Source organism: Vicia villosa, linkage group LG7, assembly GCF_029867415.1.
Source record: "Vicia villosa cultivar HV-30 ecotype Madison, WI linkage group LG7, Vvil1.0, whole genome shotgun sequence".
Classification (NCBI taxonomy): domain Eukaryota; kingdom Viridiplantae; phylum Streptophyta; class Magnoliopsida; order Fabales; family Fabaceae; genus Vicia; species Vicia villosa.
The window spans coordinates 21,911,754-21,983,842 of NC_081186.1; the positions used below are offsets into that span (position 1 = coordinate 21,911,754).

At 37.1% G+C, this 72,089-nt stretch overlaps 3 protein-coding genes across 5 annotated transcripts; all 3 read right to left on the reverse strand.

The window, feature by feature from the left end:
• Positions 1-6,540: 6,540 nt before the first annotated feature.
• Positions 6,541-8,538, reverse strand: LOC131618759 (uncharacterized). The gene has a single exon (XM_058889922.1). The coding sequence runs from the start codon at positions 8,536-8,538 to the stop codon at positions 6,541-6,543; it is 1,998 nt and encodes a 665-aa protein (XP_058745905.1).
• Positions 8,539-11,033: 2,495 nt separating this feature from the next.
• LOC131618760 (uncharacterized) lies at positions 11,034-12,044 on the reverse strand. Its single transcript, XM_058889923.1, has one exon. It carries the CDS (start codon positions 12,042-12,044, stop codon positions 11,034-11,036), a length of 1,011 nt encoding a protein of 336 aa, XP_058745906.1.
• A 24,866-nt stretch (positions 12,045-36,910) lies between these two features.
• Positions 36,911-52,511, reverse strand: LOC131620378 (protein SEEDLING PLASTID DEVELOPMENT 1). Of its 3 annotated transcripts, XM_058891433.1 has the most exons (9): positions 51,868-52,510; positions 51,515-51,729; positions 49,715-49,865; positions 48,990-49,181; positions 40,532-40,694; positions 40,223-40,458; positions 38,391-38,570; positions 38,190-38,312; positions 36,911-37,342 (listed from the first exon to the last, which is right to left on the reverse strand). In XM_058891433.1, exons 1-9 carry the CDS (start codon positions 52,267-52,269, stop codon positions 37,022-37,024), a joined length of 1,983 nt encoding a protein of 660 aa, XP_058747416.1. In that variant the 5' UTR covers positions 52,270-52,510; the 3' UTR covers positions 36,911-37,021. The 3 variants fall into 3 exon arrangements, with proteins under 3 accessions (XP_058747416.1, XP_058747418.1, XP_058747417.1); XM_058891435.1 differs by lacking the exons at positions 36,911-37,342; positions 38,190-38,312 and having other exon boundaries at positions 38,447-38,579; positions 51,868-52,511; XM_058891434.1 differs by lacking the exons at positions 36,911-37,342; positions 38,190-38,312 and having other exon boundaries at positions 38,451-38,588; positions 51,868-52,511.
• Between the last annotated feature and the right edge of the window lie 19,578 nt (positions 52,512-72,089).

Consider the following 72,089-nt stretch of genomic DNA (forward strand, 5'->3'; position numbering starts at 1 on the left):
AGAAATTGACAACTTCCTGAAGTACTCTTTCTTTCGATTCTGTCTCCAGCATAGTCAGCATCGCAGAATCCTACTAAGTTGTATTCTTTAGATTTTCTGAAAACTAAGCCAACATTAGTAGTACCTTTCAGATACCTTAGAATTCTCTTAACAGCAGTTAAATGAGATTCTCTAGGATCTGATTGGAATCTAGCACACAAACAAACACTGAACAGAATGTCAGGTCTAGAAGCAGTCAGATATAGAAGAGATCCAATCATACCTCTGTATAACTTCTGATCTACCTTCTTACTTACCTCATCCTTACCTAGGATGCATGTTGGATGCATAGGAGTTTTGGCTTCTTTGCAGTCTAGAAGATTAAACTTCTTCAGAAGTTCCTTCACATACTTGGTTTGGTGAACATACGTTCCTTCTGATGTTTGATTTATTTGTATTCCAAGGAAATACTTGAGTTCTCCCATCATGCTCATTTCAAACTCAGCCTGCATAGACTCAGCAAACTCCTTTCCAAGTGTAGCATTAGATGTTCCAAAAATAATATCATCTACATATATTTGACAAATTAAAATATCCCTTTTAAAGGTTTTACAAAAGAGAGTAGTGTCCACTTTTCCTCTAGTGAAACCATTATCCAGAAGGAAAGAACTTAAGCGTTCATACCAAGCTCTGGGAGCCTGTTTCAATCCATATAACGATTTCTTTAATTTAAAAACATGATTAGGAGACATAGAGTCTTCAAAACCAGGAGGTTGATGGACATAAACTTCTTCATCTATATAACCATTTAAGAAGGCACTCTTAACATCCATCTGATAGAGAGTGATGTTATGTTGAGTGGCAAATGAAATTAATAGACGAATAGATTCTAACCTGGCCACTGGTGCAAAGGTTTCTGTATAGTCAATCCCTTCTTGCTGACTGTAACCCTGAGCCACCAGTCTGGCTTTGTTTCTTACCACTTCACCTTTCTCACTGAGCTTGTTTCTGAAGACCCATTTTGTACCGATTATATTGAATCCATCTGGTCTAGGAACAAGATCCCAAACATCATTCCTTGTAAACTGATTCAGTTCTTCTTGCATAGCAATTATCCAGTCTGGATCTTCTAGAGCATGATCAACAGAAGTTGGCTCGATCAAAGATACAAGACCTAATTGACAATCTGCATTGTTCTTAAGGAATGCTCTTGTTCTGATTGGATCATCCTTCTTTCCAAGAATGACATCTTCTGAATGACCAGAGATGAGTCTGGATGATCTTCTGACAGATGGTTCTTCAGACATGCTTAGATTCTCCAGAGAAGCTGATACTTGATCTTCAGATTCTTTGCTTCTGAGAAGCTCTGCTTCTGATGCGTTGCTTCTTGGCTCAACAACTTCTGATATATCAATATCCCAATCTGCAAAATTATCAAACTGCTTTGGTTTTTCAGAACCAAGCTTATCATCAAACCTGATATTGATTGATTCTTCTACAATCAATGTTTCAGTATTGTATACTCTGTAGCCTTTTGAGCGTTCAGAATATCCAAGAAGGAAACATTTTTGAGCTTTGGAATCAAATTTACCAAGATGATCTTTAGTGTTCAGAATAAAGCATACACATCCAAAAGGATGGAAATATGAAATGTTGGGCTTTCTATTCTTCCACAATTCATAAGGAGTCTTATTTAGAATAGGTCTGATAGAGATTCTATTCTGAATATAGCATGCAGTGTTTATTGCTTCTGCCCAGAAATGCTTAGCCATATTGGTTTCATTGATCATGGTTCTGGCCATTTCTTGCAGAGTCCTATTCTTTCGTTCTACAACTCCATTTTGCTGTGGAGTTCTAGGACAAGAGAAATCATGGGAAATACCATTTTCTTTGAAGAATTCTTCAAAGGATCTGTTCTCAAATTCACCACCATGATCACTTCTGACCTTTATGATTTTACACTCTTTTTCAGATTGAATCTGAATGCAGAAATCAAAGAACACTGAATGAGTCTCATCCTTGTGTTTCAAGAATTTTACCCATGTCCAGCGGCTATAATCATCTATGATGACTAATCCATATTTCTTCCCTCTGACAGATGCTGTTTTGACTGGGCCAAACAGATCAATGTGCAAGAGTTCCAATGGCCTTGAGGTAGAAACAACATTCTTAGACTTGAATGCAGGTTTGGAGAACTTGCCCTTCTGACATGCTTCACAAAGAGCATCTGATTTGAATTTCAGATTAGGGAGTCCTCTGACAAGATTCAGTTTGTTAATCTGAGAAATCTTTCTCAAACTAGCATGACCTAATCTTCTGTGCCAGACCCACTGCTCTTCAGAAACAGACATAAGACAAGTCACCTTCTGACTCATAAGATCTTGCAGATCTGTCTTATAAATGTTGTTCTTCCTCTTGCCTGTAAATAGGATTGAGCCATCCTTCTGATTTACAGCCTTGCAAGACTCTTGATTAAAGATTATATCATAACCATTGTCACTCAATTGACTGATAGATAAGAGGTTATGTGTTAATCCTTCTACAAGAAGTACATTAGAAATGGAAGGAGAGTTACCAGACTTTATAGTTCCAGAGCCAATTATCTTGCCCTTCTGATCTCCTCCAAACTTGACTTCTCCTCCAGACTTAAGCACCAGGTCTTGGAACATAGACCTTCTTCCTGTCATGTGTCGTGAGCATCCAGAGTCCAGGTACCATGACATGTTGTGCTTTGTCCTTTTTGCAGTCAAGGATATCTGCAATAGGAATAATCTTATCCTTAGGTACCCACATCTTTTTGGGTCCTTTCTTGTTAGATTTTCTCAAGTTCTGATTGAACTTGGGTTTAACATTGTAAGCAATAGGAGGAACAGCATTATAATTTTTAATGTGAGTTTCATGATATTTCCTAGGTTGTGTCACATGCTTTTTGGTGTGTGTTATGTGAAAACTTTGAGCATGTGAAGTGTGCCTAATATCATGGGAGTGGCCATACTTGAACTGATCATACAATGGCTTGTATGTGAATTTCATTTCATCAACAGGTTCAAGTTTGTATGGGGTTTCACCCTCAAAACCATTGCCAACTCTTTTGTTTCCAGACACAGCATATATCATAGAAGCTAGCTGACTTCTGCCAATACTTCTAGATAAGAACTTTCTGAAACTTAAATCATATTCTTTCAGAATATGGTTTAGACTAGGAGTGGATTTTTCTGAATCAGAAGGAGATCCAACATCATTGGATAATTTTAAAAGTTTTTCTTTTAATTCAGAATTCTCCAACTCAAGCTTCTTGGTTTCAAATTCAAATAGCTTTTTCAGCTTTTTGTATTTGAGACTAATCTGAGACTTGAGTTCCAGAAGTTCAGTTAGACCGGAAACTAACTCATCTCTAGTAAGTTCAGAAAATACCTCTTCAGAATCTGATTCTGATGTCGATTCTGATCCATCATCTTCTGTCGCCATCAGCGCACAGTTAGCCTGCTCATCTTCAGAGTCTGAATCATCTTCTGACTCATCCCAGGTTGCCATAAGACCTTTCTTCTTATGAAACTTCTTCTTGGGATTTTCCTTCTGAAGATTTGGACATTCATTCCTGAAGTGTCCAGGCTCATTGCATTCATAGCACATGACCTTCTTCTTGTCAAATCTTCTGTCATCAGAAGATTCTCCATGTTCAAATTTCTTCGAACTTCTGAAGCCTCTGAACTTCCTTTGCTTGGTCTTCCAGAGTTGATTTAGCCTTCTGGAGATCAAAGACAGTTCATCTTCTTCTTCAGATTCTGATTCTTCAGGATCTTCTTCTCTAGCCTGAAAAGCGTTAGTGCATTTCTTGATATTGGATTTTAATGCAATAGACTTACCTTTCTTTTGAGGCTCATTTGCGTTCAGCTCTATTTCATGACTTCTCAAGGCACTGATAAGCTCTTCCAGAGAAACTTCATTCAGATTCTTTGCAATCTTGAATGCAGTTACCATAGGACCCCATCTTCTGGGTAAGCTTCTGATGATCTTCTTTACGTGATCAGCCTTGGTGTATCCCTTGTCAAGAACTCTCAATCCAGCAGTAAGAGTTTGAAATCTTGAAAACATCTTTTCAATGTCTTCATCATCCTCCATCTTGAAGGCTTCATACTTCTGGATTAAAGCTAGAGCTTTAGTCTCCTTGACTTGAGCATTTCCTTCATGAGTCATTTTCAAGGACTCATATATGTCATAGGCCGTTTCCCTGTTAGATATCTTCTCATACTCAGCATGAGAGATAGCATTCAGCAAAACAGTTCTGCATTTATGATGATTCCTGAAGAGCTTCTTCTGATCATCATTCATTTCTTGCCTTGTCAGCTTTACGCCACTGGCATTTACTGGATGTTTGTAACCATCCATCAGAAGATCCCATAGATCACCATCTAGACCAAGGAAGTAACTTTCCAGTTTATCTTTCCAGTATTCAAAGTTTTCACCATCAAATACCGGCGGTCTAGTATAACCATTGTTACCGTTGTATTGCTCAGCAGAGCCAGATGTAGACTTTTCACTTTCATCAACCATCTTTTACTGAAGCGTTTTTCTCTTCCTGAATCTTTTCTAAACACGGTTAAGTGCTTGCACCTTAGAACCGGCGCTCTGATGCCAATTGAAGGATAGAAAAACACTTAGAAAGGGGGGGTTTGAATAAGTGTAGCTTTAAAAACTTGACAGATAAAAATAAATTGCACAGTTATTTTTATCCTGGTTCGTTGTTAACTAAACTACTCCAGTCCACCCCCGCAGAGATGATTTACCTTAACTGAGGATTTAATCCACTAATCGCACGGATTACAATGGTTCTCCACTTAGTCAGCAACTAAGTCTTCCAGAGTCTTCTGATCACACACTGATCACTCCAGGAACAACTGCTTAGATACCCTCTAAGACTTTTCTAGAGTATACTGATCCACACGATCACTCTAGTTACAACCTGCTTAGATAACCTCTAAGACTTCCTAGAGTATTCTGATCCACACGATCACTCTAGTTCCTTACAACTTAATGTAATCAATTCTAAGAGTATTACAAATGCTTCTTAAAAGCGATAATCACAAACTGTGATATTTCTCTTAACGTTTAAGCTTAATCTCACTAATATATTACAACAGCAATGTAGTGAGCTTTGATGAAGATGAAGATTCTGAGCTTTGAATTTGAACAGCGTTTCAGCAAGTTAATTTGAGTTGATTTGATACAGAATCGTTAGAATTGTTAACCTTGCTTCTCATCAGAACTTCATATTTATAGGCGTTGGAGAAGATGACCGTTGAGTGCATTTAATGCTTTGCGTGTTCCGTACAGCATCGCATTTAATGTTATACGCTTTTGTCAACTACCTCGAGCCTTGTTCACGCTGTGTCTACTGACGTAGCCTTTAGTAGCTTTTAACGTTCCTTTTGTCAGTCAGCGTAGCTTGCCACTTGTACTTCCTTCTGATCTGATGTTTGTGAATACAACGTTTGAATATCATCAGAGTCAAACAGCTTGGTGCATAGCATCTTCTGATCTTCTGACCTTGAAGTGCTTCTGAGCGTGATACCATCAGAACTTCAGTGCTTCTGTTCTCTTGTTCTTCTGATGCTTCCATAGACCCATGTTCTGATTCTGCTTCGACCATCTTCTGATGTCTTGCCAGACCATGTTCTGATGTTGCATGCTGAACCCTTTGAGACAAAGCTTCTGAGCGCTGAATTATGCGTACTCTTTATATATTTCCTGAAAAGGAAATTGCATTGGATTAGAGTACCATATAATCTTAAGCAAAATTCATATTATTGTTATCATCAAAACTAAGATAATTGATCAGAACAAATCTTGTTCTAACACAAACTGCTTCTGAACCTCTTCCTGGATTTTCTTGGACATGTCAGGACGTGTTCTTCTGAGTTTTTGTTTGACAGGCGAAGAATCTTCTTTAAGAGGTAACCTGTGCACAACAATATCAGTATCTAATCCAGGCATATCTTCGTAAGACCAAGCAAAGATATCAGAATACTTCTTCAATATTCCAATCAACTTTTCTTTTACATCCTCTTTCAAAGAAGCCCCTATTTTAACCTCCCTTCTCATCTCTTCGGTGCCAAGATTCACCGTCTCAATAGGCTCTTGATGTGGCTCGATCACTTTCTCTTCTTGTTTCAACAATCTGGCCAACTCATCAGGGAGTTCACAATCTTCTTCATCCCCTTCTTCGGCGGTGTAGATAGGATTGTCGAAGTCATAACGAGGCATAGCAAGATCGTTATCAACAGAATCTGGAGGAGGAGTGGATCTGCACGAATTATGATTTATGCTTTATTTTAGAATGGAGGGATGATGATGAATAAGAAACGTTGCCATTTTTTATTTATTTATAACAAATGTAAAATTTAAAAAAAGAAAGACAGGGAACAAAAAATGTTTGAATGCAAAAGCGTCCTTTTATTAATGATTTTAACATTGAAAAACAACAAATGATGCCCTACATGTGTTCACTGTGTCTTGGGCAGAACACAGGAATTATTGCATGATAAACAAAAACAAACAGTATTACTTTTGATCAAAAGCAATTGAGATGATGTCCTCGGGCGACCAGTTGAGAAACTTCTGTCTTGGGACGCACGGCTTGATCCATTCTTCAATGTCATAATCTCTATCCATATCATCATCAGCAGCACAGATATGATCTTTGACGATGCCAGCACTAGAGAACTTGATCGGAACGAAGGTTCCAGACTTCTTGGGGGCCTCATTAGATGAACTCTGACCCAACTGATATCCAATCCCACATTTATCCTGCTTGATTGGTAAATCCAAGACTCGGCCCCATCCTTCAGGATGACCAGATTCAACCACAGCTTTAGCTTCCTTTAGTGAAGACATGGGAGCCTCCAACTTCTTATTTTTAACATAAGGGATCTTGATAGTCTGGACAACCTCAAAGGCCTGGCAAGGCGTCTCGTGGACCTCTCCTTCCACATCAATATACCTGAAGGACGCAAGATGGCTTACCACGTGTTCTTCCTCCCCACATATTGTGACTATCTTTCCTTGAGTCGCGAATTTGAGTTTCTGATGCAATGTGGAAGTCACGGCCCCAGCAGCATGGATCCATGGGCGTCCTAGGAGACAACTATAGGACGGATGGATATCCATCACGAAAAAAGTAATAGTGAAGAGTTGAGGGCCTATCATTATCGTCAAGTCAACCTCCCCAAACACTGATCTTTTTGAGCCATCAAAGGCTCTCACCGTCAATTCACTCGGACTTATCTCAACGCCAGAATAATTTAGCCTCATCAGAGACGATTTCGGTAATACATTCAAAGAAGATCCAGTATCCATGAGAACACGTGATAACATAGTCCCTTTACACTCCACTGATATATGCAAAGCTCTATTGTGATTTCTACCTTCAGAAGGCAAGTCTGCATCGGTGAATCCCAATCCATTACCAGCATTGATGTTTGACACCACTCCTTCATGTTGATTCACTGAGATTTCCGGAGGGACGAAGGCAGCACTTAGAAGTCTCAACAAAGCATTTCGATGTGTCTCCGAACACAAGAGCAACTGCAAAATCGAAATCTTTGATTGAGTTTGACTCAGTTGGTCAACCACTTTATACTCACTTTTCTTGATGATCTTTAGGAACTCTTCCATCTCTTTGGCCACAGTGTCTTCAGAGTTAGAGCTTTGCCCCTGATCCATTGTATCTTCTACCACTCTTTTCCCTTTTGCTTGAGCTAGAGCTTCTGTATTATCATCGCGAGTATTCTGGGGAGGATTGAAAATACGACCACTCCTTGTCATCCGCCCAATGCCAACAACATTGTCCACATCTTTTTTCTCAACTGGAATTTCGATCTCATGTTTGGTCCCTTGGTAGAAAACTTCTGCCCCATAATTCCATGGGATTGCTCTTTCACTAGTATACGGGACGGGACCAGGCAATGTAATGACCAAAGGCGGTGCTCTGGCAGGAACTGGAATCTTAGCAGGAGTATACGGGATAGATACCACATTGACTTCATTCTTGACTAATTCAGGATGTCGCACATGCTCAAACTGTAGATACCCATTATCTATCAACTGTTGAATCCCACTTTTCACCTTGTCACAAACTAAGGAAATGGCCATGCAATCAGTACATAATTCTCCACAACCAGAGTATAGACCCATCCTCAATAATTCTATCTTTAATAATGGCAACAGAGAGCCCAATTCGTTCACATCCTTGACCAAGCGAGCGTCTTCAACGACCTCGATGGCATTTACAGCATGAGTTCCATGGGGAGGCATAGGGTTCTGAACAACGTTAGGCCCTTGAGTAGGGGTGAACTCAATAGCCTTTGAATCAATCAGATCTTGTACTTTATGCATGAGTCCTATGCAATGTTCAATATCATGACCAGCAGCCCCAGAATCAAAATCACAGTGAGCATTGGCATCATAGTTAGGAGGGAGCTTAGCAGGTGGAGGGCCCATGGTACGAAGTTGCACCAACTCACGATGTAAAAGATGAGCAAGTAGTTGTGCATATGTCATAGGTATGGGATCAAAATTTCTTGGTGCTCTCGGCTTTTGCTGATACTGACGCGGAGGATACCTCTGTTGTTGTTGTTATTGTTGTTGAAGAGGAGCATTTGGTATGGTCACAGCGGCTACTTGTTGATAAGCATGGCCTTTGCCTTTACCATAGTAAGCAGCACTTGTTTCACCCTCTCTTTTCTTAGCAAATCCGTTATATGGTTTCTTCCCCCCTGCCCTAGAGGAGGAACTAGCAACACTTGGATTCTGTATTCTACCAGCCTTAATCCCACTTTCAATACGTTCACCGATCATGACCAACTCGGCGAAGCTCGAGGATGCAGAGCAGGCGGAGTAATATTGGCCCTCCAAAGTATTGGTGAACATATCCATCATCTCTCTTTCCAGCATAGGTGGTTGGACTCTAGCCGCCAACTCGCGCCATTTCTGCGCATACTCTTTGAAAGACTCATTAGTTTTCTGGGCTAGATTTTGTAACTGAGTGCGATTTGGTGTCATGTCAACATTATACTGATACTGCTTTATGAAGGCATCAACTAGGTCCCTCCAACTTCGGATATTAGCTCTCTCCAATCTCATGTACCATTCCAAGGATGCCCCAGTCAGGCTATCTTGGAAGAAGTGCATCAATAATCCTTCGTCCTCAGAGTACACATGCATTTTGCGATAGTAAGCTTGGACATGTATCTTAGGACAAGTATTCCCCTTGTATTTCTCAAAGTCGGGTACCTTGAATTTCGGTGGCACACGGACGCCAGGAACTAAACCCAAGTCATTGATATCCATACCCAGTCCTTGGCCTTCCATTGCCCTCATCCTTTCCTCCAGACCTCTAAACATCCTTCCAGCATCATGTGGAAATCCCTATTCACTTTCAGGAAACAAATCCTCGTGTCGGTCCTCTTCCAACACGGGGATAGCAGCAGCCCTTCTGATTTGTTGTGTAGTTTGTCCTTCAGGAGTAGGCTGGGGAGGCCCACGAGGATTACCTTGATTGGCAGCAAGAGGAATTACACCAGATCCTCCGTTCACAGGTTCACCATTGACATGGATATCAGCAGAATTTCTTTGCGGGGGGTCCGCAACAACCAGAGCAACTGTGTCCATCCGGATTCTGAGCTCTTCTTGGCGATCAGCCATGCCTTGCATGACTTCCATGAATTGAGCCATCTGAGCAGTAACCTGAGTTCTCATCTGGATAAGATCATTCCTTAACTGATCCATTTGCAGTGAATGATTAGCCCTCGTATAGTAGCGATGTGTAGGTGGGGGTGCAATTGCTGAAAGAGAAAACCTGATCAGTCAAATAAGAACACCATCTGATGTACCTGTTTGTGCATGATGTGCATGAGGTTCATGTGTGCATATGATGTGAGGTGCCATTTTCAGAGTATCCAAAATATTTAATATTAATCAAGAATGTTTAACAATGTGACAAAAGATAAGCATCAAGGGGAAACAAAAGACTCAGATTTCATTAATAACACTCTTTTGAGTTCGGGCATACCCATATTCATTAACAAGATAGTTCAAATAACGAAAAATAGAAGGACCCCATCCAACAAGCCTGGTGGTGGTCATGACATACAAGCTTAATCATTAATCCATCTTGGTGTAAAACAAAGGTCCTCCTTGTCTGAAGTGCCCGTCGCTCCACTTCTTAGTTTCATCAAACATTTTCTTGGTCACTTCTCGATCTCTTCCTTTGACAAAAATCTGAATCACCACATCTTTGCGAAACAACTGCCCATCTAACATCTCACAGTGGGCCACCAAGCTCTCACATCCTTTGCAATCAGGGAGGGTATCCTTCTCAGATGTACTTCCTATTTCTGTTATCTGGTTTCTGAGCTTTGCATTCTCTTCTGTTAGTCGAGCGGAGCGGAGATGACTACCTTTAAGTTACGTCTCAACCGCTATCCTTTGGGTAATTTCCTCTTCAAGCTTCTTCTCGACTACAATCCTCTGGGTGGTTTCCTCTTCAAGCTTCTTTTTCAAACTCTTCACTTCGGCCCTAGCTTCTTTCTCTATTCTGAGCTTGTGAGCCCTTAAGTCTTCTCTGTATTCTCGCTTGAGCTTTTCTTCTGCTTCTTTTACAGCTTCTTCTATAACCCTTTGATGGTCCTCAACACGAACAGTGGTAGCTCTTTCACCCTTTTTAGCTCTAGCCCTTTTTTGAACTCTAGAAGATCCTCCTTTCAGCATTTTAACCTCTTGTGCTAATTCAGCCCTCTTCTGGTCCATAAGATAATGTTTTAGTTGCGCATCTGACCTCTTTTCCTGTAATTGGGTGCTTTCCATATCCACTTGATGCAATTCTCAATAGGCATAGTGGCAGTTAGAACCTCAGGTGGTTGCTCGTACAATGGGTTAACCTTCGGGAAAGGCAAAAGGCGATCTTTAACTCTATCTTCGACCCAATCTGTATAAGCTTGTTTGGCAACGGCATTCTTCTCTCCTAGGGAAGTCTGATCATCTGTATGGATGCTATTCTAGGCACTTCTTACTTTTTCCAAACCCTCTAGATCAGTTCCCTTCTCAAAGCAAACGGATTCGAATATCTCTTTGTCCAAAGGCTTGTCTTTAAGCACAAATCCCAACTGGCGTAATGCGAGCCTCGGGTTATAATTGATAACACCTTTCGTTCCTATGAGGGGAACGTTGTCAAAACTGCCACAACTAGTTATAACTTCCTCTATACTCATTCTGATGCAACACCAGACGATGTCATTTGCAGTTAGCCCCATGATCCTTTGAGGCCATTTCTGTGAGTCTCTTGTGGTGACAAACGCTCCACTTTTAGGCAAGTGTGAAGAAAACCATTCGTATAGTATCCGTAAACAACCCCCAACTAATCCTTTTTTCCCATACCTAGAATGGATGGCATAATAAGTGTCGGCCAACAGAGTGGGTACAGGATTTTGATCCATAAAGAGACAAATGGCAGTAAGATCGATAAAATTTGGAATATTCGGAAACATCACTAATCCATATATCATGACGGCCAGGAGGGCATTGAATTCTTTCCATTTTTTCTCAATAGCAAGGGCTTCAGCCTTCTTCATCAGAAATCTTACATAGAATCCATGGGTTCCACCATTAGGCTTCCAGTTATCCGTAACATCCTTCATGCTCAAATAAAGAGCACTAGCGATTCGATCCATTTTTGGCTTCTCAGGTACACATACAAAAGGGATTTTACGTTGAACCTTAATCTTGAGAATGTCAGCATACTCTTCAAAGGTGGGAGCCAGTTGGTAGTCTTGAAAGGTGAAGCAGCTCAACTCAGAATCATAGAACTGAAGAAGAGTATAGAGACCCCACTCATCAATACGAGTAGTCAACATAAGCAGAATGTGGCCATAAGTCTCTCTGAACTCATCCCGATTAGACCCAGTAACCAGGGTGCTCAATTGAACCAAAGGTGTTGCATCCTCACGAAAGAAACTGCAAGTGAAGGTACGTCTCGTAGCCTTTTTGTTGACGGTCACACTGTTAGCCATTCTTGATGAGAAGTGTTGACTTTGGATACCCTGAAAAATGGCATGCATATGAAGATTAATCTCTTTTTTCTTCTTCTTTTTTTTTCTTTTTTCTTTTTTTCTCTTTTTTTTTTTGAAATTAAACATGCTATGATGAGTATGATTCAATGAAGGCCCCTCCCCATATAGGAGAAGTGTATGTTGCTTTTGGACAAGATCGGACGTCGCAGGATCAAAAGTCTGGCATAGGTACCGCAGAACCATAAGAACAGTAGTCACCATCAGAACAAAATAGTCACCAACGGTACCTGTCATGTATGTCCCTCCCCACTCACAGGTGAATCTAGGCAAGGGTAGGTCAAAAAAGCCAACAGAGGATTGAAAGTAGGCGCAATCATACGATATTGCCTCGTTCAACCAAGCTTTGCCCGTGGATACATGATCGGAGCAATCAGACATACGTCTTCTGTCCGTCATGGCCACTCTATTCCTAGTTCCTAAGGTATCACTCATGGCCTGGGTATTGGGCCTTTTACCTCAAAGAACATCCCACCCAACCTGCAAATAGAGAAAATATGTGGCCCCCACGGGGACCCATAATATAGTCCAGATGCATGCAGAAAGTAAACATGATATGCAAGCAGAAAGTAAACATGATATGCAAGCATATATACAGGATGTACACATATAAACAAACAAACACCCAATAAACAAAACAAACAAAGGCTAGGATCGACTAGCTAAGAATGGACCAGCACAGGTCTATCAACATCCCCAGCAGAGTCGCCAGTTGTCGCTACCCGCGAAAAATGGAATCAGAGTCGCCACTAATATATTTATCCCATAAGGGAAAGGAATACCAGAAAACCTAACTCGAACAAGAACAAGGTCTTTCGACCAGAGAATAGGGCATGGGAGTCGGTTACGCAAGGGGAAGGTGCTAGCACCCCTCACGCCCATCGTACTCGATGGTATCCACCTATGTCTGTTTCTATCTAAAGGGTGTATCTATGTCTAAAACCTAAATGTGATCGAATGCAAAATAAACACGGGGAAAAGAAGGAATTATTTACAAGTGTGCTCGCTTAGGCCCCACGACCCAATGCCTACGTATCCTTTTCAGGAATCAGAGCGACCGTAGTTCGGCTCCATAATTTCCATTTTTTGTGTTTTTTAGTTGAACAGAGGTTAAGGTCACAATCCACGATGCTCGACCTTTGGAGACTTATACGCCTACTTTTGGAAAGGACTTAACTTGTTCTTAGGTGCCTAACAAGGCAAAAGAAAAGAATCTTGGGTTTGTGTTTTTTATGTAACTACATGATGAACAAAACCCAATACAAGGTTTCGTACCACTTCATTACTTTGTTTTAATTCGAGCCTTTATTAAGTGTTTTAAGTGTTTTTGGTTAGGTATTTTTTAAAGGGATTTTATTTGCGATTTGAATCATATAAGAATGTATAACGGTAGAGAAACAGATTAGGGAATGAATCCCACTCATTTCTCTCCCCATTATATAGTGGTAGAGAAACAGATTAGGGAATAAATCCCACTCATTTCTCTTCCACTAAGTGAGTGAGAAACAGATTAGGGAATAAATCCCACTCATTTCTCTCTCACTTTTAGTAAGGTGTGATTCACATCTTTATTTATTAGTGTCTTAATGTTGAAAAGAAAAAAGAATGAATAAAGGGGAACTAACCTATTCTCTAATCTAAGTTATTCTAATTCCTATTTAAGATCTAAACTAAAATCTAAGGGGAATTAACTAAGAAGAAAGTTGTTTAAGTTGACTAAAGTCAACTTTAACAACTAGGGGTATTTTAGACATTTCTCAAAATATAAAAATATTCACACAAAACCAAAAAAAAAAGAATTAAAATCTAAACTAACCATGAAAATATTCACAAGCAATTTTTTTGTATTTTTATTAAACCTAAAACTAATTTTAAGAATTAAACTAAAAACTCAATTTTATTCATGATTAACCAATCAAAAATTCAAAGAAACCAACAATTAAAATTCTAATAAAACAACTATGGAATCTAAAAAATCTAATTGGTTAAGAAAATATTTTTGTCACATTTGTATTATTCAAAAAGAAAAATGAATTACAAGTCATAAATGGGAAAGAAAACATTTTTACAAAAGGGAGTTAAAACCAACAGGGGTGTATTAGCAATGTTAGCATGAACTAAAAACTAGTTATAAGCAGAAGCTGGGCCTGTTCAGGGGGTGGGGAAAGCAAAGACGCCAGGCCCAGATTCACTGCATGATGGTGCGTTAGCAACAAGGGAGTGTGATTATGAAAACAACCCAGGCCCGAGTGATCCATGGCCCAACTATATTGCCTTATTCCAATTTTATTTCGTTTATCACTCAGCATGTGTATATTTGTTTTCTATTCTTTTTTTGGAACGTGACATTACACAGTTACACACCTCATGTCAATTGGTCACCCTTAATTTTAAGTCACAAGAAGACAAAAAAATATGCCCTCGGCCAATCAGAATATACCAACGCATCATTCAATCATATGAATAAGACAAGAAGCCAACAAAATTGGATAATAGAACCAATACACGCGTGACACGTCAGCAAACGGAGAGAGGAAGCATAAACAAACAGAGACGCCGGAGCTAGGGCTCCGGTCGTCTTCCCCGACTAGTTTCACGGTGGCGTTCGTCACTTTTTTCCAGAAATAAAAAAGGATGTTACCGGTCCACTCGTTTTTTCGCACTGAGTTCAAATTTATGCTCCAATCCATCTATTTCTTCCTCTAAACATTAAACCGAAACCATTTGTAACACCAAAGTATAACTAATATCTACCAAAAACAAGATCTAACCACAGTATGATGATTATTCATCTTCCACACTCGAATGTTTAACTTGCATACACGCAAATAAGCAACAGATTCAAGCAAATTGCAAACAAAAATCAAAGTTCCATAGGAAAGAATCAACTAATGAACATACAGGTATGCAAGATTCATATAAATCATGATGCTAAGTATTGGATCCTACCTGGAGAGATTCTTGAGCAGATATCTTCGGAAAACTTCAATCCTCTGCAACTCAACTTTGATTCTTTGAAGATGATGATGAAATTCGAGGATGTACAAAAATCCGCACGCTCTGAGAAATAAACTCGGATAATCCTCTTCTTCTTGCTGCTTGTGAATGAACAGATTAGCACTTTCAAAATGATGATGATGATGATGATGATGAACATACGCTAGCATAGAAAGATTCAGTAGCATCCATAGTGGTAACAAAATGACGTAGATGATGGAGGAGGGAAGAATATGAAGCTTGATGAAATGAGAGAAAGTGATGAGAGGTATTTGGATCGGAGAAGTTTGTTAGGGCAGTTACGGTGGCCGGAGGTAGTTAGAGGAGATGGTTATGGTGGAGAGAGAAAGGAGAGAGTGAAGATGAGAATCTGAAAAAAATGAAGTCTCTCCCTTGGATTTGTGAAGGGCGTGGAGTTATATAGTGTGAGGTTGTGTGGCTCAAGGAGTGTATTATGTTATGGTATGACTCATGTGTAGTGGATATTTTTCTTACCCTTAGCAAGCAAGTTTACTCATTTATGGTAAGCATCTGGTAGCTTTCGTACATACAATGATGTGCCTAACAACTTCTCTTGCGCATGCCCTGGTCCACGCTTATCAGCCTTATGCTAAGCCAACACACTGACTTCGTGTATCTCTATCTCCCTCTCTAAGACATCTTTTAGCTCACTCTTGGACCCAATGAGGAGAATACATGGAATAGAGGAAATTTGATGTTGGAAGGTTGGCAAAACGAAGCTTGGAAGTGGGAGAAAAGTGACTTGAAACATGGTGGGCTGTGGCTGCATGGGCTTGCGCGAGCGTGACTTAGCTTGGCTTAACATTCATGGCAAAGACGTGGCTTAGCCAGGGCACACATTTGGATGACTCTACCTCAATCCACAAGCATCCAATTTATACAACCTATGGCTCGTTGAGAAGAAGAAATGGCAGGGAATAACTTTACACCATGCTTGATCAAAATGGAGATTCGTGGAGCTTAAAAAACGACCTCAAATTTGGCGCACCACCTGTTTGCGAAAATGACTGCGTGTGACTCAGAGTTCAGCCTGGCCGGATGCCTGACTTGAGATTTGCGAGGCAGTGAATTTGAAGCTTCATATATGATTCAATATTTGTCCAATTGACTTGATTCTTGGCTTAATTAATAGAGAACGCGGAGGGGAATGTAATAACACCAAGACTCCATTCATAGCACACTTGTATATCTCTAAAATCAGCTTGAAATTTGGCATTCCACATGTTTGATACAATGCCTGGTCATGACCTGGAAATCTGCCATGCAACCTTGGTTCCAACAACTATGAACACCCAACTTCTCTCATCCATATCTCTTTATCTAGCATTCAAATGAGAAAACCTTCAACTACAAAGTTATAGATTCATATGAAATAAACCACTTTATTGTTGACCTTGTTTTAAATTGAATCCTGAATCTAGGTGAGAAGTGTGCTTGAAGTTGACTGATCATCATGCTTTAAAATGTCAAAATATTTTCTAAGTGTGAGAACTTTCCTTTTTTAGCATAGCTTCAAAAAAAGGCAACTTTGACAATTTCTTGATTTTATTTTATTTTGTTGACTTTCTTTGACCGACTTTCCACCAAAAGTCAATATTTGACGGTTGACCTTGATTTTGACAAAAAAAGTCAACTTTTCCTGATTTTTTCAAATTGCGGATGAATTTTCCCGATTAATCCATTTCCGATATAATTCTCAATCAGTTTTCAACCAAAGAAGCCCTAATGAATATTTCTTCAAGACAACCACATTTCACACTCAAAACCATCTCCTGATTAAATTTTGACCAAAAAGTCAACAGGGTTGACTTTGGCCAAAACCCTGATGAACCTGAGATTTGTATCTTTTAACCAGAGCTTTGACTCGGAGAGAATGAAACCCTGATTTTAGGAGTATGCCAATGGAAATGATCCTCTTCAATAAGACATCAGATCTGATTCTTCTCAACCAAGAATTTCCTCAACCTCAGCCCCTCTTTGTCAATCTTCTTGAACAGTAACAATGATATGCATGAAAGTGCCAAATGAATGACCTACATGAGGTATGCACATGGATGTGAGGTGAGGGCCAATTGGGGAATAAATAATTGTGAAAATTTTGGGGTGCAACACACTCCAAAGTTGATTCTTGATATTCTGACCAGAAGAACTCTAGTTGCTGACTTCCCTCTGATGTTCAAGGAAGAATTATCAGAATCTGTTCAACTCTATCCGGAATCATGTGTAAGAGACTAGTCAGAAGTTGGCCCTGTTTGGATTCGTGGAAGAACTCTTCCATCTTTGGATGAGTTAAACAAAAAGGATAAGAATAAGAAATAGAAGAACCTGAAGAAAAAGGTTACTGATGAAGGTCCTGCTGCAAAGAAAGACAAGAAGCAGAAGAAACCTTCAGGTATTGTTATCTCTGACTCTGTACCTGTTAACAGTTTTGAACAAATATCAACAGAATCTCTTAAAGTTGCCCGAACTTCTGAACAGTTTCAGAAGCTCATAGAAGAGATAGATAATGTAGACACTTCTAGTTTACACTCTTCTTCCGACCTTCCCCCTCAGATAATTCAACTATCCTCAGAAATTCCACCCTCTTCCACCTCCACAAAAAGAAAACGTTCTCTTCATTATGAACAAACTCTGAACCCCCAACCTCTAACTATTATCTTCCCACAAATTCCATCTGAAAATATCTTTTCCACTAATCAACCTCATACAACCTTCTCCATTCCTAAACCAATCTCACCAATCAATAACCCTTCATCACCATCCACTTTTTCTGACCCTCTTGTTGCTATCATTGACTCTGAAAATGAAGCAGAATCTTCACCCCCTCCATCCTCTTCAAACATCTCCTTGTTTAATAGAATCCCTGAACCTTATTTCATTCTCAACCAAGTTGATCCAATAACCGTCCTCAACCCTCCAAAACCCTCTGTTGATATTCGTTTTGAATTGTTGAAGTATAAGGTACGGACAGGGTTAGATGCTCTGAAGGTTGCTCATGATTCTAAGCTGGATCATGTAGCTGCTGGGAAGCTTTGGAAAGCTTTTACTAAGGAAGTTCAAGAGGAGTTTCTGGACCTCCAGAAGGACTGTCTTGCCGATGCTCCTGGTCCTGCTGGACTATTGCTGGATTTCGGCAGTGGAAGGTATTATCATCCTATCACTGACTGGAGGCCTCTAGAAGAGAAGCCTTTCGTTGATGAGATGGAAGCAGATAATTCTTTGGCTCTGGTTGTTTGGAAGCCATATCCATACAAAGTTCTGACTGGAGATTTTCAGCTTCTGTTCAACTGGTTTAGAGAGAATCCTCTGGAAGAGAATCCTGACATGGTGTATCTAGAGGTTGAGTATCCTCTAGAAGTTGAGATTCCTGTTTTTCAAGAGCATCCTGCTGAAGAAATTTATGTTGAGGAAAATCAATAAGATGCTCAAATGGTTGAGGCTGATGCTGCTCATCCTTTCCTAAAAGATAACCTTGTTGCTTCTTCTGCTGATCCTTCATCTTCTATTTTGATGAACACTCAGAAAGAACTCCAACAGAATCAGGCTACCTTGGCTAGTCGTCTGGACAAGCAAGATGACACCAATGCTGAAATCAAAACTTGGATGCAGAGACAAGAAGAAACCTCCAAGAAGCAAGCTGAAGACACCTCTGAGATTAAGAACCTTTTGGTCGCCTTAGCCTCTTAGTTTAGCCAGTCGTAGTCTGTGTCTTTTGTCTTAGTTGGTTTTCTTTATTTTTGCATTTGTTTTGTTTGCATCTTCCTTGTACTCCCTTCTAATTAATCAATGAATATTATCTTTTCTCTCTTCACTCTGTGTGTCTTTCATCTGAATCTTTTATACTTTTTGATGTTATGACAAAAAGGGGGAGAAGCGTGCTAATTGAATTGATTTATAATATCAGTTGTTGGGCTTAAGTCTCAACATTCATAGCATATATTGCAAGTTTTCTGTCTTTGATAGTTTTGCAGGAATGTGATACTCTGGACAAGCTCAATAAGGGAGAAGCGAATATGGGGAGAAGCAAATATTAAGGAGAAGCAAAACTGAAGAGAAGCATCTCTCAAAGAGTTGAAGCAATCAAGCGCTTAATGTTCTGATACATTTCAAGTTTTGATACAAGCCTTTTCTAAAGTGCTCTGATACAAACCTTGCTCTGATTGCTCCCATACAAGAAGTTGCAAGATCATAAAGAAGCTAGGCTCTAATGCAAGAAGCCATAAAGCTCTAAAACAAGCAAGCTTTCTTGATGCTCTAATAGAAGACTGAAGATAGAGCTCTGATACAAGTGATCTCAAAGAGAAATTTAAAGCTTTAAAGCTGTCCAATGGAAGCTCTGAAGTGAAGCTCTGAATTATCTGAAAGTTCAAAGTTCAACGTGAAAGTCTCATCTGAAATGGAAAAATACTCAGGGAAGTCTTTTATTTATAAAATCTTCTAGTATTTATTTCAGGGGGAGATTATTAATCTCAGGGGGAGACATATTCACACACTCTGAACTATATGCTTTATGCTATATCTGTGTATTGTCTTTGTTCATCTGATATTCTGGATAAAAATTCATATCAATTCTGTATATTTTTTTCATCATCAAAAAGGGGGAGATTGTTAGAACAAGAAATGTTCTGATCAATATTCTTAGTTTTGATGATAACATTATGTATGAATTTTGTATAAGACAATGTGGTACTCTAATCCTTTACGTTTACCATTTCAGGAAAAGTATAAAAGAGTATGCACAAATCAGCATTCAGAAGCACTGACCCAGAAGTTCTAGATGGCTTCATCAGAACATGGTATGGCAAGACATCAGAAGATGGTCTTGCAAATCAGAACATGATCTGGAAAGCATCAGAAGATGGCAGTCAGAAGTAAAAGCTCTGAAGCTCAGATGGTATCACACTCAAAGCACTTCAAAGTCTGAAGACAGAAGTTGCATCTGCACTAAAGCTGAAGACTCTGATATTCAAACGTTGTTATCTACAAATCTGAGTCCAGAAGAAAGTACAAGATGAAAAGGCTATAACGTCAAATCTCTGACTGACAAAAGGAACGTTAGAAGCTACAAAAGGAACGTTAGAAGCTACAAAAGGCAAAGTCAGTAAAAGCAGCAAAAGCATGGCTCGAGGTAGTTGACAAAAGTGTGAAACATTAAATGCAGCGTTGTACTATTCACACAAAGCATTAAATGCTCCCAACGGTCATTTCCTCTCAACGCCTATATATAGAAGTTCTGATTCAGAAGCAGCAACCAACTCTCTTGCATTATACAAAAACGTTGTCAAACTGAAATCGTGAAAAGCAAAGAAGAACTTCATTTTCAACCTCGCAACTTTGTAAGATCTCAGTGAGTGTTAAGAACTAGAACTTAAGAGAAATATCACTTTGTGATTACAGCTTTATTAGAAGCAAGCTATACTCTTGTAAACTTTTATTTTACATTGATTGTAAAAGGATTTCCTAGAGTGATCAAGTTGTGATCTATAGACTCTAGAAGACTTAGAGGGTATCTAAGTGGAGAACCATTGTAATCAGTTTGATTAGTGGATTAAATCCTCAGTTGAGGTAAATCACCTTGTCAGGGATGGACTGAAGTAGTTTAGTTAACAACGAACCAGGATAAAAATAATTGTGTTCTTTATTTTTATCTATCATTTTTTAGAAGTTACACTTATTCAACCCCCCCCCCCCCCCTTTCTAAGTCTTTTTCACTCCTTCACTATATAGTAGTCTTAGAGGTAGAAACATAATTTTTTGATCTCGGGTATGTTAACCTCGGGGTTTATTTTAGTCCCTTAACTTTAAAAAATGTCAATATTGGTCCCTTAATTCTTCAAAAGGTGACATGTTAGTCCTTTTCGTCTAATTCGTGACAAAAAAGTTGTGAAATCGGTCGCTAAATTTGTCGCTAATTAGATGAAAAAGATTAACATGGTACATTTTGATGATTTGAGGGACCAATATGGATCTTTTTTAAGTTAAGGATGATCAGTGCATTTTTATTCACTTTCCTCTATGCTTTTACTTATACATTTTCATGGTTTGCTTTGCTTATTTTTATATTTTAGGTTTTAATGCACTTTTGCTCCCTGTAAGTTAGCGAGTTTTTTATTTTCGTCCTTGTAAGTTATTTTTTTTATTTGAGTCCCTGTATCTTACTTTTTGCTTGAGGTTTAGTACCTAAAGCCAAAATCCGTAGGAAAATCTGCAGGTTACCTGCAGATTTTCCTACGAAATTTCATGCGAATTTTGATTTTAGGGACTAAACGAACGCGAAAGTGAAATATAGGGACTCAAACCAAAAAAAATAACTTACAGGGACGAAAATAAAAAATTCGCTAACTTACAAGGATGAAAAGTGCATTTAAGCCTATATTTTATAATCTTTTTCTAATTTAGTTTATTTTTTGTTTAATTTCATTTTCGCACTTTATTTTCAACATTAGTAGTCTGCACTAAAACGATCATAACTGGATCTCCGGGAATCAGATCGATGCATTCTAATAATCACTGGAAAGCTAAAAAAAGAGCTAAAACTTTCATGGTGGAGTCAAAGTCAGATTCGGAACGCATATTTTACAAAATTTCGTTTGAAGCTACAGCATTAGTTTTATTTAGTTTTGGGTCGTTAGTTTTGGGCCTGGGTTATGTCTGTTTGACCCAGTTAGGTTATGACCCGAATTCTTGTTTCTCCCATTTACCTAGGGTTAGCGGTACTGTTCAGTTTCTCACGTTTTACTATTCACGAAAAAAATACTTTTTGCTCTGTACGCTTGAATGGATAACTAATCCTAAGGGGCAATCTGGCGAATTTGAATTCAACAAGACTTTGAGGTTTTTATCAATTTCAATTTAATTCACTTCCTTTCTAATTTGTTCTATAATTTTCGTTTGCTTAATTCGTTCCTTATAGAATAGATTGGATTTAATTCGATTGATATATGTTCCTTACTTTAATCGCGTTTAACTTAGCTTTTTCGTTAATTCGCGCTACCCTTAATCGTTTGCTTAATTCGGTGAACCGTTTGCTTAATTCGGTGATTAGTAACATAATTTGTGTAGTATTGTCGATGCTTGTTTCTTCAATAGTGTAATCGAATAGGAATTGGAACCGCTTAGGGAATTGTAATTGTAATGACCAATGATAAGTTGGAAGTCGAACCGGTAGATTAACCTGTTTTAGTCACTTATTTGCTATTTTCTTCATAAATCATTCTTGAACCATAAACCAAACCCCCCCAAATCGATTTTGATTGGTTGATTATTACAATAATCCTTGTGATATGACTCGATCCATTGTCTCTATATTATATTTTCAAAATACTCGTTTTTTATCCGCGCGCGACAGCGGATCAAGGGACCAATATAAATCATGAGATTAATATACGGGACTAAAAAGGATATTAGACATTTTTCTAATTTACTTGACCTCATATCTAACTTTTTTAAGATGAGAAATAATTCATTAAATAAATTCAGAAGTTAGATTAATTACATTATTTTATTTGTAGTTTGTCATGGGAGATAGGTGGATTTCTTTCTCCTTTTCAGATTCATCGAATTAGTCCATGTTATTGTCATCGCATACAATGTAAGCTCTCTCTGAATATTTTCGTGGTCTTTTTTATCTTCTAGATTTTCATTAATTATGCGGACATTTTGGCTTTATGTTCCTATTCTTTCCACACTTGAAGCAAGTTGGAATGACGGTCGATCTTTCTTTATTTTTCTTCTGGAATTTTGATAGGCTTTTTTATGCTTTAGGAATTATTTGAATTTGAGAAATATGAGATACATATATTCATCACTTTCACTTTGACAAGCTTCATCTTCTGATTTTATGCTTTTGACATTTGTAGCTTTTAGTGCAAGATTTTTCTTCTTTTTGTGCTTTCTTCATTTTAAAATATCCTTTGTAGTTTCATTTCATGTTCCTGCAATTTTCCAAACAAGGTGGCCAAATCCATAGAAGATAAATCTTTAGAATCATAAATCATAGTAACTTTAGGTTGTTAGTTGCAGTTTAGGCATCTAAGGAGTTTATTAATTAAATCATTGTTTAGAAAAAATTCCCCAAGTTCTCAAGTGATTCACAATATGAATAAAATATTTTTCCATTTCCTGAATATTTTCCTCAAGTTTCATTCTAAAAATCTCGTTGTAACGCCCGGATTTTGGTCCAAGACATTACTAAAAAATTATATTTATTTTAAAAAAACTTGCTACAATTTTTTGTAATTTAAAATTATAATTACAAGTTTGGAAATATATGTGACTTAAAGTAAAGCAAATGAATTCGATAAAAACCCAATTTGATCCCCATGATCTTGTGTAACCTCGTGCTATTTTCACTTAACATCTTCAAATTGATTGGTACATAAAATGTTGGCTGTAAGGGGTCAACTTCCTTAATCCATAACCATACATAGCAAAACTAATCAAGGAATTTAAAATCAAAAAAAATATGAGTATATTATTCTTTGCCAAAAAATATATAAATTAACCATTACCAAATTTTCTCTAAATTAGAGGATAAAACATTAAAACCAAATAAAAACATATATACAGACCCAACTTAAAATAAAGAGTTATTACTCATTAAAAAAAGAAATTGTATCTCATATGTATAAATATATTCATAACACGTATCACAGAACTTATATCAAAGCATCAAGAACAAAAGGTGAATATGCATGCTCTTAACATTATATAATTCAGATATAATCAGCTCGCCACTAAGGCATCACACAGAATTCATCCCATATCAATGGAGAAAATAAATCGTCACTAAGGCACCACACAACAATGCATATGTCATGTCATGATGAAAATGCAAGCACGCCACTTAGACAAATCCTACCACTTGGGAAATCATACTGTTCAAATAATAACACATCATCATGCACGTGACTAAAATTATGACATTTTAATAATCAATCTACCACTTAGGTAGACACAACTCAAGCAACAGAAAAACACATATACACACATTTATAATATACAATCACACCACTTAGACAAACATACCAAAGAAATATAATAACACATAATATCCATTATTTCACAATCAAACATATCTACTAACAACTCCAAAACTAAATAAATAATTAAAATATATTAATATTCACATTTCTTGCATATTTCTTTCACCATAGAATATATATATATATATATATATATATATATATATATATATATATATATATATATATATATATATATATATATGGGTACTTTTCCATACAATTTAAAATTAGACATGAAATTGAGAGTCGATTGAATATTGTATGCTGTTTGGATGTGTTAAGGAAAAAAGTATTATTTTTATAATAATAAAATATAATAAGATTAAGGTGTTTGGGTTTGGGTTATGTGATATATATGTTCACCCGATCGTTTTGGTGTGGGTTTTGCGTAAATTGGAAATATGGTGAGGATGATACGAACAAAACAATAATGTTAATAAAATCGAGAAGATGGTTTTATTGGAGAGTCCGGGGAAGTCGGTAGAACAAATGAGATCAATGCTCCAGGACCACAAAAAAGGGAGACGCTGCATCTTCATCTAAAACCTTAAGGTGATAGATAAATGGATCATCTCTCTTATAAATCCAACATTCCACTCATTCATAGGAAATGTGGGACTTTAATCACTAACACATGCATCCAACATTCTCCCACAAGTGTGAGTCACCCACATCTTATAACAGGATCCAACACTGGATCCAGCTCCCACTCCCCCACAAAGTCAAACCACAACTCTGATATCACTGGTAGGGAGTTTGGGGAAGTCCGGAGCACCAATGAGATCAATGCTCCATGATAGGGATGGCAATCTGGCCCATACTGTATGGGTACCGGCAAAAAATATCCACAACGGTTAGGAAAATTCCGCAAAATGGGTGCGAGCACGGGTAATTATCCATTAAAATAAGCGGGTATGGATGCGGGCACGGGTACCTTACTACCCACCTCGCCCCATACCCGCACAACATTTTTATATAATGTCATTTGTATTATTATATAAAAATGCAAATTAATCAATTTTTAAAAAATATATCGCTATTAAATTATTACACATTTTAATAAAGGTATTTATTTATTTCTTAACTCAACAATAACATCCATAATTTTTTAATATTGTTAAAAAAAAACTTAAAATTATATGATATTTTGTAATTAATTGATTTAATTTTACTACAAATGCGAGAAAATGGGTATGTGTATAGGTATTGAGGTACCCATAGGGTATGGGTATGGGTATGGGTATGGATAAAAACATGGATGTCCATGCAGGTTTATGCTCGGGTACGGGGATTTTTTTTCATATTGCGGGTGTGGGGACAGGTATTATAGTACCCTGCTCATTGCCATCCCTACTCCAGGACAACAAGAGAGTGAGGCGTCATATTTCTACCTAAAATCTTAAGGTGATTAAGTAAATGTATCCTCTCTCACAAGTCAAACATTTCACCCACTCATAAGCAATGTGGGACTTTGATCACTCACACTTGCAGCCAACATGTATTTTAAACAAGGGAAAGAATGTTGAAAATGAAATAAATATAAAATTTAACTAATTAATTGGTAGAAAAAACATACTAGAATTTGAGACAAAACGGAAAAACTTTTTTCCACAGTTAATTGAGACTAGAATTGAAAATCCACCCTCTTGCAGCTTCCATTTTCGTCTACTCGCGTGATTGTAGCATTCCCTTTCCTTTTAGTGACCATCCCTTTATTGTAGTGGAAAAATACTTAGATATTTTTTAGTTAGTTATTTTAGCTTTTAGTCTATTTATTTGTTAATTTAAACTCTTTTTATTTTTAACAATTGATTCAATTAATTTAAATAAAAATTATTTATTTAATTTTTTGACTTATAATTAAATTATTATTTATTTAAATAATTATATTAGAACAATATTATATATAGAAAAAATTTAGAATAATAATTATGATACTAACTCTTAATGTTATTTATTAAGTACAATAAATTTATTTATAAAATTAAGGCAGCATAGTCAGTGATACACAATTAAGGAAAATTTATCATACGATTATTATTTTATTATGATAACCATTTATAAAATAAATAATTAAAATATGAAGATAGTTATAAATAATTAAATAAAATTATACACATAAAATAAGTTGTTGTATAAATAATGGATAATTGAAATTTATTAGAAGAATCTAAGTAATGTATATTAAAATATCATGATGTTACACTCGTACTCCTAGGTTCATCCTAGCCTTTTTTACTTTGATTGTATCTTCATGAGTAATTTGAAGAGTATCCCCATATTTATTTAGCAGAATTACAATGTAAAAGACGGGGAAATGTCTAAGGCAATAGTGATGATAGTTTTTGCTTTTAAATTGTACTGCATTTTTTCTTTATCTTCTTTTATTTATATTTCTCTAGTTTTATTTTACACAACACCATCAGTTAGATGTGTGGGAACAAAAAGACAATGTTTTACTACTGTCGAGATATCACAATCCATACCCTCTAAAAAGATTATCATCTTCTTTTTCTTATAAGCATATCCCTCTCTATTGAATGAAGAGATTTTTTTAGTGAATAGTTTTAATTCATTCCTACCCCCGAGATGATAAGCCTTATAACAGGAGTTAGGCTTGTATACCATTTTTTGAACAAACAACACCAAACACAAAAAGTAGGTGAATTGTGATATTTGGTTTTCAAAAAAAACTTTATAAAAATAATTGATTTTAAAAAGATTGATTTTAAGAATAGGGTAGAAGTAGAGATTAAACGACAAAAAAGATAAATGACAAAAAATAAAGAGATATGTTAAGAGATGTCACACTAGATGTTATCCTAGTTTGTCCTTAAACCACACGGCCTACTTGAGTCTCCAAGAATTTCCTCTAGAGATTTCCATTATCAACAACTTGAGCTTTTACACATGTGCAGCCCAACAACCTTACACCAAGCTTTTTACGAGTTTAGCTAGTAACCTTCAAATTTATTACAACAGCACAAGAGAACTAAACTCTAGATTGCACAAATTTATCACAATAATAGAGAAACAAAACTCTCGGGTGAAGCTTTTCACTCTCTTAGTACAAAAGTAATTTCTAGTGAATAAAAATGATAACATGATGAGAATGAGTGAGATAGAAGAGTAGATAGTTCACAAAATTTGTGATTTGAAAGTAAGGAATGCATTCTTTTATATAGGGAAACTTTTATCTCAAAATGGCAACAATCTGTGGGCTTGGACGTTATCTAATTGATTAGAAATGACAACCTAATCTATTATGTACCTTAATCGATTAACAAGCTTTATAATCGATAAGGAGGTAAACTTGCGCCTTAATGGATTAGATAAAGCGCCTAATCACTTAGATAATGAGTTTATTTTTCCTAATTAATCATAATTACTTCTTATTTGTTCAAGTACTAGCCAAAATTGGTTTTAAGAAGTTTTGATAAAAAAAGATGAAGAGTTATAGTGCATGTGCATGTGGCCTTAGTACTGTAAGACTTACTCTTGCTTCAATTAGATTCAAATGATCAAATATAAGAAAAAACACTAAGCAGAAGATCATACGAGCTTTCACTTCTTCAGTTTTTTTTATTGATTGATCTGATTCTTTTTCACTTTTCAAAGGCGAAGTATGATACTTTTGTTTTAGCTTGCTTCTTGACTAATGATACTTGTGATTTAACTTTTCCTTATTCATTTTTTATCATCAAAACCTCATTATACTTTAACCTCCATAGCACATAGAATCATATTGACATTCAGGCATAACATCACTACAACTCTTTTACAATTATTCTTCCCACACCCTCTTAAGAAAGAAATATTTGGTCATTTTAAGGAGTCCATGGAACTTTTAGATATCTAGTGATGAACATTATAATCAATTTTGATGCTTAGTATGTATGCTTATATCATATGATATTTCTAGTGTAGTATGTATCATGGTGTACATGATTGATTTAGTCACCAAAGCATGTGAATTCTTTTTGTGTACTTTTTGTCATCTAATGAGGTAAGGAATTACACATCGGATAAAATATCTATGTCTCAGTTCATATTATCTTAATGAAATAGTCTTAATGTGATATAGTGCATATTAGTATGTACTTGTGATAAGGTGCATCAACAATCTATCCCTATAGATTTTGACATTTATTAATTAAATTTTTCATAAAACATAATTAATATAATATTCAAGTTCAAGAAGCTTGACTTAATCTATAAATGAATTTAGACAATTTATATACTTTTCTAGCTCTCATGCTACACGGAACTGTTGTCCAACAACCACTCCTTGGTGGAATTGATTTGTGTTTCGTTCTCATTAAAAAAAGGTTTTTGGTACTTCAATTGTTTTAAGTTAGAAAATTTCTTCACCCACCTCCCAACCTTCTTGCCCATCCCTGGTGAATTTACCACAATACCCCTTGTTTCGGAAGTTCATTTCCGAAACTGTACTTTTTTTCTTAAAAAATGTGTTTTCGGAAATGCATCTCCGAAAACGTGTTTTTTTTAATATAAAATATTGATTTCGGAGATGCATCTCCGAAATAAAGATACTTTTTCAGAAAATATGGTGTTTCGGAAGTTCATCTCCGAACGCACCCCCCTTGGGGAATTCGGAAATGAACTTCCGAAAATATGTCTGGACAGGAGAAAATGAAAAACAACAACAATTCGCTTTATTTAATCGGGTGAAGATTACAACGATAATATTACATATAATTAAAGTTACATATTGTTGATCACAGGTAGGTGGGGATGAGTCAACATTTTGATAACATCGTCCGCCGATCTTTGAAGTTTCGCGTCCAACTCGATCGGGCCTTTCGAAGAAAATCGGTCGAACGTTGTCCACATAACCGCCAAATCTTCGTCGTTCTTGATCTCAAAAGGTGTGAACTTAATGCATCCCTCGTCGTTAAGCGATGGCGAGCGGTACTCGAGCTTGACAACCTTTCGATTTTCGGGATAGTGCAAAAGCGTGTTGAGCGACGGTATCAACTCCGCAAACGGCGTGTCGCGCGAGAAGCGAAATTGGAACGGCATCGAGTAGCCGGTTTCAAAGTAGACGAATGCTAGGTAGGGGTAGGTTTGTGTCATTTGTGTTTTGTAGTGTGGAGAGGATGAAGAAGAGTGTGTATTTATAGACTTATTGGAGCATTGATGGCCTAACAAACCTTATCCTGCCTCAGGGGACATTTCGGAAATGAACTTCCGAAAATAGGAGGCAGACTAGCATATTTCGGAGGTTCATTTCCGAAGACAAAAAAAATTCAAAAAAAAAAGCGCTTCGGAAGTTCATTTCCGAAGCAGGGGTAGTTTTGGTTTTTCGCTGGAGGTGACCCCATAGAGAGGTGGCTAAAGAAAAAATTTAAGTTATACATCACTCTCACAATATCCTTTAGAGACGTACCCTCTCTATACTCTAGAGGAATATCCCAGTTATATCAACAAAGCAATTATGTCCTATAAAGTGTTATATAATCAATGTCCTTTATTTTCATTAGGATATTTCATAAATACATCTTTATTTAGATTGTGATTAAATTTTTGTAATAAACCTTACGATTCAAATTATTAGAAGAAAAATTAGGCGCTCTTATCTCTATATCGAATATGTGTCTCTACGACTATTATGAATGGAACTAGTTATGGATAAAAATAATTTATCTATTTTGAACTATTTTAAATCAAACAATATCAAGCATGATATGATTTAAATAGTCATTATATTCTTTAATTAAGTATTTTCCATCACGGCTCATTCGTATAGTCTTACTATATTTTTCATGTTGTTTATTTTACTTCATTCTTGAACTCTTTTTCAAAAAATTCTAACTCATGTCATATATACAAATCTACATTTATTGAGTTTGTGAGTAATGTAAATGAAGTAAGAAAAACAAAATATATTTAGAGGTCCATATACGTCTCATATATATATATATATATATATATATATATATATATATATATATATATATATATATATATATATATATATATATATATATATATATATATATATATATATATATATATATATATATAAAAGATAGATCATATGTCCTTTCACTTTATTGGATTATTGGGATATCAAAAATATCTTTCAAAATCAATACTTACATCTTTCAGCTAATATAAAACCAAATGAGTCTAGCACTGCAATCATATAGACTTTAAAAATGCATATGTCAATTATTTGTACTAAACATTAATGAAATTGATATACCTAAGGTTCAATTCTTATTTGATCATTTTCACATTTGTTATAGATGAACTTAACAAGATCATTGAACACAAATTTACTACTTGATTAGAACATTAGTATACAAAACACCACTTGGATAATCGGAGAGACACTTGTCCATTATTAAAATATGTATTTCTTCTCTTGCAGAGTTGATGCTTATATTACTACTAGAGACCCATTTAGGTTGCCTTTTTCCTACTGGTATAGAAAAGATATTGGAAAAATTTACATTTCTCATTCATATATTGTAGTTTTTATTAAAAGAAAATTCTTGTAGTTAATGATTATATCATTTTCTATGAGAACAACAATTATGAGCCATGTTATGTTATATCTAGACGTTTGACTTGATCCTTATCATAAGCATCCTCGTTTGAATCTATTTATAATGGATTTATTAGGACTTGGTTGATTAAGAACATACAATTTTCTTGTACTTGAGAATAATTTTAAATTTTTTATCAACTTATAAATTCTTTTTTTACCATCTCATAAACTCATTTCTGAAGCTTATATCTTTCATAAGAACATTTATGCTATATTTAGGAGTTTGAAGGGGAATGAGAAGGCTATCGAAAACAAATTTTAAGAAAATATAAAAAAATATTTAACATTTTTTGAAAAAATAATTTTGTATAGAATGATAGAAGAATGTATATCATTACTATATTTTTAATTTTTCGAATACTATAACAACATAAAAGATATTGAGAATTTCTTTCTCCACCTCCCAACCTTCTAGGTCAACTCTGGTGAAAAACCACATATACCCCTGACTTCAGAAATGCATTTCTGAAATGCAAGAAAAAGGTGTTTTCGGAGATGCATCTCCGAAAGCGCCTTTTTTTTTTCAAAATTTGTCTTATTTCGGAAATGCATTTCCGAAAACACCATTTCGGAAGTTCATTTCCGAAATACTGCGCGTTTTGCAGATTTAGCAAAACAACACCCTCCCCCATTCATTTTACCCTAATCTTCTTCCAAACTCAGCCTCTCTTCAAGTTTTCTGCAAAAGCAAGTGTGAAGTATCAGAGATTGCCAAAATTTTCTTCCAATCTCAACCTAAATCATCTCAAACTCTATTAGTGGTAAGTTTATCAATTTTTTTCAATTTTTAGATCCATTATTCATATCTCTATTAGGGTGTTTAGAAATTGCAAAAATCACATTAAGGTAGGTTGGTACTGCTATTTAGGTTGTTTACACTTTACAATGAATAAAAGTAGTTTTGATTTAGGGTTTTGGGGTCTGTCATGGAAGTTGCAGAAAACTTCTTCGCAGGGGTGTTTTGGAAGTTCATTTCCGAAAACACCTCCATTCCCAGTTTCGGAAATGAACTTCCGAAGTGTATCAGAAATGCATTTTTTTTTAGTTTTTTCTGTTGTCTCTCATATTAATAGATTTCAATTGTTTTCAGGAACATGTCAGGCAACCAAGCACGCATCAGACAGGGTAGAGAGACCCAGACTACGTCGGCTAGACGCGAGCGGGCGGCGGCGCAGCTGGCGTCGACGCAGGGGCAGGGCCGGGGACGACGTGTGCGAGTTCCCGTGGAGATGGACGAGAGTACCTCTACATCTGGATCGAGGAGTCGTCTGCCTCGGGTATCTTCTTCCCGCCACCGAGAGGAGGAGGAGGAGGAGGAGGAGGCAGTGACAAACCACGAGGCGGAGGAGGTACCGGATGTTGATCCTCCACACGGGGAAGAGGAGGAGCAGGAGGAGGCCTACCCGGGAGGGCCCAGTGACACTTCCGTGCTGATTACCTACCACAAGCACGTCGCTCGGCATATCTGGGAGGGAGAGGTATTTTTTATAATTTGCCCGACTATATTATTTAACTGTTTATAATTTAGCCGTTTATTCAATATTTTCTTAACAGTCTATTTAACATACTTTTTTTTTGTTTTTTTTTTGTAACAGGAGAGAGAGCCTTTGAAAATGGTGAACCACTCCCGGAAGGTTTTCAGTCTGTTTAAACCAACTGCTGAGTGGTTTAACGACGCGGTGAGAGCTTCAGGGCTTAGTGGGCTCTGCATGACGGGGTATACCACCATCAGCCACGGCATGCAGGGGGCCTTTGTGGAGCGGTGGCACAAGGAGAGGTCTTCTTTCCACTTACCGGTTGGGGAGATGACGATCACCTTGCATGATGTGCAGTGTCTTCTCCACCTGCCGATCAGGGGGCACTGTTGCACCACTCCCGGATCCAGAGGATCGAAGCCAGTGAGTGGATGGCGCTCTATTTGGGTATGGAGCCTGAAGTTGCTGACTATGAGTGCATCACGATATCTGGGCCTCATATCCGGTTCACCACACTGAGCACTTATTTCGAGCGACACCTGGTGGCGGCGGCCGAAGCCGAGGATGCGGGTGACGACCTATTTACACATTATCACCGTGGTTGCGCTCTCCGGTGCTGGTACATGTTTGTGGTAGGCGCTGCAATCTTTGTGGACAAGAGTGCAAGGTACGTCGACGTGACCTACCTCCGCTACTTCATGGACTTGACTACCGTTCACCAGTGGAACTGGGGGGCAGCTACTCTGGCATACCTATACCAGAAGCTGAATGAGGCCTCCAACTGGAGGACGAGGCAGTTGACCGGATCCTGCACACTACTTACGATACGTCTCATTTTAATTGTTTCGTATTTATTTATGTTTCGTATTTATTTTTAATACATTATCGTGTTTGTGTTTCAGAGCTGGATCATCTCTTACTTCTCCCGCATCCACGGCTTCCACATTGATCATGAGTACGATAACGGCATGCCCAGGGCCGCCAGATACGTTCTCCAGAGGGGGAACAATGCAGTGGGACCATACCGTGGGTACCTCGACCGCACGATGCACGATGACGTCACTTGGAGGCCATTCAGCGACTACACTCATGTTGTCCCCTTTGACAGCATATCTTTATATTCTGGCTGGTTGGCATGCAGGACTAGCACCATGGTGCGGTATCTCCCTGAGCGGTGCATGCGACAGTTTGGGTATGTGCAGATGATACCCAAGTCACCTTTTGAGGCTGCTCCCGACACGGTGACCCGAGTGCAGCTAACTGGCATATTTGAGGATTGGGAGCGTCATGTGGTAGCAGAGAAGTATCGTCGCATTCGGGTCACCCAGGACTGGCACAGTGTGGAGGGGTATGTCACATGGTTCTATCGGGTGTCACATCCTCTGCTGAGACCCGACGCTCCCGGCGCTCCTAGGCCAGCACACGAGGAGATCCTGGAGAACCAGCAGGCCGAGGATGACCACGCCATTGATCTCCTGCCGATCTGCCAGCGGATAGAGATGCTTGGGCGGGACGCTTTTGATCGAGGTGTCGTTCATCAGGGCGGTCCAGATGCAGTCGCCGTGATGGAGATGATCGTCCCTGATGCGGGCCATGCGGCGGCATAGAGGCGGCAGAGGAGGTCCCAGGGAGAGAGGGTTAGGCATACCCAGTAGGGGTCCGGGTTTATTCTTTTGTTTTCGGATTGTATCTCTCGCACACTATTACTATTTGGATCGGCTTGTATATATTATTTGGATTTGATTTATCATATTAGTATTTTCTGTTTATATGTCGCTTATTTTATTTGGCATTTTCCTTTAATTAAAAATACGAGACTGTTTCGAAAAACATAAAAAAAAAAAAAAAAAACACAGTTTCTGCATAATTCGAAAGTGCATTTCCGAAACCCCCCAAAATCTGGAAAAAAAAAAAGGTGTTTTCGGAAGTGCATCTTCGAAAATACCCCCCATTTGGTGTTTTCGGAGATGCACTTCCGAAGTCTGAGAAAATTTTAAAAAAAAAAAATACTTCGGAAGTGCATTTCCGAAGCAGGGGTAAAGTGGGGTTTTCGCTGGGGGTGACCCCCATAGGGAGGTGGGTAGAGAAATTTTTAAGATATTTTGAAAATTTATGTTAGCCCTCCAAAATCCTCCAAAGCCCTCCTTAATAAAAAATTTTGAGTTCCCCCAAATTATAGGATTTTTGGTGTTATGAATAAAAGCAAACCCTCTAAACCCTTCCAACCAAAATCATTCAATTTTTTTCGCTCGATCCTTCTATTTTTTTAAAGTCTTCCCCTCCCTTCTCCTCCAAACTCCCAAACATAAGTTTAACCTCTTAAAAACACCGATAAATATATATTACATGCATAATATGCATAAAATAATATAAAATTTGATAATACAATTATAACAAAAATTAAATAAACAATTTTATTATAATTTTTTGACCTGCAAGCAAGTTCTTCAAACTTCTATATCGATACTATCATTTGACTGTTTTTTTCAATTCGAACAATTACAATATTTAAATAAAAATAATAATAATAATAATAATAATAATAATAATAATAATAATAATAATAATAATAATAATAATAATAGATAACATAACACACATGTTGTATTTAAATTAAATAAGTCTAAAATATAAGATCATAATCGTATATAAATTATTTAATAATAATAAAACTGAGTTTTAAAAACATGGTAGTATATTTTTTGTTTCCATTAACTATTTTGAGTGATAATATCTTGAGTCACAAAATTTAGAGTTTGTTTGGTAACACTAAAAAAAGAGCTTTTAGCTTTTAGCTTTTCAGCTCATATTAACAAAAAAACTCTGTTTGGTAACTGCCATTTAGTTTTTAGCTTGTAGCTTTTTTACTAGCTTTTAGCTTTTTTCTCAAAAGCTATTTAAAGTAGCTTTTGAGCTTTTAGCTTTTGGCCTGTGACTTTTTATTTCATTTATACCCCTATTATTTTAACAAAACTACAATTTTACCCTATATATATATATATATATATATATATATATATATATATATATATATATATATATATATATATATATATATATATATATATATATATATATAGAGGAGGGATCAAATTACACCCGAAGAGTTACACCACGAGTTACACTCGTTCAATAACTACATCTCGAATTAATATTTTTTAAATTCAACCGTTGGATTGAAACGTAATATCATATAGATCATACCTATAAAGTTTGAGCTTAATCTATAATGATTTACTATAACATCAAGATATCCAAAGATTAACGTCAAAATGAGCTTTCATATAACGTTAATTTTGATATAATTCAATGACATAGCAAATCATTATAGATTAAGCTCAAACTTTATAGGTATGATCTATATGATATTATGTTTCAATCCAACGGTTGAATTTAAAAAATATTAATTCGAGATGTAGTTATTGAACGAGTGTAACTCGTGGTGTAACTCTTCGGGTGTAATTTGATCCCTCCTCATATATATATATATATATATATATATATATATATATATATATATATATATATATATATATATATATATATATATATATATATATATATATATATATATATATATATATATATATATATATATATATATATATATATATAATATATGTAAAACAGTTTTTGCGTTGTATAATTATATTCGTGTCGATTAACAAAAAAAATGCAATATTTAATTTTTTTTTAACGACATTAAAATTAAACTTGTGAAATATTAAGAGATTATTATTTTAAATTAGTATAATTGAATTCAAAATCGTAATGATGTTATTTATATATTTCATTAAATTTATATATAAATTTTATTATATAAGTTCATTTAAAATTTTATATATAATTGTTCGATATATTTTGATGTTATTTTTAATTTTAATATATATTAATTTTTTTGCATGTGTTTGCTAATATATGTATTTTTATTTTATAAAAATTTATTTAATTATATAATACAATAATATAATGAGACTTTCAATTTCTTAATTAAGAATGTCCTTTTATGTCATTTTATATTTATCAGTTAGTATAACAGCTAATTTACCAAACACTCAAATTAACTAATTAGCTATCAGCTACCAGCTAAAAGTCATCAGCTATCAGCTACCAGTTAGTTTTACCAAAGAGAGCCTTAGGTAAAATATGAAACCTACTTGTTCGGTGTGGCACGCATAGCGAGAAAGTATGTATACATTTTATCGTTGATATTTATATTTCTCTTTTGCAGAAGAAAAAATTATAAAATTTTTTTGTTTATTATTACTTCATATTATCTTTAAAAAGATTAAAATATTTAATGTTAAAAGTCCAACCTCAATCAGACCTTTAAATATTGCACCAGTGCCTACACCAGTTGAAAATCCATACCAGTTTGATTACCTTTGATCTAAGAATGGAGTATATACTAGCTGTCCTGCCATTGTGATTTTATCTTATAGTAAAAAATAAACATATATCCATGATGGAGCTGTTTTACTTACAGGTGAGCTTATATTACTCTCCAACTAAGATAAAGCATGCACAAGTATGCAAATGATAAGCCAGTTTAAGGCAAAAGAGATTCTTCAGTAATCACAAGCATGTAACTCAAGGTATAAGTAGTAAGGCACAACTTGCTTACAATACCATAGAGGTAGATGTTGTTCTCAACTAAAAAGTGTGACAAGTAGACATGACATGTTTTGAGAGAATTATGTACTTTGAGGAAAATATACACAAATATAAATACTACAATCATTTAGTAAAGAACAGCATCTACTACAGTACCATAGGTAAATTTTGTCCTAAAATATAATATATACAATTAAGTGAACTTATTAACTACTCAGGCAGTATAGGCAATCTATCCGAGTTGTTTGGTGAACCATTGGCATTTCCATTGGAGGAAGATAAATCATCAAATTCATCATCAAATTCACCATCAAACTCAGAAGTTTCAAGAGCTTTCACTTCATCTATCGCGTAATGGGATGGCAAGATGCGAAGATAATGTACGTCTGACTCTCCGCGGATTCTCCTCGCTTCTAGTTGATAGGTACGAACAAGCTCCAGTTGAAGTGATACTACCTGATATGACCTTGGTAGTAGATCCACAGGTTCTCCCTTAGGAATTACTACATGCTCTATAGCCATTCTTGCCTCCTGAAATGTGAATGTGATCATCAGTCTCTTTAATTTAAGTGTCCATTTTTCAGTTGTAAAATATTACAGGTGGGTGGGGTTCGAGTAGTCCAAGCTGAAAGATTAGAGCAAACACTTTGGCAAAGAATTTATTGATTATCTCAGACTTAACTGTCGGAACACCGCCATTCAAAAATTAAGTTATCTCAGACAATTCTTCCCACTCTATTGTCAAACTAAAGTATCCTTTACTCAGTTTTACTGCAACTCGGTATTCAGCAATATGACCTTTGCCAGTTGCCACCATATTTTCACATATCCCAACCAGAACATTATTATTTTTACCCTCTAAGGCCTCAGATAAAATTTACTCTTTAACTCTGGCATCCCCGTCACCATTCAGATTCCCAACCAGCTAAGGGTTTGGTAACTGAATCTATTTCCATATGTCTAGAGCTAAAGCCTAAAATTAGTACTTGGGTTTGGCCATATATTTCTAAGACAGCTTAGTGATTTAGAGCATTGATTTGTTCCATCAACATCAAATCATAAAAAATATAAGAAAAAGGAATAGTGGATAGAAATAAATCATGACTAAAATATCTACATTACCTCCATAGCATGCTTAATTCTGATACCTGCTATATTTCTAGGTCTAAAAACTCCACAACTCAAGGTATGAAGCTAGAATAGTGCGCAAAGATACCTTGGTCGGCCATAATTAAAGGATAATATAGCGAATCAGAATTCCAAATAACCAAAACGATTTTGATTCTGAATCTATTACACATGTTTCTCAGACGGTTTAGGGATTTTGAGCATGTACTTATGGATACAAATAAATCAAAAACTACGATATCTATATTACCTCCAAAGCATCAGCCTTCTCCGAATCTTTTATCTTATCAAGTGATCCAAAAACAATTAAACCATCTTCATAATCACTTAGCAATGCTCGTATGGCTTTTGTTACATTCTCCAACGAACTTGTCTACAATGGAAAAAGAATTGTTCAGGAAACAATTTTGACAAGCACAGCTGCAAAATTTACCAACCAATTTATTATTACCTTCGTCACATAAATGGGAACATCATTTGATTTAAAGGCAGCTTGGATCCTTGAATTCTTTTTAAGCTTTGATTGCAAGGCAAGTAAGGCATTTGCTTCACTGATATTATCAGTCAATTGAAGGTCCGCGTCATTCATTTTCAACTGTTTAATCCCTTGAATAACAGTCGCCTCTAAAATCTAGAATTACTGACCATTCTGTAAGTTAATCAGCCAATGAAGAAATATAAAATAGAAAACAGAGTGAAAGCATGACCACTATTTTTAGTTTATAATAATGGCTTGAATGTCTTTTTTGTCTCCATGAATATGCCATTTTAATTTTTTAGTCCCTAAAACAAAACAAAAAATTTTGACCCTTATTATTTTGTTTTTATCCATGTACTATTTATTCATGTTGAATTTAGTCCATGTAATATTCTGAACATATTGACTTAGCCCCTAAAACCTGGATAATATAAGGACTAAAATCAAAATGGTCCACATATTATAGGAATTAATTTCAAAATGAACAAATATTAAATGAACTAAAATGAAATAGAGAGCAAAAGTGAAAAGAGTAAAATTTGTAGGGACAAAAAATTATTAAAAGCAAAAATTGATATAATTGTAGGACGTGTTAAGAATCTCACATCGGACAATATATGGCCTCAACATGTGCTTATAAACGGGGGCAATCCTCACCCTACTAGCCTGTTTTGTACGGTTGAGTTAGGCTCAACCACATTTCTTAACATGGTATCAGAGCCTCGTTTAAGATCCGGTGGACCATCTATTATGGTTTCTGCTATAGAGCCACCCACCATTTTGTTAAAATAGTTTCAATTCAATTTTAAACTATTTTAGAACCAGTTTGTATTTATAACCAAGTTTGCAATTTTAGACTAATTTTATATTTTAAACTCTTTTAAAACCAATGTTTTTTAATTTCATAAAAAAATTAATTTTTTTATATTAAAAAATAATATTTTCAGAAAAAAAAACATTTTTTTATTTTTTAAATATTTAATTTATTTTCAGAAAAATATTTATATTTTATTTTTAAAAAAAATTGTTTTCAAAAAAATATATTTTATGTTTCTACTCACTTGTTTTATTTCTTCTTTTTAAGGAAAACTATTTTATATAATTAAACCAGTTTATAAAAGAAAATCGATTTTAATCTGAATTAGAATTGTTTAAATTAAACAATTCAATTTATTAACCATTTAAGTGGTTTAATTTAGTAATATAGTTTGGTTAATCATATTTTTGCACACTCTTACTTTAGGGACAAAATGTTTAGGCCAAAAAGTCTAGCTAAACATGGAAGACACAATGATTCAATTAAAATTGGTCCTTTTTTCTTTTGTTTTTTTCTCTCTTTGCCTCCCACACCTTCACTAAATTTTCATGAAGAAATATTGTATTGTATTTTTGTTTTTATGTTGCTCTCTTCCCTCTTCCTTTCATATTTATTTTATACTTTTACCTTTTTTTTTTTCTAAGCATAATAAAATAAACAAGAGGCTTTTAGGAATGCGAAAGGAGAGGCTTCGCCAATACTAGTGACTTGAGTTGTATTAGCATGAGTTGATGTGTGAGGTGTTTTGGAGATACAATTTTGAGAAAAGAATGTGACTACTAACTTTGGATCAAAGGAAATTTTCTAAAAATTATATGATGGCAACTAGTTCATATCAATAAGGCAAATCAAACTCATGTCGACATTATACATAGCATTAATAAAAATAAGTAAAACACAGCCCACAAGCAAATAAAAAACGCCGTTACTGATAATATCAATGTTCATTTCATACATTAGACACAGCTATTGGGTGAAGATGTCTTACCCCATAACAAAATAGACGAAGTGGCAACCGGTGCTCCCATGAATCTTCTAACATGTCAATAGGTGACATCAAAGGTGACTCGTCTTGCCTGGTTTGGACATCAGCCCTCCCCGGTGCATCTTTAAGTATAATTTCACCACCATTTTCAAGAGGGCTGTCAATAACAGGTCCCTTTTGTAAAATCTCTTCCTGCTCTTGAGACTTCATCTTGCGCACTTCTACATTTGGAACACGGCCTACACAAACAAGAAAACAGAGCATACTTATAACCAATCTACTGCAATATTATTTGAACAGGTAGGCACTTACCTGAAAGAATAGCATCAACAGTTGCTTCAAGGCTACGGTGAATGCGCAACTGTGTCTTTGAAATAATCTCTACTGCACAACTAAATGTTGACGGGCCTTTCCTCTCCAGTACTGTCTTCTGAACGCCCCTGCGGCTGGCCTCTTCATCCCCGAGTGTCACACTCTAAAATGATAGTAGAGATGATATAACTAAATAGAAATAATAGATCGAAAGTAAGGAGAATATGACTTATATTTCTTCAGAAAACTTATTGCACAAATAATGACAGAAGAAAGAGAAATGGGAGATAACAGGACAATTATTGATTAAAGATACTCCAAAAATAGAAAAGAGTCTAAGTCCAGAATCCAGATACACCAAAAATAGAAAAGGGTCGATGTCATACCATATAGGTTAATGGCGCTCCCTGGTTAGAGTCCCAAAAGTATCCAGTACTTTTTTTATTGAAATATTATGATAATTCTCAAATACATCTCGATACTCCTCAAATACTTTAATATATTTTGCAATACTTGTATGATGCTAAAAACGTTTTTTATGGTCCTTGTTTTGAGTTCTTCTGGAGACGCTTTTTTCTGATATCCAATCATGGGGACTAGAATATATTATGTTATAGGAAGAAATTCTATTATTTTTATTACCATCATAATTTTATGATGGTATAAATTATTATCATATATTCTTATACTAATGAGGAAACCAAATCAAAGAGAAGAGGAAATTGTATTGCTGGTTAGAAACTAGATGTACGAAAGAAGGGAAAAAAATCATGTAACCTTTCTCTATTACTATTCTAACACTTCTTAGAGAGGAGATGTTAGGGCCAGAGAATAGATATTTCTATCTGTTGGAGCTTGACTTGGGAGTAATAAAAAATCATGTAACCTTTCTCTATTACTATTCTAACACTTCTTAGAGAGGAGATGTTAGTGCCGGAGAATAGATATTTCTATCTGTTGGAGCTTGACTCTGGGAGTAATTAGACAAACTAATAGAATTGTTAAGAGTTCCACGTCGGACAATATATGACCTGAACATGTGCTTATAAGTGGGGGCAATCCCCACCCTACAAGCCGGTTTAAAAGCCAATTTTGTAGTGTTAAGTTAGGCCCAACCACATTTCTTAACATGGTATCAAAGCCTCGTTTCAGATCCGGTGGACCACCTATTATGGTTTCCACTATCGGGTGGTAGATATGGGAAGTTTTATGAAAGAAAACGCAAAAAGGGGAAGGAGAGAGAAAAAGAATAGAACAAACTAATTAGTTAGTGCTGCACATGGGCTAGGCCAGCTGGCAGTTTTTTAGTGGAGAGGAATCCTAGGAAAATGAGAATAAATGATTGGGGATTGTCATTCTTTCTGGTACGCAGAAATTGAGTGGTGATTACCCACATGGGAGAGACTAGGCCTCTCTAAGTGCCTCCTTTATTTCTATCTTTCTGCAAAACCTGAACTTTCTGCATTTGCTTTGTACTACTAGATCCCATTTGAACTCTAGTATTTTCTATAAAAATCATTCCTTACCTATTATATTCTTGCTTCTACTAGATTGAGCTTATCAATTTGGTATCTAGAGCCTTGGTTTCCAGTTGCGCCGTGAATGGTAGTTACGAGAAGCAACATGGAAAACAGAGTAGACACCATAGAACAAAGGATGAACAACTTTGAGGGAACAATAGAGCAGATTCGACAGATGGTGACAGAGCAACAAGAGAGACCGCAAGTAACGGTGGAGCAGATCCGCCAGCTGATTCAGGAACGACCGGGTAGGAATCACGGAAGATCCGACGACGAAGATGAGGGGAGCGTTAGAAGTACGATTTCGCGTGAATCCAGACCGAGAAACCGCTGTCAGAGTGGTGGAAACGGGTCTCGCTTCATAGGAAGTAGGCGAAGGCTGGAAATTCCTATTTTCAAAGGAGAAGACGCATACGGGTGGCTCGTTCGGGTCGAGAGGTATTTTCATCTAAACGGGGTCAGGATGCGTGACAAGTTAGATGCTGTTGTCTTGGCCATGGAAGACAAAGCTTTGAACTGGTATCAATGGTGGGAGGAGCAAGCGCCATTGAGGACGTGGGAAGAGTTTAAGATGGCGGTTATGAGAAGATTTCAACCGGGTTTACTGCATAACCCGATGGGACCTTTGCTGAGTTTGAAACAAAGAGGGACTGTTGTTGAATACATGGAGAAGTTTGAAATGCTTGTGGCTCCTTTGAGGAGGGAGGAGAGGTTTATGCTGGACTCCATTTTTATGAATGGATTGAAAGAAGAGATTCAAGCTGAGCTTAAACTCTATGAGAGTCAAAGTCTGTCAGACTTAATGGACAGAGCTTTGTTAATTGAGGAGAAAAATGAAGTGTGCAATAAGAAGGGTGGATCTTGGAGAGATAAAGGAGGGCCTTTAAGGATTAGGGATCCTTCAGAAGTTGGGGGTTCAAGGAAGGAGGGAGAAAAAATCAGTGGTAGAGACCATGAGAAATACAAGGGCAGGAGGTTAAATCCTGCAGAATTGGAGGAAAGGAGCAAGAAGGGACTGTGTTTTAAGTGTGGGGACAAGTGGAATAAGGAGCACATATGCAAATTCAAACATATGAGTTTGAAATTATGTGAGGATAGTAGTGATGAGGAAGAAGTGGAAACAGGAGGAAAAGGTGTGCAAACTGAAGACTTGGTGGAAACAGAAGAATTCAAAACTCTGCAACTGTCAATGCAGAGTAAGCAAGGACTGACTTCTAACAAGTCATTTAAGGTGTTGGTGACTGTGCAGGGTAAGGAAATGAGAACTTTAATTGATTCAGGAGCAACCAGTAATTTCATTGATGATAATCTGGTGGAACAGATGGGATTGAAGCTAGTAGAAACTCCTCCTTATGTGATTGAAGTAGGGAATGGAGAAAGGGTCAGTTACCAAGGGATCTGTGAAGGGCTGAATTTCCAATTGCAGGGGGTGAACTTTCATCAACATTTCTTTTTGATGGATCTAGGAGACAGTGATATGGTGTTAGGGATGGATTGGCTGGCCAGTTTGGGAGATATTAAAGCAAATTTTGGAGAGTTGTATTTGAAATGGGAGAAAGAAGGGCAAACATATAGCATACAAGGGGATCCTGCCCTGTGCACTCAGCAAGCTTCATGAAAGCCATGATAAAGGCTTTGAGTGATGAAGGAATAGGGTTTTATGTGCAACCCCTGAAATCTTCTCCAGAAGAGGATTATACTGAGTTAGAAGATATTATAGGTAAATTTGAAGGAGTATTCAATTTACCAAAAGGGCTTCCCCCTATAAGGAAGCATGATCATGCTATTAGACTCAAGGAGGGAGCTGTTGTACCAAATATAAGGCCTTACAGGTATCCATTTTTTCAAAAAAATGAGATAGAGAAGATTGTGAAGGAAATGTTGCAAGCTGGTATTATTAGGCACAGTGTCAGTCCTTTCTCAAGCCCAGTCCTGTTAGTGAAAAAAAAAGATGGAGGATGGAGGTTTTGCACTGATTATAGGGCTTTAAACAAGGTAACTATTCCTAATAAATTCCCCATACCTCTAATTGAGGAATTGCTAGATGAGCTGGGAGGGGCAGTTATTTTTTCTAAGCTGGATTTGAAATCTGGTTACCACCAAATTAGAATGAAAGAGGAAGATATAGAGAAGACAGCCTTTAGGACACATGAAGGACACTATGAATATTTAGTGATGCCTTTTGGATTGTCAAATGCCCCATCTACCTTCCAAGCCCTGATGAATGAAATCTTGAGACCTTTCCTTAGAAAATTATGTTTGGTGTTCTTTGATGATATACTTATCTACAGTAGAAGTATGGAGGAACACAAACATCACTTAACCATGACTCTGCAGGTCCTGCAAGATCAGCAGCTATATGCCAACAAGAAAAAGTGCTCTTTTGGCCAGAAGGAGATAGAGTACTTAGGGCATATCATTTCTGCACAAGGAGTATCTGCAGATCCTAAGAAGATAGAAGATATGCTCCATTGGCCTGTACCTAAAAATCTGAAAGGCTTGAGGGGATTTTTAGGCATTGTTGGCTACTACAGGAAGTTTGTGAGGGGTTATGGGAATATTGCTTGGCCTCTAACACAACTACTCAAGAAGGATGGGTTTAAATGGAGTAATGAGGCTCAAGAAGCTTTTGAGAAGTTGAAGATTGCTATGACCACTGTCCCGGTTTTGGCTATGCCTGATTTTGAGAAAGAGTTTATAGTAGAGACTGATGCTTCAGGGCAAGGGATTGGAGTTGTCCTAATGCAAGAAGGGAAACCCATCTATTACATGAGCCAAACATTATCTGCCAAGGCCCAACAAAAATCGGTGTATGAGAGGGAGTTGATGGCCATTGTGATTGCAATTCATAAATGGAGACCTTATTTATTGGGCAGGCACTTTAAGATTCATACAGACCAGAAAAGCCTTAAGTTCATCACTGAACAAAGGATTATGGGGGAAGAGCAGCAGAAATGGTTATCCAAACTCTTAGGGTTTGATTTCGAAGTCAAGTACAAACCAGGAAGGGAGAACAGTGCTGCTGATTCATTGTCCAGGCAGATGCAGTATGTACACATTACTACTGTTCAGTGTGAGGCTTGGGAGGGATTGGAAGAAGAAATTCAAAAGGATGACAAGTTGAAGAGTATTGTGCAAGGTTTAATTTCAGATCCTACAAGCCATAAGGGTTTCCAGCTGAAAGGGGGGAGGCTGTATCATGAAGGCAGAATAGTTATTCCTAAGAATTCACCCCGAATTTCTTGGGTCCTCCAAGAATTTCATGACACTGCAGTTGGAGGACACTCAGGTTACCTAAGGACCTATAAAAGGGTTGCTAGTGTGGTTTATTGGGAGGGCATGAGAAGGAGAATCCAAGAATATGTGCAAGCTTGTGAGGTGTGTCAGAGAAATAAGTACCAGACCTTAACACCAGGAGGGTTATTGCAGCCTTTACCCATTCCAACACAAGTCTGGAGTGACATATCAATGGACTTTATTGGTGGGTTACCTAAGGTCCAAGGAATATATACTGTTATGGTGGTAGTGGACAGGTTAACCAAGTATGCCCATTTTTTTCCTATTAGTCATCCATATACAGCAAAGAGTGTTGCTGAAGTATTCCTCCAAGAAGTGATCAGATTGCATGGTTTTCCGCAGTCCATAGTTTCTGACAGGGATAAGGTATTTCTCAGCAATTTCTGGTCAGAATTATTCAAATTGGCAGGGACTAAGTTGAAGTACAGTAGTGCTTACCATCCTCATTCTGATGGCCAAACAGAGGTGGTGAACAGGTGCTTAGAGACTTACTTGAGGTGTGTGACAGGGCTTAAACCGAAGCACTGGCCTAAGTGGTTGGCATGGGCTGAGTATTGGTATAATACTAACTACCATGCATCCTTGAAGACTACCCCTTTCGAGGCTCTATATGGGAGAGCTCCCCCCGTGCTTATTAGAGGGGATACACCTGGATCTGCTGTAGATGAGGTGAACAAACTGACTATGGAAAGGAACATGATGATAAAGGAATTGCAGGAGCAGCTCTTAAGGGCTCAAGATGCAATGAGAAATCAGGCCAATAAGCACAGAAGAGAAGTGGTTTATGATATAGGAGATATGGTGTATCTAAAGATCCAGCCATACAAGATGAAAAGGTTAGCCAAGAGGCTTAACCAGAAGCTTAGTCCTAGGTACTATGGGCCTTATGAAGTGATCCAAAGGATTGGATCTGTGGCATATAAGCTCAAGCTACCTGAGGACACCAGAGTGCATCTTGTGTTCCATGTCTCTCAATTAAAAAAAGTTATGGTGCCTACTGTAGAATCCCAACCATTACCAATTTGCATAAATGAAGAATGGTACTTGGAACCTACACCTGAAAGAGGAGTGGATTATAGGCGAACTGAACAGGGGGGTTGAGAGGTGTTAGTGAAATGGAAAGATCTGCCAGAGTTTGAAAATTCTTGGGAATTAGCTGAAAAGTTGCAGACTGAATTTCCAGCATTCTTCCTTGAGGTCAAGGAAGGTTTTGAAGGGGGGGAGTTGGTAGATATGGGAAGTTTTATGAAAGAAAACGCAAAATGGGGAAGGAGAGAGAAAAAGAATAGGACAAACTAATTAGTTAGTGCTGCACATGGGCTAGGCCAGCTGGCAGCTTTTTAGTGGAGAGGAATCCTAGGAAAATGAGAATAAATGATTGGGGATTGTCATTCTTTCTGGTACGCAGAAATTGAGTGGTGATTACCCACATGGGAGACTAGGCCTCTCTAAGTGCCTCCTTTATTTCTATCTTTCTGCAAAACCTGAACTTTCTGCATTTGCTTTGTACTACTAGATCCCATTTGAACTCTAGTATTTTCTATAAAAATCATTCCTTTCCTATTATATTCTTGCTTCTACTATTTTCTGTACTTAGATACTAGATTGAGCTTATCATCGGGCCACCCACCATTTATTTCCATGCTCCAGTTGTCTAGTCCTGGGAGTGAGAGAGTGTGTTAAGAGTCCCGCATCAGACAATATATGGCCTGAACATGTGCTTATAAGTGGGGGCAATCCTCACCCTACAAGCCGGTTCAAAGCCGGTTTTGTAGGGTTGAGTTAGGCCCAACCACATTTGTTAACAAGAACAGTAAGTTACAAAACAATGAATTACAAGAGCTTCCCTAACAATGAGATACCCATGATCTCACCCTTTCCAAAATAACAGAATGCTTAGCTCCCTATTCTCTCTCATGAAGCTAACCGGATATGAAGAACTTGGGCTCCTTCTAGGTAGTAGAATCTGTTCCTGAAACAAAGGTGAGAATTGGTCCAATAAGCGATGTGAATCTCCCTGCACCACCAATCCTCTCAGTTTCCCAAATGTTGGTTTGTAAGGAAAGTGTTGAGTGAACATGATTTTCCTTGGGCCACTCCCTGACCTTGAATTGATATCAATTGACCCTGATGCCAAAATTGCATGGTTAAATTTCTCCAATCCATGACTACCTTTCCTAGAGTGCTCAACCACAATACTCCCATCACCACGTCCAATCCTCCTAACTCCAAAACCATGGCATCCAGTACAAACACGTGAGATTCCAGAGTAATTCTAATTCCCTTGCAGACTCCTACAGAAAACACCTTAGGCCCATCCCTTAACTTTTTTCCTTTGGCCACCATAGGTGTGACCTTAAGTCCCAGTGTAGAGGTTAACTTTTGAGATATGAAATTATGACTAGCACTGCTATCTATCAAGACTACCATACCCACATCCTTCAATCTACCTTCAATCTTAATTGTACAACAATCCCCCATACTTCCTAATATTCCAAACAATTTACACTCCGCCTTGACATCCTTATCCTCCTCTGATTCTTCTTCGACTTTAATCGTAACAATTTCCACCTCATCATTGAGGCTCTCACCTTCAACAATCTTAGGGAACGCTCTTAACATTTGTATAGGGTAGGGTTGAACTTCCCTCCACATTTGAAACAGAGTCCCTTAAATCGCCGCTGGTTTATCTCCTCACTGTGAAGACTTCAGACTCCCTTCCATCACTTTGCAGAACCACTACGGAACTTGTATGTGATAACCATTCGGCTTTACATCTCTCCTCCAGTCCAACTTTTCACAAGAGAGAACAAAGCGTAAAGAAGTCGGCTGTCATTTTATTAGAGAAAAGATTCTCTTGGAAGTCATCAGAACTTCTTTTGTCAATTCTAAGGATCAACTTGTAATATGATTTGTTAGTATCTTTTAGAATGAGGATAGGATTACATTCCTATTTAGATTATGTCTATCATGTATATAAATAATGGCTTAATCCTTTTCATTGTGAATGAGAAATACTTATATTCAAGTGTTAGATTAGTCTTGAGAAGTACACTCCAATCCAATCTTTATCCAAAATTCAAGGAAATAACATTTATTAAAAAGGAGGATTCAAGATTAACAAACAAAAATAAATATGAAGAATGTTTATCCAAATAACATTAATAACTTATTTGTAAGCAATTCTAAATACTATTGCCATTGCTCACTTATTTTCCTATATTTGAGTCAATAGCAGCCAAAAAATAAAATTTCCTAGCACATTTTATTTCTATATTTGAGTCAACACAATATTGCACATAACTGCTAGTAAAGTCAGTTCAAGCAGAGAGTGTACAGTAGAAAACTCCAAGTTCAAGTAGTCAAACAAATTCAAGCACCCACATCATTCAATTGTTGTTCCATTAATCCATTAGAGGCTACACAAACACAATAAAGGGCCTATTCACCCCTCCAATAATTTCACTGAATTATTCACAACAAGATGCAGATCTAGGACCTCCAATATGGAATACTCAGTACTCAACAAGGGGTCCCCTTAATAAGGATGTGGCCACGTCAGTTCAAATATAAAAGCTTAATCATATGTGACATACCAAAAACTCAACAAGGCATCTTGCTTAAGATGTAGATAATCTCACCTGTATTCCACCGACAAGCATCTCTAAGGAAGGATTCATTATTAGATTCTCAATTGTAATTCCATGAGCAGTAGCAACAAGCTGGATCCCACGCTGTGCAATTGTACTTGCAGCCATTGCTTCAAGTTTCGTACCAATTTCATCAATTACAATCACTTGCGGCATGTGGTTTTCAACTGCCTCTATCAATACCTAAACAGTAAATAAACATAGGAACACTAATGAAATTAAATTATGTCTGGTTGATCATTCTTCTGTGAGGTTGCTTCCCATCAACAGAAAACATTCTGTTATATATTACAAAGTTTGGAAAGCTTCGTGCAGATTTGCATGATTGTTGTTAAAACAAAAATGGGAGGAACGGAATAGGGAATAAGTAATTTTGAAATAGTTGATTCTGAAAGAATGAGTTTTATGCTTGAGGGAATGTTGACCTTAAAGTAATTTTGGCAATCAGTGTAAAGATGGCCAAATTTTATAACAGAATTCAGAACTAATTTGGAGTGGTATCCAAACAAGTTCTCGGACTATTGAACTTCCAACTATTACTCGAAATAATTAATGCAATTCATATCCCTCACTTTATGGTTTAAGTCACATAAACTATGACAGAGTTCCATTTGCAACACTGGTGGAAGAAGTCTCCAGATGTGTAGCACTCTGATTTTGTTGTAATACTCCACACTCTAAATAAACAAGAGGCAACTTATAAACGCAGCTAATACCTTATGTTGCATATCAGAGTTGGGAACTTGCATGCGCCGAGCACTGCCAATTCCAGAATGAGGTATATCACCATCACCCCCAATCTCATTGGAGGTGTCGACAATCATCACACGCTTCTTGTAATCATTTGCCAGCATCCGAGCTACTTCCCTTAAAATATAAAATAGAAACAATATGTCAAATTTAAATAGTGTGAAAAACACATGATAATAATAATAATAATAATAATAATAATAATAGTAATAAAATAATAATAATAATAATAATAATAATAATAATAATAATAATAATAAAGTAATCAAATTGAAATGAGCCAAGTTACATCCTGACAACTCTCTACTCTTATGAATTCTGCAAATACAAAAGTTAAAGATTTTCGTAAAGTAAAACAGATAAATATCAGTTTTAGTTAATGACCAAAACCAATCGCAGTCCCAAAGAATAGAGAACTGTAGAAGTCTGTTGGAAACGGGTACATATAGTGAATGAATTAAAAATAAATAAAAAAACAGAAATGATAGAATAATCCTCTGCAGAACTTGTCTAGAACATTAATTTATCTTATTAATATAGAATTAACACACTAGTACATGGAGATTCTGGAAATTCTGAATCGGATTCACCAAAATCATGGTAGAATTCAAGCCAGCAACACTCGGACAGTAATTGGCAAAGAAACGTGTCAGGCAGCCATGGTTGCAAGTTGCAACAGATGAAATTGAAAATTCACTTTGAAACCACTTGAGAATCACTTGCAACTATTATGAAACAATGTCCTTCATTTCACCTTGAGGACAAGGTGATTCTTTTGGGGAGAGTATTGAAAGACTTCTTATTATAGGCAGATGTGGGAAGTTATTTATTGATGTCAGTTATATGTAGCAGCTAAGGGTTAAGTGTGTTGCTGATTTAGAATAAATATAGAAAGTAAAAGAGGAATTAGTTATGGGATAGTTTTTGAATGGTTTTGGGAGGGAGAGACTAAACTCTCTAATTCTTGGAGGGGGAGACCAAGCTCTCGAATTGTTGGAGGAAGAGACCAAGACTCTCGAATTACTTGGATAGGAATTGTCATTTAAATAGTATACTATTTATTTCTTTCTTTAGTTTAATGTGTGAAATATGTATATGTTGTAATCATCTGTCAGTTGTAAACCTATTCTACTATAAATAAAAGTCACTTTCTACAATTAAATTGTATTCTGGTATCGGTTTCCATCCGAGTGTTTGGTCTCTCCCTCCTATACCATGCAATAACTAACCCCATAATCACTTTCTCCTTTTCTTTCTCTAATTATTCCTAAAACTAAACAACATAAGTGACATAATAACTGCACATAACTGTAATGATAAGAAGTCTAACAAAATCACAACACTGATTATGAAGAAAAGTAAGGGACGAAGAGAGAAACAGAGAAATATTGCATTCAAAATTAGAGATCCTAAGCAAACATCAATCCTATTTTTGGTACAATGTCATAGTTTACTACTGCGAATGAAGATTCAATGAAAGATAAAATTGATCCCAAAATATTTAAACAACAGCTAAGAAAAGGAAGGAACCATATTTTTCAGTACAGTTTAGTGAAGTAAAATGAGGTAAATAACTAAAGGTTTAAAACTGCAGCCAGCATAGTATCACAGTCTTTGACATTGCAGTAAGTCACAAATAAATGCGGCCACAATTGCCAAAAAAATATTTACATAACAATAATTGTAGCGGACCATAATTCGTCTATGAACTAACTATTCATTGCATATTTAGTTAACAGTTAGTAAAGGAAAAAACAATAACTGACCTAATGATTGTAGTTTTGCCTACGCCTGGAGGTCCAATAAGCAACAAAGAAGCCCCATCTTGAACCAAATCTTGCAACAACTTGGCACTTCCTGAAATTGCCCTACCAACACGACAAGTTAGACCAATAATTGTTCCCTTTCGATTCCTAATAGCACTGATCCGATGCAATGTCCTGCTGATTCCTGCTCGATTATCAACAGCAAAGTCACCAACCTGCAAGAGGCTTTAATTCTCTAGTAAATTGATGGTTATGACGATCTCATAGGGTTATGGTCCCAAACCAATCCAAGAAACCTACCCTCATCACTAATAGTACACAAGTAAAAAAAGAGGCTCGTGTTCAAATAATACCTGAGCAGTGGCGTGCTGAATATCCTGAACCGTGATTGGATACTCGGAAATAACAAAATCGCCGGAGGGAAACCTGGCGAGCGGTTTCCGTCCTAAATCCATAACCACTTCCATCAGCTGCTGCAACTCCGGGTGGTCGCTGACACGCCTCCGCATCTCCTCCGGCAAAAGAGACAGCAAACGCCCCAGCTCAACGTCCTGCTCATCCTCGGAAAAGGAAGACGGCGAGCTCAAATCGACGGGATAAGTGGCCCGCAAAACGGGAACGGTTGGGGATGTGGACTGAGGATGAGAAAAGATATGATAGTTGAAGCGTTTGGGTGGTACGGAGTTGTGGAGCAGAGGTTGATGGTGTTCGTTACGGCGAGGAAGATGAAGCGGAAGCGGTAACCGTAGTAGCATGATTTTGGCGGCAAATTATTTTTTTTTTTTTTTTGAGAGGGGGAGAAAATGGAGTGACAGATGGTTTGAGGGTTTGAAGTGAAGGATTGTGGTTGATTACGTGTTTTGCTTTTCTATTGCAACGACTTGTGTCGTTTTCTGTTGAGAAAGGATTTTTCAAAGAGAACCGATGTCCGTGTGTAGAAAGAGAGGATATTCTAAACGAGTGGCAACGAAATGTACATGGGCGAGGACTGAGGAAGGAAAGTGACTTGTTAATTGTAAAAGATGGATACTAGCTAATTCTACATATGGCACCTATCACTAATGACTTTGGTTGGTCACGGTAGAATTTGCATTTTTGAATTGCATGAGTTTGATTCGATTTGACATTTTTTTCAAATGCATTTTCCAACTTGTATTTTCAATTCTTTTTTATAAATTAAAAGAATAATGATAACATATAATTATTTAAATACTTATTATTAAAAAATTTAATATAATAAATATTACATAATTTTTCTAAAATGATATAATTTAAAAATAATCTTTTATAAATATTTCATTTAAAATAACATTAAATTTAAATGATATTTTAAGTTTTAAAAAAATTATAACAAAATAATAAAATTATTTTGTTATTTTTATGTTATTTAAATGATATTTAATTTTTTTATTATTTTTATGTCATATAATTGGTTGCATTCATCATTCATCATGTGCATTTCTTCATCATGTCTTATCCATAGGAATAAAAAAAATAATAAAAATAATAATAATTCTTTTAGTGTATATTTAGGAAAATGAGTACTAAGAAGTCCATCATCCGTTTTACCATCTCAATCCATAATATCAAGAAACTAAAAATAATCAAGGAGAAGATGTCGTCGAATGCTTTGAATAGGTTTGTGGGTCGTTATGGGACATTCTGGATCTGTTGAAGGTTAAGGTTCAAGAAGAAGCTATCACCGCTTTGGTTCAGTTCTATGATCCGCCGCTCAGGTGTTTTACATTTCAGGATTTTCAGTTGGCTCCTACCTTGGAAGAGATGGATACTATGCTAGGATTTTCAAGGACTAAAAAGGAATTTTACACAGGAATTGGGAAAGAAGTTGAGATTTCTGATTTGGCCAAAGCCTTAGGAGTGCCCGCTACGGATTTAGAGCCTAATTACAAGACTAATGGTGATGTGCATGGGATTAAGAGATCTTACTTAGAATCTCAAGCTATGTGTTATGCTCAAAAGAAACAATGGGACATTTATGGACATTTTCTGGCTCTCCTAATCTTTGGTGTTGTTTTATTGCCTAAAAATGTTGATAATGTTGATCCTGCTGCGATTTATGTTTTTACATCCTTTAGGGTTTTGGGTGTGGATCCAACTCCCACCGTTCTTGCTAACATTTACTATGCCATCCATGCTCGGTGTGAAAAGAAAAAGGGAATGTTATTTTGTTGCATTCATTTATTGTATGCTTGGTTGACTTCTCACATTTACAAAGCTGATTACCTGATCAAAGATTTGACTAGACATGAGTGGTCTCAAAAGCTAAGGACTCTCAAAGCGGATTCCATCTTCTGGTATGCGAGGAAGTTGAACTCCGAAAGGATCATTTACAAGTGTGGAGAATTTCATAATGTACCTCTGATTGGGACTTTAGGTTGTATTAATTATAACCTCGTGCTAGCATTGCGCCAACTAGGTCATTCTATGGATGATAAGCCTTCCAAATAACAAGTGGAGGAATTGATTTTGCATGACAAAGGAAAGGGTGATCCTATAAAACTAAAGAAAGTAATCCAAGCTTGGAAATCCGTTCAAACAAAGAACTTTGGGCCGAAGAATGTCGTAGCTAAGGAGCCTTACACTAGATGGGACCAAGAAAAGGTCGGAAAGATTTTACTACTATTCATTGTGGATCCAGCATACAAGCCTGATTCTCCTAATCATGTTCCTCTATCCATCGAAGAGATAGAAGGGATCAGGGTTGCCCTAGAGGCGTCCCAAAAGGAAAAGGAAAAATTAGAGCTTCACATACATCAACTGACCAACGAAAAGAGTCAGATACGCCTCGACCTTAAGGAGAAGAGCCGAGAGCTTCAAACCATTAAGGAGGGGAATGAAAGAGAAAAGGGTAAGAGGAAACGTGCAACATAAGGTGTCCTAAGTGCTAACTTCAACTTAATTGCACATAACGAAAGGCTAGAACAAGCAAGTGTGGAAATCGCAAAGTGGAGAAGGTATTACGAACAAGATTCCCGTGACAAAAAGGAGTCCGAGGAAAATTTGGAAGCTATGATCTTTGAATTGAATGATAGGACCAAAGATCAAGAGATGCAAATAAGGGATCTCAAGTATGACCTTCAAGAAGCCCGCAATTCTAAACAAGAAGAGCACTCAAGGAGAGTAACTACGGAAAATGCACTTGTACAGCGCATCGATGAGCATAAAAGGGCACTCTTAGCTCTGGCCGCACTTAGGGAAGTATTTGTAAGGCAAAGAGAGCTATTTGAGGAAGCAAGGGATGAAAAGGAGCATTGGAAAAGGCAATATACGATTGTTTCTACGGCAAGTGAGCATGTGAGCATGGTTCCTAAACTTCTCAAGGACTATGAGAAATGTCGTGAGAATTATGATAAGCTAGTCTTCTTGTGTAATGACTTGATCCAAGACATTCCGAAGAGTTTGGAAAGAGCGGAATCTTCTCCCGTCATTCTTCCCAAGATAGTGAGAGATTTCATGGAGCTTTGTAGGGGTATGGTGGACAAGTTCAAAGCGGACATCCAAAGGCGTTCTTAGGCATTTACTATTTTCTTGTTGCATTTATTTTTGGGTGTTTAATTTTCAGCTTCTGTTTTCGTTTGTAACATTTCAATGAATTTGTAATTCCTTTCAAGTATTTTCAATTAATAAAGTGTGTTTACCTTCGCATTACTCACTTTTCTTACAATATTCACCAAAAAGATTATTTAAATAAAAAAGGTTTTTCTAAAAAAAAAAGAGGGGAAACATATAATAATTATAAGACATGAACGTAGACATAGCATTCATAACATGCATATCATTTCTAATTCTTTCAAAAAGTTAAAAGGAGGAAATTGTCTTTATCTCCAATCACGTCATTGGAGAAAATAACCAAGCAACCATACCATCATACCAAACTAGGGCTCAACGAAAGAAAGCAATGGAACAACTAAAGCAGAATCAAACCGCCCTTCGTGAAGAAGTGAACCAACTGAAGGGTATTGTGGATGAAACTAAGGGAGGGATGACCCAAATGCTGAGTTTCATGAAGGATTTCATGGATAAAAAAGAAAAGGCTAAGGAAACCCATGATCAGATCGAGGATATACCAGATGATGGCAACCCGCTGTTAGGATATGTTCCAAGTCTTGATCCTCACAGAATGAATGCCCGCTCTTCCAAGAGAGTCATCCGATCCCGTGAGGAAAGAGAGACTTCTCAGGAAGGATTCATCCCTACTGCACAGAAGGAAGGGATATCCCGCACAGTTCGCATTCCTACCAACAATCCTCCTAAAGAGGATGATTATTTGGATTTGCAGTATGCTGATATGGATAATACAGACCAGGCGCCTCCACGCAAGCAAACTTCCCCTAACTCTGGAGAAGATTCCAAGGACAGCGGACAAATTAAGGCACTGGAGGAAAGACTAAAGGCGGTAGAAGGGTACGATGTCTTTGATGTGGATACCTTCGAAATGAGCTTGGTCCCAGACTTGACTATCCCGCACAAGTTTAAGGTTCCTAACTTTGAAAAATATAAAGGAATCACATGCCCGAGAAATCACTTGAGCATGTATGTACGAAAAATGGTTGCCTACGCCCACGATCAAAATCTAATGATACACTTCTTCCAATATAGCTTAAGTAGAGCGTCTATTGATTGGTACATGCAGTTGGAAAAGTCCCATATCCGAAGCTGGAATGACCTTGCTAACACATTCTTAAAGCAATATAAGCACAACTTGGATATGGCACCCAACCGGCTGCAACTACAAAATCTATCACAGAAGAAGGATGAAGCATTCAAGGAATATGCACAAAGATGGCGAGAAATGGATTCTCGAGTCTAACCTCCCTTGCTGGAGAAAGAACTGGTAGACATGTTTATGGGCACTTTGCAAGGACCATACTACGATAAGATGGTCAGAAGCGTATCTTCAGGATTCTCGGATTTGGTGGTTATTGGTGAAAGGATTGAAAATGGGATTAAGAACGGAAATATACAAGGGGCACCCTCAGGCCCTTATCACTCAAAGAGGCCTACTCCAACTTTCTCAAAGAAGAAGGAAGGGGAAACCAATGCAGTAGTGCATCAAGAACCCAGGCCTCCTATGTCATTTCCACAACAGCAAAACAGGTTTCAAGGCCCTCAAAGGAAACTTGATCCTTTGCCTACATCCAAAAGCGAAATACTAAGATACTTGGTAAGTGAGACATTGGTAGAGATCAAACCATTGGCACCTCCTCCTCCAGGGAAGGTTCTACCCAGATACAATGCCAACGAAAGGTGCGAATGCCATGCTAATTCCCCCGGACACACATTGGAAAAATGTTGGGCCTTCAGGCATAAGGTTCAGGATTTGATAGAGTCAGGAGCAATTGCCTTTGATAAACCTAACGTAAAGACAAATCCTATGCCCCACCATGATGGGGCAGTCAATGCAATAGAGGTCGTTACCAAGCAAGAGTTGGTTCAACAAAGAAATTCCCTCATAGATGCACTTAAGAGGTATCTACTTATAAAGGGGTTCATCTTAGAACATAACGAAGCTTTCAAAGACACTCTGCAAAGGCTCATGGATCGAGGGTTAATTCAACTAAAGGAACACTTTGAGGAGGAATATATAGCTATGGTGGATAGAAACGAGCCATTGGTGATACCTAGCCAAGGAACGAGGAAGCCATTAATCATCCCATGTTCTAAACCACCATTGCGGATACCTACACAAGAGCATACTAAGGTAATCCCGACCAACAAGAATAGAGCTCCATATCCTTTGGACAAAATGAAAACAGTACCCTGGGAATACAATTTCGGTGCTAATACAGAGACATAAAGGCAATCTTCTGTGTCAAATATCTTGGGACCTGGAGGCATGACCCGTAGCGGTCGCATATTCAAAACTGCGGAGGCACAACTAAAGCCTAATGGAAACTTGGCACAAACTAGTGATCAAGCCGCGGTAGGACCAAGTGTTGAAACAACTCCTAAGGATAAAGAAGCCATTGATAAGGATGCTGAGGAAATTTTGGCTTTGATTAAGAAAAGCGATTATAAGGTGGTAGATCAGTTACAACAGACACAATCCAAAATATCACTCCTATCACTACTGATAAACTCCGAGAAGCATCGAGACGCCTTGATGAAGATTCTGAATGTCGCCCATGTAACTAAAGACATAACTATGAATCAATTCGATGGGATGGTGGCTAATCTCACCGCTGGGGCATGTCTAGGGTTTAGTGACCATGATTTATCTCCGTAGGGAAAGGCGAACAACAAAGCCCTGCATATCTCTATAAAATGCGGGAAAGCTCACCTATCTAGGGTTCTGATTGACACAGGTTTGTCACTAAATGTGATGCCAAAAACAACCCTCGAAAAGATAGCCCTGGAAGGTCTTGTTGTCAGACCAAGCCGTCTAATAGTCATAGCATTTGATGGATCACAGAGTCCAGTGTTTGGGTAAGTAGACTTACCGGTTGTGGTTGGTCCTCATACCTTCTGTATCAACTTCCAGGTGATGAAGATAGAGCCAGCTTACACATGTCTACTAGGGCGTCCTTGAATTCACGCAGCTGGGACAGTTACATCCACTCTTCATCAAAAGATAAAGTTTGTGGATGGAAACTCCATAGTAACCGTTAATGGAGGGGAAGATATATTTGTCAGCAACTTAGATTCATACAGATACCTCGAGGTTGGAGAAGGGGCATTAGAAACTGTGTTCCAGGCGTTAGAGATTGCAACTGCAGTCACACTACCCGTGGAGAAAATGCGAAGGGCGGTAACATCTTGGAGAGACCTACAAGACATGAATATGAAAGGCTGGGGCAAGGTGCCGGAAATCCTAGAGAAGAAGGATCGCTTAGGGTTAGGATATCAATCGTCGAAGATCATAAGCGCTGCGAAGGAGGAACAACGATTCCCCCCGATTATGCAGACTTTCGTGACAGGCAGGTACGAACACGTAGCTATGATATCCAACATGGACTCTAAAGAGGGAACATCCAACTTCATCCGAAGGGTCAAATCAGGAGAGCAGCTCCAGAACTGGACAAGTCTGGAGATACCGGAAATAGTTTTCATTTCAAAGTAATTTACTTTTGTTTTATTTTTTTCAATAAAGACAATAACGCTCATGCCTCGCCCGAAGCACAGAGTTGGTTTGTAAGGGCCCATTTATTTTCAAAATTTAAGGTTTATTAATAAAGTTGTCTTTTCCATTTGGTGTTGAAAAAAAATCTTGTCTCTTCTTGCATTTATTTCTTTTCAAAATGACAAATAAACTTTTTCGCAAAAGCACATCTATATCTGCATACTAAAAGCAAAATATAAAACACGTGCAGATCACCTTTTAACACTATCGGTAATAATACTGCCGAAACTCAATATAAACTCGAGGCTTTTGCTAATCAGTCCGAGGAAGGGGATGAGGAAGACGATGAACTTTCGGAAGAATTGTCAAGGTTAATAGACAGAGAATCCAAAAGCATGCTCCCTCCTCAGGAGGCCATTGACATCATAAACTTGGGTACGGACAAAGAACCCAGGGAAATCAAGATTGGGGCAACACTGAACGAGGACGCGAAAGCAACGCTAATCAAGCTCCTCCATGAGTATGCAGAAGTATTTGCTTGGTCATACCGTGACATGCCAGGGTTGGATACGGATATCGTCGTACATAGATTACCACTCAAAGAAGGGTGTGCACCTGTCAGACAAAAGCGTAGAAGAGTTCGTCCTGACATGGATAACAAAATCCGAGAAGAGGTGCTCAAACAATTCGACGCAGGGTTTCTTGCCGTGGTTGGCTATCCAACATGGATTGCTAACATAGTGCCAGTTCCTAAGAAAGACGGGAAAGTACGCATGTGTGTGGATTATAGGGATCTGAACAAAGCAAGTCCGAAAGATGACTTTCCATTACCACACATAGATGTGTTGGTGGACAATACAGCACAAGCTTCTGTTTTCTCCTTCATGGATGGGATCTCTGGGTATAATCTAATCAAAATGACATCCTAGGGCACCTTCTGCTATAAGGTAATGCCTTTTGGCTTACGAAATGCAGGGGAAACATATCAACGAGCCATGGTCACACTGTTCCATGACATGATCCACAAGGAGGTCAAAGTATACGTGGATGATATGATTGCTAAGTCCTGTACAGAGGAAGAGCATATCACACACCTGCAAAAATTGTTTGAGCGCTTGAAGAAGTTCAAGCTGAGGTTAAACCCGAACAAGTGTGCATTTGGTGTGAGGTCAGGAAAGCTATTGGGATTCATTGTTGGCCAGCGAGGCATAGAAGTAGATCCCGACAAGGTGAAGGCTATATAAGAAATTCCTGTTCCGAGGACAGAAAAAGAGGTTATTGGGTTCTTGGGTAGGTTGAACTACATCTCAAGGTTCATTTCACATCTAACAGCCATGTGTGAGCCTATATTCAAGTTACTAAGGAAAGATCAGTTGATCAAGTAGAATGACGATTGTCAATTAGCCTTCAAAGCTATAAAGAGATACTTACAAAAGCCACCGATTCTCATACCTCCCGTGTTAGGGAGACCACTAATCATGTATCTCACAGTTCTCGAAAGGTCTATGGGATGTGTACTGGGGCAACATGATTAAATAGGCAAAAAGGAGCACGCTATTTACTATCTTAGCAAGAAATTCACGGATCTCAATATTCACCATTGGAAAATACATGTTGTGCCCTAGCATGAGCCTCCAAATGTCTACGGCAATATATGCTGACACATTCCACATGGTTGATATCAAGGATGGATCCTATGAAATACGTGTTTGAAAAGCAGACTCTCACAGGTAGAATCGCAAGGTGGAAAATGTTACTGTCAGAATACGATATACAATATGTCACTCAGAAAGCAATAAAAGGGAGTGTATTGGCATAACATCTTGCCAACCAACCCCTCGAAGAATACCATTCTAAGAAATTCGACTTTCCTAACGAGGACATCACGGTGATAAGGGGCTACAAAATACTAGGACCCGACGAAGGGCCTGAACCAGGGGCAATATGGACACTTATGTTCGATGGGGCCTCAAATTCACTAGGACATGGTATAGGGGGAGTCTTGACATTTCCTGACAATCGTCACTTACCTTTCACTGTGAGATTATGCTTCGACTGCACCAACAATATTGCAGAATACGAAGCGTGCATATTGGGGTTAGAGGCTGCGATTGATTTAAGGATTAAATTGCTTGAGGTGTATGGGGATTCAGCATTGGTGATCCACCAAGTCAATAAAGAATGGGATACTCGAGATGCAAAGCTAATCCCATACCGGGACCTCATACTAGAGTTAATGGATGAATTTGAAACAATCACTTTCACTCACATCCCAAGGGAAGAGAATCAAATGGCTGACGCACGGGCAACACTTTCCTCCATGTTCAAAGTAAATTGGCCGAACCACGAACCACAAATAACAGTTAGACACTTCGATAAGCCTGCATATTGTCTCACAATCGAGGGACAGCCTAATAACAAACCATGGTTCCATGATATCAAAGGGTACCTGGAGAAACAAGAATACCCGGAGATATCCTGAGTGGAGATATCCTATACAAACGAAATTATGACTCGGTATTACTAAGGTGTGTGGATAAAAATGAGGCCAAGGATATTTTCAAAGAAGTACATGAAGGAACCTTCGGAACCCATGCAAATGGACATTCAATGGCGAGAAAAAATACTACGAGCAGGATATTACTGGCTGACAATGGAAGCTGACTGTTTCCAATACGCAAGAACATGTCACAAATGCCAAATCTACGCTGACAAAATACATATGCCGCCTAATCCGTTGAACGTCCTGAATTCACCGTGGCTGTTTGCAATGTGGGGGATTGACATGATAGGGATGATCGAACCGAAAGCTTCTAATGGACTCCGATTCATATTGGTTGCCATAGATTACTTCACCAAATGGGTTGAAGCCGCTTCTTACACCAACGTGACAAGAAAAGTAGTCACCCGGTTCATTAAGCATAACATCATATGCCGGTATGGGGTTCCAAACAGGATTATCACCGACAATGGGTCGAATCTAAATAATAACATGATGAAGGAGCTGTGCAATGATTTCAAGATTGAACATCACAATTCTTTACCATACAGGCCTAAGATGAATGGCGTTGTCGAAGCTGCGAATAAGAACATTAAAAAGATAATACAAAAGATGGTGAAAACATACAAGGACTGGCATGAAATGCTTCCCTTTGCCCTGCATGGTTACAGAACCTCAGTACGCACATCCATAGGAGCAACACCATTTTCCTTGGTTTACGGTATGGAAGAAGTTCTCCCTGTCGAAGTGGAGATTCCTTCATTACGAGTCCTGGATGACACAAATCTAGAAGAATCGAAATGGGTAAAAAGCCGTTTTGATCAGCTTAATCTCATTGAAGAAAAGCGACTGACGGCTTTGTGTCACGGGTAACTCTATCAAAAAAAAGATGAAGAAGGCGTTCGATAAAAAGGCCCGTCCTCGAACTTTCAAGGAAGGAGATGTCGTTCTCAAGAAGATTCTACTACCTCGACTTGATGCCCGTGGAAAATGGACACCTAACTACGAAGTTCCATATGTCATAAAAACGGTATTCTCAGGAGGAGCACTTGTCCTCTCTACAATGGACGGGGATAAGCTACCGCACCCAATCAATTCTGACACGGTCAAGAAATACTACGCCTAACAAAGGCAGGATCATAGGCTATAAGCCGAAGACGAACTACAAAGGATAAGGATTCGTGCAATCATTCACTTCTAAAGGCAAAGGATTACTGGGACCCTCGAGAACAAAGGAGCAACGGCAGTATTAATATCATTTCTATTTGTCATTTTCTTTTCACACCTTGTACATCCGCCGATTTAAGGAAATATCAATAAAAGTTTTTCTTTCCTTCATACTGCACTTTCTCGTTATTTCAATACCATTTGCAAAGGACAAAATTTTCATAAACTTTATACTGAATTTACTATGGGGAACTTACAAAACAAAAATTTCAACACAAAAGCAACGAAACGAAACTGCGAAAAATTTCCGGAGGATAATATACGCCCTATGCCGTGATCACTTTGATATATCACGATCCTTTTACAAAGGATATTTTACAATCACAAAAAACATTATCAACAGATCATTCAAATACAATCCGAACTAGGATTTATTCTAAATAACACCCCACACATCTCAAAATGTCTAGAAAATTCAAAAAGTCAAAGGGTACCAGGGGGTTGGTTCAGGACCTAATGGTCTAGAAGGAGACTGAAACCCAAAGTTCCTCTCAGAAACATTCTACGCATAAACATTATGAACGGACATAAGCAAAGTCGTGGCACAAGGCCAAGTAGGGTTAAACAAATTCAATGGGTTATGAGGAGATAAATTCTAGGATCATTATACATACATGCGCATTAGCATACATACATGCAACATTTACACTCGACATCCAGACATCATGCATTTGCAATGATTATACATGCTGCACGAGCATCATACTATCAGACATTACTCACATACAAACGGTTCATACATCCACATTGTACAAACAGCAGGATCACATGCATACACATGGTTCATACGCATTTACAATACAACTTACTTACAATCATACAACACGACTTCGTACATACAACGTATACAGTACCAGGTTACTCGCTCCTATACCTCTGATTTCTACGGATGTGTCAAGAAATCTATGCGGATAAGCTTGCTAGCACTATAGCAGGTGAATCTTTCTACGCAGATAATCTTGCTAGCACTATAGCAAGTGAATCTTTTTATACAGGTGATCTTGCTAGCATTGTAGCAAGAGTGTCACTTACGCAAGTAAGCTTGCTAGAACCATAGCAGGTGATCCCTTTTACGCAGGTAAGCTTGTTAGAACAATAACAGGTGATCCCTTTTACGCAGGTAAGCTTGTTAGAACCATAGCAGGTGATCCCATTTACGCAGGTAAGCTTACTAGAACCATGGCAGGTAAACTCTTTCTCATCCAGGATCTATGCAAGGGCTTACTAGAACTATAGTAAATCCTTCCCTTTACACAAACTGCGAAAACTTACTAGAACTATAGTAGGTGAATTGTTTACAAACTGCGAAAGCTTGCTAGCACTATAACAAGTAGACCATTTTCCACACAACGAACCGCGAGTCCTCGCTATGTAAGTCTCATGCTTTAGCGGAACGATTCTCTTCTTTCACAATCCAGTACAAGGTAAATTCGATCCGAAAAGCGTGAGACCTGCGTATCCTCACGCCATTACTTCCAAGATAATTAAATAGGGGCAACTGTCATACCCCAAAATTTACCTTATATTCTTCTTCTACATAATACTTGTTTGTATAGGAGGAGTATAAATATTAAAGGATGTTGTTGGGCTTAACATCTTGATTGTTAAGCGCATTCTCTTACAACCTATAAAAAAGGAAGGGGTGTGTTTAGCACTTATTTTGGCTTTTAGACCCATTAGCATCATCTATTTCTACTAGTTTTCATTAAATAAATATATATTGAAAATAATTATGGATATACACATTTATTTTTTTGAAGGAAAAATTAGTATTTGTGTTAAAATTATATATGTATTTTTAGAATTTTATGTTTTTTTTACTAACATATTTTGGTTTGATATTTATTTTTATTCTGATTAATAAAAATTGTATATTAATAAAAATCTTTTTTTTTTGTTTTGTACTAATTATTTTAAAATATGTTTTTATTAATAATTAGGTTTAGTAAAATAAAATATAGTAAATGTGATAAAATTGTTAATTATAATTGACTTTATTGTTTTATTATTATTTATTATTATTCGGGGATAGTTGACTCGGTCAACTAGGGTTATTAAACCCACTATTCACCATCTTCTACACCAACGGCGCAACCTCAACACCACAAACCCTAAATCTATAAATTTTCCTAGGCCCAACGAATCAAGCAAACCAAATCTCAGAAAGGATCAATTTCATTAACAAAAATATTCCATACTATCAAATCGGAAATAATTACAACAAATCTGACCAAATTAAAAAATTTAAAACTAAATCAATACATAACCTAATCTAATTTTTCCTAAATCAAACAAACCCTAAGAACTATAAAGCTAAACCTAATCAAAAAAGAAGGGGGCAGAAATTTTGAGACGAAAACCCCTTCTTGCTGCGAATCCACACCTTTCACTAAAGCTCGTCGTCCATAAGGAATTGGGGTTCGTCGTTAGAACCCTAACCCTTGAGCTAGGCCGCCTTACCTACAAACAAAGAAAGAGAGTGAGATTAACACAGGGATTAGAGCTTAAACGATCCAGAAATTCAAGGCAAAAGGTAACTAAATCGGAAACTTAGCTTAGGTTGGTTGATTGAATCGATTGCATGTGTTTATTTTGATTGTTTTTTCTGGAAAATAAGGGTTAGGGTTCTTAATAACATAGGGTTAGGGTTTAAATTGATAGGGTTCTAAGGGTTCTAAGGGTTGGGTTGAAGGTTAGGGTTCTTCAATATAGAAGGGTTTCAAGGGTTTGGCCAAGGGTTGAAGATGAAGATTCATCTTCATCAGAGTGCAAGGGAGAAGATCTGGGTGAGAGGTTGAAGATTCCGATGAATATTCATCGGAAATCTGGGTTCGGAGGGTGGTCCACGGTGGGTTCAGGGGCGGTCCACGGTGATTTTTTGGGTTTATGTTGTGAGAGAGGGAAGAACAAGAGAGAGGGACGGAGACCGAGAGAGAAGAGAGAGAAAAAAATGAGAAAATGAAATGGAGAGTGAGAGAGAGGAGATGTAGCACTCGTTCAACCGACCGATTCATGACATGTGGCTTCTTGATAGCCACATGTCCCACACATGAACTTTGATTCAGTGCGCACACGTTACCATACTCCCTCACCCAAGATCACATGCAGGTCCTTAGATGTTAATGTCCCAGATCAAACGATCAAAGATCTAGCGACCTACCATAATACAGTACACACATACACACTTAACCAAACGGATCCAACATATATCTGGGCCTAGCCCCTTGCTATTCATACACCCCCAAATTACTTATCAAACATAAAATACACCCCCTACATTTTCAAAATAATTAATTATTTTAAGTAACATGAATAATTTTAATTAATTTTTAATCAAATAATTGTTAATTGGTCTGATTATATTCAATAATCGCGCTGATTAATAATAATCCTTTTGATTAAACAATACTAAGATTAATATTTTTTATCTAATTGAAATTTTCTACACATGAATTAAATTCAATTTACTAATTAATTTGATCGAATCAATCGATCGCGTCGATTAGTAATAAATTAGTTTTTTTTCTTAATAATCAATAATTACACTAAATCTTTCTAAAATCCCATTTATTAATTATGTTGATTAAATCTATTGATCAAAGTAATTAACGAATACTATGAAATTATTTAAAATATCCTTCATAATTCTTTATTTAAAATTATTAATTTTGTTTATGGTCTTTAATCTATTCAAATCAAGTTTAATCGGCTAATTATTTTAATCGAACCAATCGGTTATGATAATTAGTAATAAGGTTTTATTTTATTAATTTGTTAATTATATTGACCAAATCGATTGATCAACGCGATTAACGAAACATCAAAACAATATTAAATAGGGTTGTATGCCATATAATAAATCCTTAATCTTTTCATAAACTATTAATTACACAAAATTGCGATCGATTGCAAAACTGCGTACTGCAATTGATATAAAACGCACCTTCAACTTACAAATTACAAAGGCATACAACCTCTAAAAAACACCAACATACCCTGAACTACGTAGACTCTGATCCTCCCTAAGGAGGTACGTAGGCACTTGGATAACCAAGGCGAGCCCCCCCTTCCCCAAAACTTCAATAGGTTTAAGGTTTACCTATTAACTTTCCGTGATCTTTCTTTACATAGCCACAAACCTTACCTTAATACTCTTAAGCCATAAACTTTTGCCTTAAATAAAACCTTAGGAAAGGGTTAAGGGTGCCTAACACCTTCCATTGACCTGATTATAATAACTTACCCAGATCTTTAAACTTCGTAGGGTTTCCTATTCGCCCTGGTAGAATAGGTGGCGACTCTAAAATCTAAAAATTTTAGGGCAGGTTGCTACAATTGAGGATACCAAAGTGAACAACGAATTTATGGTGGATATTAAAGAAATTCGAAACTAGATTGAAACTTGTAAACTAGATAGTGGACGAAAATTTTAATGAGGACGCTGACTTAAGGTGGATGATCAGAATTGCGCAGCTGAAGCGTGATGTGGCACAGTTGCTATGTGTACGACTCATGAGCAGTGAAGGACTAAAATATCATAAGCCTATGGGAAGGATATGTCTTGATCTACATGTTCGATTTGGTGGATTGTCGATATAGGAATGTTGTGTCGGGGAGCTATGCTTGCTAGTAAATATTTACTAATTTTATAAGAAGACTATGGTGGTTGTTAGTTGATGGTGAGCTATATGTATGTTTGCTGAGTTATACGGCTAAGTTGGTGTTATAATGATTTCATTACCGTTGTCGTGATGTTGTTGTTGATTTCCGTATATGATGAAGAATGATACTCCATAATGTGACGAAGTTGGTTATATTGGTTATGTTGATGTCACTATAAGAGTGATACGACGAGGTGAATAGATTTGTTGATATTTTGATAGTTGACATACAAGGATACGGGAATGAAATTGCGTATGTGTTTTAGTGTTGAAGATGTGGTTGAGATGATAATGTGATGTTGTATATCCACGTATAAGTGTGTTGTTATTACTAGTTTAACGATTATGTCGTGAAGGTGTTGATTGATTAACATGTGTGTATTGGATATAAATCATGTCGAGTCGTTGTAATGTCGATAGAGTAGTGGTCGTAGTGTTTCCAAATGCGACTGGAGGATCAGAGAGTTGATGTTAAATTCGCATTAAGAGTTGTAGTATCGAGTGAATTTTCGAGGACGAAAATATTCTAAGTGGGGGAGAGTTGTAACGCCCATTAATTTAATTAATTATTTAATTAAATTATTTTCATATTTATTTATTAATAAGTTGTTATATGTTGCGTTGCGTTGCTTAGTTGATTATTTAGTGAATTAGTCGATTGGTTACTAAGAATATCATTTAGTATCATTATTATTAGAAATAATATTAATATAAGTATTAGAATAATACTAGATTAATTGTATGGGCTTTTAATGGTTAGAAGTAGTAATAGTGGGGGTGTGAAGGTTAGGCCCAATAAGACTAATGGGAATTATATGGTTAAGTTGAATAAAAGAAAATTAGGTTTTATCAGTAAAAGAGAAATAAGGGTTTTGGAGAAAGAACGTAGAGGTTGCTGTGAAGAGGAAAAAGTGAAAGAAGAGGCAAGCTAGCTGTAACCGGAGAGTTATAGAGCAGTCTCCAGTCCAAGGTAAGGGTGGGTTCTGACTCTATAATAGGGTATATGACGAATAATATGTGGGATTGGGTTTGTAAAATTGCTCATGTTTGTGTTTTATTGTGTTGTTGATCCTGTAAATTAATTATTGTCGATGAATTAGTTGTTGAATATTGTATATGTTGATGTGGTATAAATGTTATGTTACTGTGATTATGATTAATCGTTGTTTTCTAGAAATTGTTTGACTGTCATGAGTTATTGGAAATTGCAAAATTGTTGTTGTATTGTTGTTGTTACTGATATATATACAACCTATTATGAGTTGTAGTTGAATTTGTGAGTGGGGGAATAATTGGAATTAAGTTAAATTAAGGTTAAGAATGGTCCGGTGAATTTATGAGAGTATAGGAAGAACTGGAGATTTTTTGGACGTCTGCATTAAGAAGAAAAAGAAAGAAAAAAAGACAGGGGGAGCCCACCCCCTATTTGAAGGAAGGGAGGGGCGGTCACCCCCCATGAGAGACAAGAAAGGGAGCGCTAGCTCCCTGTGGTGGAAAGAAGAAGGGGCGGTCACCCCTATGTATGTATGTATGTATGTATGTATGTATGTATGTATGTATGTATGTATGTATGTATGTATGTATGTATGTATGTATGTATGTTTGTATGTATGTATGTATGTATGTATCTATGCAAAGGAAGTGCATTATGTTGAGAGTACATTATATGATAAATGGTACGATATGATCACTTTATGCTACTCATGTATGTATGAAACATGTATTTATGTTGATGTTTCATTATGACAAATGCTATGTTGTGATCATAATGTGATTATTCGCCAGTTCCTGTTGAACGTTCGCGATTGTTTGCATGTGTGGCTTGATGTTGTGTGCTTGCTATGATTGACATATGCTGGAATCGAAGCAGGCCTAACTACTAGGTGTAAATCATGTTTAACCCTGACTTTATGATTAACGAGTCGCCCCTGGCTCTGTGATTAATGGGCCTATTAACAAGTCTTCCTTGGCTGGTGTGGGTCCGAAAGGGCGTTTCCCACTGGTGTGATTTATCTGAAGCATCAACGTGCTTGATATGGTAAGGTTGTGATGCCATGTAGGCTACATCACTTCGGATAAACTCACCTCTATTGATGCCACATAGGAAATATCACTAGGCTTTCATCTGGTGGGCTCGTGTAGTCATGATGGCGTATTTGCACTAGCGGTTAACACATCTGCGTGTGGGTGACTGACGGGGTCGTGACGCCACTTAGATTGTGTCTGTAACACCCCATTTCTACCCGACAATTATTCAAGAATCAGAGTGTCGTACCCCAAAATTTGCCCTCTTCGTTTCATCTACAATGATTCAAGGTTCAAGGGTTTAGTCAAGCAACAATCTCCTAGTCGAGGGTCTCTTGAACTAGGGTTTGCATCTTATCAAAGGGATTTGAATCTTTAAGGTCTCAAATGGATTTCAAGGTATCTCATATGTCTCAAAGTATCTCCATGTCAATTATCAAACTTCAATCCCAAGGGTTTATTCAAATGCTCAGATGATCAATAATCGACTATGTTGACCTAAAAGTCAACTATAGTCAAAATACAGTCAAACCTCAAGATTTTTTTGTCAACATAAAGTATGTGAGGTTATATCCATCATTTGATCAAAGGTTGATCATGATCCACTAATAAAAACCCAGAAATGAACAAAGACAAGGTTCAAATTAGGGTTTTTTAAAGGAGAAAGTCAACTCAACTTTGACTGGCCATAACTTCCACATGGAGTATCAAAAATTTCCCAACCAAAGCCTATTTTGAAGTAAATTTGATTATCTACAACTTTGTCTCTCACAAGCCAAGTCCAAAAATGCTTAATTTGAGAGATAGGGTACGATACATTATAGGTCTTCCAAAAAGTCAACAAAAAACACCTTTTGGGTCAAAGCTCATAACTTGAGCATGGAAGCTTCAATTGAGATGAAACCAAAAAGGTCATTTAGAGGACTCTTTTATCTTTCTAAAGAGTTCTGGAATGTATTCATATGATTAAAATTGAGAGAGATACACATGGTTGAAGTTAGGCAATTTTCAAGATATGCACGAAACCCTAATTGCCCAAAACTTGGTTTTTGAACTAATGGGCCTAAGATTTTCACTTCAAACATATTCATGATCCAAATAAAGACCTCTAAATCCATCCCCATATTTTCATCATTTTTATTTATATTTATTTGAATTTCAGTCAAAAATTAAAATGCAAATAAATTAAATAAAAATATAAAATAGATGGATAAAATCTATGGCTTTGGTATTGGATCATATTTGCAGCCCAATTAACACCATGAGGGTCCACAAAAACGTGCAAGGCTAGGGCATGAGGAGATACTTCAAAAATAGCAACTTTGGTGTGATACTTTCTCTAAGATTTTAAGGGATTTAAAACAAGAGACCAAGTCCAAAAAGAAACCCTAAAGGGAAGCATATATATTCTAAAATATTCATAAGGAGAAGGGGGAAGAAAAACTGCCTCAAGAAAGGAACCCTTACCTCTCAAATATTCTCACAAAAACTTACACCTTCGAGTTCAATTTTCTGGCCATCCTCAAAGTGATATGAGCATGGTACACCTTCATCCATCACCATCAGATCTCCTATGATTCAGATCTAACGCCCAGGAACAGGCAGGTTCACCATACACTCTCAAGGAGATGCCACATGCAATCACAGCCAGGTTTTCATAGACATTTTATTATTTTTATTATTTAATTATGTAGATTAAATGTAAATTATTTATGTTTGATTTAATTAACTCATTTTAGTTAGGATTAGAATATAATTAAATTAAGGTTAGGGCTATAATTAGTTAGAACTATTTTCCCGATTAATTCGATTTAATTAATTGTAATTTAACTTTAATTATAAAAATCACAACAACCCTAGCAAGGTTTATAATGCGTTAAGGTTTGCCCAATCCCATTGGCCACTTGGCCAAATTAGGATTCAATTTATTATTCGTTCCGACTAAATCTATTGGTCGCAATGGTTAATAATACAATTATTCAAATCAAATATAAATTAAAATAACAATTTATTCTGCTAAATGGTTTTAACCAAAGCTATTGGTTACGATGGTTAGCATTTTCCCTTTATCAAAATTCGTTATTATTTGTAATCGAATCTATCGATTATGAGGAGTAACGATAATTAAAATACACACATTTGCTATTCGTGATAATCGAATCTATCGATTATAGTGGTTAGCAATCCTCCCTCCAATCTGTTAGCCATGGTAATCAAACCTATTGATTATCGCAACTAACGGTAACAAATTAAAATCAGGGTTGTACGCCCACTCCTAAAACACTTCCCAAATCTAAAACATTCAAAACACTTCAAATCAAACTACGGATTTTCATCCTCATTCAAAACTACGATAGGCCATTCAAAAAGCCTTCAAAGCACATCAAATCAGATTCTAATCCTAAGGGCGTACAACCCTTCCCCGAACTACGTAGACTCTGATCCTCTCTAAGGAGGTACGTAGGCACTTGGATAACCAAGGCGAGTCCCCTTCCTCAAAATTTTAATCATGTTCAAATCTTGTCGTTCATCCTTCTCATTTCCTTAGCTATTAACTTCTATAATTTTGCCATAAACCTTCATCTTAGATACAAACCTCAGGAAAGGGTTGACGGTGCCTAACACCTTCCCTCGACCTGATTATAATAACTTACCCCGATCTCTTAACTGCGTAGGGTTTCCTATTCGCCCTTCAGAATAGGTGGCGACTCTAAAAGTCTTTAATTTTTAGGGCAGGTTGCTACACAGAGTTTCAAAATTTCTCGACAAACAAATGAGGCATCACATATTCATTTCGCAATAAATCACTTAATCACATTTAGCGGATACATGGCATTTTCTCTGATCAATTAAAGAAATACTCAGCATATAATACTTTTCAAAATAGGGTAACTCCTTTTATTAGAACATGGCGAAATCATAGTTCTCAATCTTTGAATCAATAACATCTTATTCAGCTAAGATAAAACAATAAACAACAACATCATAAACATCAAAAATCATCCTCCCGAGTGTTATGTATCAGAGCGACACCACGAAGGACATCACCATCTATGCATTCCCTAGCCTGTAGGGATTTTA

Excerpts from the sequence above, each read along its gene's own strand:
- LOC131620378 (XM_058891433.1), bottom strand. The coding sequence starts at position 52,269 with ATGCTACTACGGTTACCGCTTCCGCTTCATCTTCCTCGCCGTAACGAA. Across the intron at positions 51,730-51,867 it reads TTCAGCACGCCACTGCTCAG|GTTGGTGACTTTGCTGTTGA; the intron begins GTATTATTTGAA and ends AGCCTCTTGCAG. Across the intron at positions 49,182-49,714 it reads ACTCTGATATGCAACATAAG|GTATTGATAGAGGCAGTTGA; the intron begins GTATTAGCTGCG and ends TTTACTGTTTAG.
- LOC131618760 (XM_058889923.1), bottom strand. The coding sequence starts at position 12,044 with ATGGCTAACAGTGTGACCGTCAACAAAAAGGCTACGAGACGTACCTTC.
- LOC131618759 (XM_058889922.1), bottom strand. The coding sequence starts at position 8,538 with ATGACATATGCACAACTACTTGCTCATCTTTTACATCGTGAGTTGGTG.